The following is a 72,089-nucleotide window of genomic DNA, read 5'->3' on the forward strand; positions in this document are numbered from 1 at the left end:
GAAGTGTGATTCAATGGCAACTCTTCATAGGATATACTGGAACCACTTTAGCAAAGTTCAATGTCGTGCATCCAAGTGCTCTCAATAAAGCATCTAACAATGATACAGTTCATGACAGCAGAACAGGCGGCCAAAGAAGCTTAAAGCATAAGCAGAGCAAGCAGGCAGACACACCACAGCATGTACAAGAGGGCTCTCACCACCTCCTGTCAGTGATTCATGGTACCCTGGAGGGCTCTCACCACCTCTACAGGGCATCCACCGCGCTGGTATTCACTTAGACGGCATCCACTCTGCCGCTTATGCGCTGAAGATAGCTGTGTCCATTTGCCGCTCGCCGCCACCGCTGTTCATGATATCCAGTTCCATGCTGTCTACGAGAATGTGGTTAGGCCCCTCTGTGCGGCCCCGGGGATGTTCCCATGTGCTAAGTGTAGTGTCTGTCACCTGGTTCATCGATCTAACGTGTTTGCTGATGCGAGATCAAAGCGATCGTACGATATTCAGACATTCATTAACTGTGAAAGTAAATTTATAGTTTACATCAGGGGTGCTCAATAGGTCGATCGCGATCTAACGGTAGATCGCGACCGCCTATTTGGTAGATCGCGGCCTCTTGTTAAATATAGCCGCGCGTTTTCTGTGTCGTGCTGCGGCTGTCAAAATCTGCTTCCGAGCGAAGCAGCGCTGATGGGAGAGGCGCAGCTAAACAGAGAGGCGTGGCTGGAGGGGGAGAGGAGCCAATTGAGCAGCGCTGATGGGAGAGGCGTGGCTGGAGGGGGAGAGGAGCCAATTGTGAGCGTCTTCTCTCCCTCCTCTGTGATGGTCAAGCGTTGTGGCCACGCCTCCCCCTTGTCCCGCGGGCTTCTACCACCGCATCCATCTTTGGAAGGACTGGACTGGAGACTGGAGAGCGGAGGAATTACATTGCTGCCAAGGTGGGGAATAGAATTATGGTGCTGGTGGGTCGGGTCGCGCTGCAGGTCGGGGCCAATTAGTTTACTGTGGGGCTGCAGGGGGAAGGGGATTTAGTTATTCATAGAAGCCATGTGGGGGGAGGGGAGGGAGGGATGGGGGTGGCAGGGGGTTTAACTGAGCTTAATGTGGGCACCCCTAGTTGAGGGAAGGATTGCTGCCAAATATGCTGGGGTGGGGAGGGGGGTTAATGTCACTGTGTGGGGGTACATTTGTGGGGAAATCTGCCAATGAGATTGTATTTGTGGGGAAATCTGCCAATGAGATTGCACTTGTGGGGAAATCTGCCAATGAGATTGTATTTGTGGGGAAATCTGCCAATGAGATTGTATTTGTGGGGAAATCTGCCAATGAGATTGCACTTGTGGGGAAATCTGCCAATGAGATTGCACTTGTGGGGAAATCTGCCAATGAGATTGCACTTGTGGGGAAATCTGCCAATGAGATTGCACTTGTGGGGAAATCTGCCAATGAGATTGCACTTGTGGGGAAATCTGCCAATGAGATTGTATTTGTGGGGAAATCTGCCAATGAGATTGCACTTGTGGGGAAATCTGCCAATGAGATTGCACTTGTTGGGAAATCTACCAATGAGATTGCATTTGTGGGGAAATCTGCCAATGAGATTGCACTTGTGGGGAAATCTGCCAATGAGATTGCATTTGTGGGGAAATCTGCCAATGAGATTGCACTTGTGGGGAAATCTGCCAATGAGATTGCACTTGTGGGGAAATCTGCCAATGAGATTGCATTTGTGGGGAAATCATCTGCCAATGAGATTGCCTGTGTGGGGAAATCCTCTGCCAATGAGATTGCCTGTGTGGGGAAATCCTCTGCCAATGAGATTGCAATTTGTGGTCGTCCCATGCTAAACTTAGCATTTATAATGTTGTTATATGACTATACAAGACTTGTATAGTAATATACCAGCATTATTAATGCTAAGCTCAGTATTTGAAATGTTGGTAGATCTCCTGGCCTCGGCGAATTTTAAAGTAGCTCGCGAGCCGAAAAAGTGTGGGCACCCCTGGTTTACATGATCGAGTGTCTGTGCGGTTTGAAGTATATCGGAAAACCTACGCGTATGATCAAACAACTCATACAGCAGCATGTTGGAAACATAAAGGCAGGTGATGAGACAAGCCCTCTGGGCCTACATTTTAAACTATACCATGATGTAAAGGCATTGTTAAGATGCAGGTTGCCACAAGGGGAGGATATTTGGATAGGAGATTGTGTCAAGTGGAATCCAGCTGGATTTTCAGATTGGGTACTGTTATACCTGATGGTTTAAATACCGATCTGCCGTTAGCACCTTTTTTTACCAACCTAGATTGTATGTCTGGTGTGATTGGTATGTGACGTGCATGTTGTCTTGATCTTGTTTATAATATAATCCAACTATGATTATGTTGGGCCCCCTATAATAATATCTTTCCCTGGTGCTTCCATGGCAGCATACTATGGGTTATGGTCCCGCCCCTTAACCCCATTGGACACTATATCTATAAATGTTTCACTGACACAGAGCCCACCATTCTTTTTTTTTTATTTGTCCTCCCTTCCTTTGGACACTATTTATTATTTAAAACTTTTACCCCTTTCCCTGCGGAAGACCCCAGTAAGGGCTAAATGCTCTTGTGTGGGTTCCGGTTCTTTGATATCCCCTAAATGCGGATTTTTATGCTGCTGCTGCATTCCTCTATTCTGGTTTTGTTCCTACCTGTGCGACCGGATGGTCAGCGTCCATACTGGCAGATCAGTGTACGTTCTGCCGCTCCGGCTGTCAGAGTGTTCTCTCCGCGTGGGGGATGGCAGCGTGCGGGCAGCTGACACTCCGGCTGGTCAAAGTGTTCTCTCCGGCGGCGTGGGATGGCGGCGGCTGGTCACATGCCTGCATTGTCGGGTCTGGTGTCTTCTCGAGACTATGCTGACTTTTATCAGGTCAGCTATTGGTGCCCTTCCTGCATTGCCGGCGGCCATCTTTGTTGTGGGCATGCTCTACTGAGCATGCTCACGACCTCCAACACGCATAAAAGTGGCTGCTTTCAGTCTGACAGGTTGCTTTTCATTAAGCTCCTGTCAGCATTGCGGAGTGATCAGCCTGGACCATTAGTGTATTTGTATATATACACAGTGGAGAAAGTACGTTCCTTTCTTCTGCTCTCCTGTAAATTTGGATATGTGTGTCTGCATTTACTATGTACAAGTATATATGTATCTATATATATATATATTTAACCTATTTTGGTTCCTCGACGTAGAAACTACGTCCAGGAACCACGCGCGCTCCCGGCCCGCGGTTCGTTAGCCAGGCAATCAGTGAATCGGGCTATGGTGCCCGATCACCGATTCCTCTCCCCCGCTGAAAAAGCGACAGCTTCTCTCGGAAGCTGCGCCTTTTCTGGCTGTTACCTCCCCCATGCGTCGCTCTAAGCGTGTTTCGCTTAGAGCGACGTCATGTAAACAAACTCATGGCCGCCATCTTGTGGCCAAAAAGTAATACTACAACTAAAAGTAAAAAAAAATGAAAATCAACACACATTTACATTATAAACCTATTGTTTACCTCCCACCCTCCCAAAACTACCCAAATAAAATGTTTAATATAAAAAAACAACATGTAAATATTTACCTAAGGGTCTAAACTTTTTAAATATCAATGTAAAGATGAAATATTTCTATATTTTTTTTTATTTTAAACTTGTAAATAGTGATAGATGCAAAATGGAAAAAATGCACCTTTATTTCCAAATAAAATATTGTCGCCATACATTGTGATAGGGACATAATTTTAACGGTGTAATAACCGGGACATATGGGCAAATACAATACGTGAGTTTTAATTATGGAGGCATGTATTATTTTAAAACTATAATGGATGAAAACTGAGAAATAATCAATTTTTTCCGTTTTTTTTCTTATTCTTCCTGTTAAAATGCATTTACAGTAAAGTGGCTCTTTGCAAAATGTACCCCCCAAAGAAAGCCTAATTGGTGGCGGAAAAAACAAGATATAGATCAGTTCATTGTGATAAGTAGTGATGAAGTTATAGGCTAATGAATGGGAGGTGAACATTTCTCAAGTGAAAATGACGGAACGCGAATGGGTTAATATATATATATTTATGTATTATTGCAATATAGGTATATCTGTATATGTGTTTGCTTTAAGCATATCCATTTTTATTATTGTATATATATATATGGATATATTTTTTCATTACTTTTTGCAGTCTTATCCCTTATTATGGGACGCAGTAAAGACCGACCAGATGATCGAAGGTATAGTTAAAAAAAAAAAAAAAAAGAGGGTCTATGTCTATTATGAATACTAATTAGTATTCTTTTCAGCCCTTCTAGACCTAAGTCTGCTGATCCACATCTTTCTAAAGGCACGTCGGGAAACTATCACGCAACATCTTCATATTACTCTTCAAGGAAAAGTCGTTCAAAATCAAGATGATAGACATCAATCCCACTACGAGTCAAGGTGAAAGTCTAAAAGACGTTCGCCCACCCCCAAACGTCATTACACACCTATAAGACCGACAGATGAAAGACACCAGTCCTACTACAGGTCAAGGTCTAAGAGACGTTCACCCACTCCTACGAGACCCCATTCTTCAGACTGTTGGATGTGTGGCAGAAAAGCCTTACCAGGGAAGATTGTATGTGAAAGATGTCTAGAGGAAAATACGTCCAATACATCTAAGGACTCATCGAGAGTCTTGCAACTTATTAGACAAGCTGTTAGAGAGGAATTATCTTCACAAAGGGCTGCTTCTACTTCTGGTCTCCAGTTACCACCTCAAGATTTAACCATTCCTAACAAGTCTAATGCACCACAGATGGAAGCATCATCTGAAATACTTCATTCTGAGGAGTCTAATTCAGACATGGATGATCCATTAACGTTTCAATTTTTGTTAGTTGATCCACTAATAAAAGCAGTTAAAGAAGCCCTACAATGGTCTGATCCAGAAGATGATAGTACAGAGGTGGGGAAATATTACCCACAACTCTCAAAAGTCAGTTCCGCTTTTCCATTTATGAAGGAGATTAAAGGCATCATACAGGTTGAATGGGCAAAGGTCGAGGGAAAAACTTCCTTTGCAAACAGATGGGCAAAACTATACCCCTTGAAGGAGTCTGAAGCTCAATCCTTACAGACCGCTCCGCTAGTGGATGCGTCCGTGTCTAATCTGGCAAAATTTGTCACCCTGCCTTTAGATGACTCTGTCGCCTTTCAAGATGTTCTTGAACAAAGGATGGAAGGTGATTTGAGGAAAACCTATATCTCTGCGGGGGCGGCTTGTAAGACATCTATTGTTCTAACTTCTGTTTCAAAAGCGAATAATCCCCTGATGACGCTAGTTTGCGAAACCGGTCGGGAAGGAGACAGGCGGCACCTTCATACTGTCCTTTACTGCTGACCCATACACGCGTGCAACTTTCTCGGGGTTCCCATTGCATGGGCCCTGTATGTAAGTTTTGTTTTTATGCCATTTTTATGCTATTTTTAAGCTGTTTTTACTATGAAAACTCTACATTAAACGGTTTACACTTAGAGTTGCCGTTTGTTTGTTTTTTATGATGTTTACTGATATCCATTCGTGAGAGGAATCATTGCTGAATTGGTGGATCCTGGACAGACTGTTGCTTCCTGATGTCCTACCAAAGCGTTGATACAACCTTATAATGTGGGTTGTCACCAGCTGGTAAGCCTCTTTCCTTTTTTGGGTATCCATGATTGCAGAGCTGTGCCGTGAACCCAATATTTATTGTGGTGGAGATTTGCCTGCTTTTATCCTTTGTTGAAGACTCGTCTTTTGTTTTTGGACTCTGCGCTGAGCATATATAATTTAATCCTTACAGACCGCTCCGCTAGTGGATGCGTCCGTGTCTAATCTGGCAAAATTTGTCACCCTGCCTTTAGATGACTCTGTCGCCTTTCAAGATGTTCTTGAACGAAGGATGGAAGGTGATTTGAGGAAAACCTATATCTCTGCGGGGGCGGCTTGTAAGACATCTATTGTTCTAACTTCTGTTTCAAAAGCGATGAAGATATGGACTAATCATATTGAGGAAGCCGTGAAGTCGGGCGCTGATGTCGAACAGATTGTATCCGCTCTGGAAGATCTAAAGATTGCAGCTGATTTCGTGAGCGAAGCCGCCATAGATGGTGTCCGGGCATCCTCTAGAGCCATGTTAACCACGGTCACAACCAGAAGATCGCTATGGTTGAAGGCATGGAATGCAGACTTCACTTCAAAGCAATCTTGGGTCAAGATTCCATTTAACGGGAAGATGCTCTTTGGAGAAAAATTAGATTCTGCCATATCGAGAAAGTCGGGTGGGAAATCAGGTGATATCCCACAAAATAGAAAAATCAGAAAACAACGTTTTGGCCAAAGACAACAGTTCCAAAATTACAGAAATGTTCGCTCTTATAAGCCTGGTAGAGAGTATCAGAGGAGATGGAAAGGAGCACAATCAGCTTTAACGAAAACAGTGAAGTCCACCTCCACTGCTCGTCAGGGCCAGGGTAAGTCCTTTTGAGGCCTTGTCCGTCCACACTCTTCCGGTTGGAGCGAGGCTCAGTACCTTTGCTCGAGTGTGGGCGGACAAGTTCTCAAACCCCTGGGTCTTGTCGACGGTGACCACCGGCCACCGTTGGAGGATCAAAACTCTCCCACCAAACATTGTCTTCCATACGCAAATTCCTTTGGCAAAGGAGAAACGATACTGTCTACTTCAATATGTGAATCAGCTAATTCTACAAAATGCAGTGCAGGAAGTGCCTATATCCCAAAGAGGGAGGACCGTTTACTCGCCTCTCTTCTTAGTCGCCAAAAAAACAGGAGACTGGAGGCCTGTGATAGATCTGAAGAAGCTCAACAAACATATTTTTCTAACAAGATTCAAGATGGAATCTCTCCAATCAATCATTCTTTCCATCCAACCAGACGACTACATGGTGTCAATAGACGTAAAGGATGCTTATTTTCATATTCCGATCCATACCCGATATTTCAACAGTTTCTAAGGTTTGTAATACGGGACATTCATCTTCAATTTACAGCACTTCCTTTCGGCCTCTCCACCTCCCAGAGAACGTTCTCCAAAGTTCTACAAGCTCCAATAGCGTTGCTCAGGCAGAGAGGTATTCGTATCTTCCATTACCTGGACGACATACTGCTTCTATCCAGTTCAAAGTCACAGCTCCTTCAGGATACGGAAACTTCTCTGAATCTACTGGTAGAGCTGGGATGGCTCATCAATACCCAGAAAAGTTAACTGCAACCGTCAAGGGAAATGATTTAACTAGGAGCTTATTTCAACACCTTCAAAAATACAGTGTCTTTTCCTTCCCAGAAGATCTTAGCGATTTTCAACTGGATTCAGAAAGTACTCTGTCTCCCACATGTCTGCGAGAGAATGTCTCCGATTTTTTAGGGACTTTGCTACAATCCCTATGATAAGATGGGCGCATTGGCACATGCGCGGGTTTCAGTTGCCCTTCCTTCAACAGTGGGACAGAATAAATATGGAACAATCGACAACAATATCGCCAATGATGAAGGATTATCTTGTCTGGTGGAGCAAAGAGGATCATTTGACACGGGGATTCACTCTTCTACCCCTAGATTGGATTTATGTGACCACAGACGCCAGTCAGTTTGGCTGGGGAGCCTGGTGTCAAGACCAGGTAGTACAAGCCCGTTGGTCTTGTCGCCCGTTATCAAACAGTTCGAACTTCTTAGAGTTGAGAGCGGCACACCTAGCGCTAAGAGCTTTTGCATCTCTTCTCCGTAGGAAACCTGTATGTCTGAGGACAGACAATTCAACAACTGTAGCCTACATACAGAACCAAGGTGGAACGCACAGTCGAGTCTTATCTCAAGAAACTGCGTCCCTCTTCATGTGGGCGGAGCACAATCTCCTATATCTCAAGGCAGTGTACATTCCAGGCTGTCAGAACACAAAAGCAGATTTTCTATCGAGAAATCTGTTAGACTACAACGAATGGGAACTGGACCAGAAAGCTTATCCGGAAGTTTGGAGTCCCAAAAATAGACCTGTTTGCTTCAGTCAGCAATCACAAACTTCCTCAGTTCTTCTCCCGGAATCAGTGCCCACAAGCCCTGGGAATAGATGCACTCTCCCAGCCTTGGCCTCCTCTACTACTTTATGCATTTCCACCAGTTCCACTAATTTTCCATTTTCTGAGGAAACTAATGTCGGAACCAGCCACAGTCCTGGCAATACTACCTTACTGGCCAAACAGGCTATGGTTTCCTCTCCTATTACAGTTAGCGGAAACCCAACCTCTATTTCTTCAGGACAGTCCAACGCTCCTGTCTCAGGGCGAAGTTCTTCATCCAGCACCAAACAAGCTTCATTTGACAGCCTGGATATTGAAAGGCAAAGATTGTCATCGCTAGGTTGTTCTAGCCCTGTTGTTAATACTCTCTTAAAAGCGAGAAAGTCTTCAACAAATGCTGCATATACTAAAGTTTGGTCTAAGTTTGATCAATATGCTTCAAAAAATGGCTTTGTTCCTGCTTCAGCCACAGTAACAAATGTTCTGGACTTCCTTCAGGCAGGTTTAGAGATGGGATTGAGCTATAATACTCTGAAGGTTCAGGTCACAGCGTTGTCCTCTCTTTCTGGGCAAAAGTGGGCCCAAAATCCTCTAGTTCAGCAGTTCATGAAAGCTGCCCTAAAATTGAAGCCACCGAGAAGAAATTTCTTTCCAAAGTGGGATTTGCCTTTAGTCCTGGACTTTTTAAGTTCATCACCTTTTCTTCCTGTGGAAAACTGTTCACTGTCCAATCTAACATTCAAAATCGCTTTCCTGCTAGCGGTCACCTCTGCAAGAAGAATATCTGAACTGCACGCTTTAGGTTGCACAGAGCCGTACATAGTCTTCTACCATGATAGAGTAGTATTAAAGCCAGTCACAGAATTTCTACCAAAAGTAATTGCATTCTTTCATTTAGATAATGAATGGTCTTTGCCAGCTCTATTTGAAAAAGAAGATCCGACCACAGCTCATCCTTTAGATCTAGTTTCCTTATTGCAAAAATACTTAGTTATAACGCAACCATTCAGGAAGTCTCAGCGTCTTTTGTTAGTGCCAAATGGGTATAGGAAAGGAAGCTGCGACAAGGGTAATCGCCACATGGATTTGAAAGACAATTTGTAATGCTTACAAAGCTAAAGGCCTTGTTCCTCCTGTCCAAAATGGAGCTCACTCAACTAGGGGAATAGCTTCCTCTTGGGCTTCTTTAGCTGGAGTATCCCTGTCAGCAATATGCAAGGCTGCCGGGTGGTCCTCTAGCAACACCTTTATGGTCGATCAATAATTGATACTGCATGTACTGTAAATAAATGGTTGAAATTCCCTCCCTTCTGTATTTTATTGGATAGTTAAATCCCATAGTATGCTGCCATGGAAGCACCAGGGAAACAGGAGAATTAAATACTTACATACAGGAAATTTTCCTTTCCTGATGCAATTCCATGGCAGCATACGATCCCACCCAGTTGGGAGGACGATAGTTACAAGAATGGTGGGCTGTGTGTCAGTGAAACATTTATAGATATAGTGTCCAATGGGGTTAAGGGGCGGGACCATAACCCATAGTATGCTGCCATGGAATTGCACCAGGAAAGGAAAATTTTCTGTAGGTAAGTATTTAATTTTCCTGTATGATCCTTCCTCCAGTGATATGAAGATTATTCAGGAATGGACGTCTTTAACCTATTTTAGTTCCTGGACGTAGAAACTACGTCCAGGAACCATGCGCGCTTCCGACCCGTGGTTCGTTAGCCAGGCAATCAGTGAATCGGGCTATAGTTCCCGATCACTGATTCCTCTCCCCCGCTGAAAAAGCGACAGCTTCTCTCGGAAGCTTAGCTTTTTCTGGCTGTTGCCTCCCCCATGCATCTCTCTAAGCGTATGTTACGCTTAGAGTGACGTCATGTAAACAAACTCATCTTGTGGCCAAAAAGTAAAACTACAACTAAAAGTAAAAAAAAGAAAACTAAACACACATTTACATTATAAAACTATTGTTTACATCCCACCCTCCCAAAAATACCCAAATAAAATGTTTAATATAAAAAAAAAAAAAAAAAATTGCAATAAAAAAAAAAAACATGTAAATATTTACCTAAGGGTCTAAACTTTTTAAATATCAATGTAAAGATGAAATATTTCTATTTTTTTTTTATTTTAAACTTGTAAATAGTGATAGATGCAAAACAGAAAAAATGCACCTTTATTTCCAAATAAAATTCTGTCGCCATACATTGTGATAGGGACATAATTTTAACGGTGTAATAACCGGGACATATGGGCAAATACAATACGTGAGTTTTAATTATGGAGGCATGTATTATTTTAAAACTAGAATGGCTGAAAACTGAGAAATAATGATTTTTCAGTTTTTTTCTTATTCTTCCTGTTAAAATGCATTTACAGTAAAGTGGCTCTTAGCAAAATGTACCCCCCAAAGAAAGCCCAATTGGTATATGGTAACAAGATATAGATCAGTTCATTGTAATAAGTAGTGATAAAGTTATAGGCTAATCAATGGGAGGTGAACATTGCTCAAGTGAAACCGACGGAACGCGAATGGGTTAAGAGTGAATTTTATTGTTATGTATTCGCTTCCTATTAGAGTTGCCAGTGTGCTAATACTGCCATGCAAGACGTACAATTATGCCTGAAGTCTGTGCAAGCTGCCTATATGGGGATAGTGTTCTCTAAAGTCATAGAAACGAAGAAGGACCAATCGGTATAGCCGGGGGAGTGGCCATGGGTGAAGAAGGAGGTGTAGAGACTACAAAATGGACTGGACAGTGCCGCTCACATGACAGTCTAATGAAGCCCAGATAGGCGGGTGATACTAGTCACGGGTTGAGAGCAGCGTGGTGACGTCACGGCTGCACACGCGTGTAGACAGCGTGGAACTGGATATCACGAACAGCGGTGGCGGCGAGCGGCAAATGGACACAGCGCATAAGCGGCAGAGTGGATGCCGTCTAAGTGAATACCAGTGCGGTGGATGCCCTGTAGAGTTGCCATTAAATTACACTTCCCACCAGACCCCTTGATCAAAGGATGGATATTGGTGTTTCCATCACTCCCGGGAGTTATAAGGACGGTTTGTGTGGGTGTGTGTGATGTGTGCAGTCTGTGTGACACATGCCGGCTGTGTATGTGGTGCAATTATATCACAGGCTGCTCTTTTTAAGTGGGGATAATGGGGGTTTTTGTACGCAGTTATTAATAAACAGGGATTGTTATTTTGAGACTTCAGTGGACTCACACATGCCCAGTATGGACAAGCTCATACATGGTAGGGGAGGGGCCAAGAGAAGAATATTGAAGATGCTCTTATCAATAGAGATGGCCCAAACCTCAAATTTTAGGTTCACGAACGCCCGCTGAAGTTTGTGAATCGGCGAACCGCAATAAACTTCAATGGGCAGGCGAGCTTGAAAAAATACTACCACTGTTTCTGGCAACAAAAGTTATTGAAAAGAAGTTTCAAGGAGTCTAACACCTGGAGGTGGGTATGGCAGAGTGGGATACACACCTAAAGTCCAAGGGAAAATTATGGATTTGATGCAGAGCAGGATTATAATCCCTGAAGGTCAAAAATCACATTGCATACCTAAATTGGAGGCATTAAGTGCTTCAAAACAACAGGTAGTGCAGGAGGAGGATATGTCACGGGTCCATGAGGAAGGTGAGGTGTTCTGTGTTAAATAGTCAACTACGTCCTGACAATTTTGGGGGTTGATGGTACATGCCTTCTGAAAACTGTACTTTGGTCGAGAGCCACACAAAATCACAACCTCGAACAGATTTGCCAGGTGGCCTGCCTCTGGCTGTTTTGTCCATATTGGGGGAGATGCAGTGAAAGGTGTGCACTGACTGGTATAATACAATGTGCAGTCACACAGATGCAGTGAAAGGTATGCACTGACTGTGCTGGGCCTGGCACAGTATAACAAGGACCATCTGCGATAGACAGGGCTTTATATATGCAGTGTCGGATACAAAAAAAAAAAAACATCACAAGAACATTCGCTCTCCAAAGATCTTTTTTGGGGTTCTTTTCAGCAAGAAGCAAGCTAACAAGAGCTGACTAACGCTTTCCCCATCTCTCCAGCAACGTCTCTCCCTTCTCTCACTTAGCAGTGAGAAAATGGCCGACCCTGCTGCCTTTTATAAGAGGGGGGGGGGGGGGGGGAGTCCAGGAGGGAGTGCAGCCTGATTAGCTGCCATAGTAGTCATGAAGAAGTCCGCACACAGACTTAACGGAGCAATTCACATCAATTTATTGTCCCATCACGTGTGTAGATACATAGTCTGACCTGCATAGGCCTATGCAGGTCAGACTATGTATCTACACACGTGATGGGACAATAAATTGATGTGAATTGCTCCGTTAAGTCTGTGTGCGGACTCCTTCATGACTACTGTGACTTATGGCCTTGGGGCCCGGCGCCAGCATACCCTCTGACGTGAGTGCGGTCCTTGGATTGAATTTGATTGGCTGCCATGTGTCTGCTGACTGATGTAGAGTGTCAAAGTTTAACCCAATTATGTGGTATAAGGGGCAAATCAAACTCATGTGTTTGAGATTTGATTCACATGAACAAGTTCACCAGCAAATCTTTCAGACCATCTCTACTTATCAATTTGTTAAAAAAAAAAAAACAGCTGGAACAGTGGGCTGTAGGAGTGTTCAGGCAGCCTCTGGACCTGCCGTTCTCAACCAGGGATGTGCAGAACCCATCAGGGATTCCACAGCATTTTGCAACTTCAGCAGGACCAAATAGTTGCTTTACCACTTTTGTAGGACCAAGTAGTCTCACTCCACTGCTGTAGCAAATGGCAGATCTAATTCAAGGTGCATTACGAAGCTGTTTAATGCCCAAAATCTGTAACTAGGAGTACACAAGAAAGTGCATGGGGCACACTTCTTTAGCCGACTGACACAAATGATTGGGGACCATTGTTAATGCATTTTATAGAAGGGGCCATTGCTGCATTTGATACGTGGAGGTTCATGGCTACATTTTGTAAGTTGTAGATATTTTTGATGCAGGAATTCCCAAAGATCTGAAAAATTTCAAAAAGGTTCCTCTACGCAAAAGTCTGAGAAAGTCGGTTTTGGACTAATTAGTACAGCGGTAAGTACCCATTTTTTTAATCCAAATTTTACTTCAACTCACTGAAAAACAGAATTGCTGTGTACATATAGGAAATTTGGGTGCAGGATTAAAGCTAAAAAATGTCTCATCCTGCTCCTGCAAAAGTCCCAGCAAAGTTGATTACTATTCCAGCTTCAGGCACCCATGGCCTGTGGGCAGAAGATGCAATTCAGGGACAAATTAAGTTTTTCATAATTTGTGCTCAGGTTCTTGACAGCACCCAAATTACTGCCCGAGTGCTGCTATCAACATAAATGCCCATTACGGCCTATGGCGACACCTGATTTCTAGTGCTGTTTTTGCCTGACTCATAGTTGCCTCTCAGGACAGTCCTACAAGAGTAGAGTGAAGAAAGAATTAAAAACAAACCAATACTTTTTCCAGCTAAACTTAATGCTGAGAATACACCATGAGTTTTTTTTTGACAGATGGATGGCTAAGCAGTGGCTGGATAGTGTACTGGTTAAGGGCACCGCCTTTGACATTGGAGACCAGGGTTCGAATCCTGGATAGGGTCAGTACCTATTCAGTAGGGAGTTCAAGGCAAGACTCCCTAACGCTGCAAGGTAGCCTCTTGAGCACGTCCCAGTGGCTGAAGCTCTTGAGCGCTTTGACAGGAGCAAAGCACTATACAAATGTTCAGATTATTATTATTATTATTAGACAATTTCCTACAGGTCCAATCTGATTTGATACTTTCTCATAGAAGTGAATGGAAAAAAATTGGAAGATCAGTTGGCCCGTAAGTCTGCCAAAAAACTAATTGTGTATTCCCAGCATAAGAAAAACTTCACCAAAAAAGATAAGAGGGGAAAATTATAGCTAGGAAAGTAAAAAAAAAAAAAAAAAAAAAAAAAAAAAAAAAAAAAAAAAAATTATATGAGATCACGAAGCAACTGATATATATGCAGGGGAGGTACGGCTTGCTTTGCAGTTGGAAACCACCATTATTTCCCACAATGCAGTGAGGTCCACAGATCGTAAACTGTCGAGGCCATGGCCCTGACATCACACTGTGGGAGTCATTTCACTACAATGAAAGACAAGCCTGATGATCTGTTCAAGAGAAAGGTAAACATTTTATGTGGGAAAGGGGGCATCAGCTACCGATTGGGGTGAAGTTCAATCATAGCTTAAAGTTCACAGATTGTGATTCACATGCAGCACAATTTTCATCTTCCAGGAACGCACCCTTCACCTCCTCAACATTTGTAAGGCAGGCGTATCATGCGTTTTTTTAGCGCCTGGCTTGCGTTATTATGAGGGAATCCAATGCACCGTGGAAGCAACAAGCTAATGTGAAGCCAATGTGCGACAAGGATTGGGGAACCATTGCTGGGAGTTTATAACTTGCGTTATAAAGCACTGCAATGCACACAGTGTGACTGCACTCTAAAATTACCTGAAATTGAAACCAGAAACAAAAGGAAGACAGAAACCAAGATATATCATCTCTATTTTTGAGTTATTCATTTAAAACAACTTACTTTAAAATATTAATAAAAAAAAATGTAAGTGCTCTCTTGCTATTTAAAAAAAAAAGAAAACCAAAGTCACAAAACTGAAGCATTCAGAATTTTTTTGGGAAAACAAAAGTGTAGATTTACAAAATGTATTTTCATGGAAACTCCATGCCAATGTTATACATTTAAGAGGAGGAAAATACAAACCGGATATATTACAAATGTAGCAATAACTTATTTTTAAACCATGCACAACATGCAATAAAAATACACTAGAGTTACACAAGCTTTGACAGTTTCCAGACAGGAGCAACAATGAAGGAAACTGAGAATTCTGCTTCTGCCATGGGTGAGAAATCTGAAGGCTTGTGTGGCATTGGTAGTAACTTCCATGTCTGTCTCTCATGATTTCATATTGTACACAAAAAGAACAAAAAAAACGATTCACAAAGTGCTGATTATGAGTCGTTCCAGCTCTGCTCGACGATGGCGGAGACCCTCTTCTCATACTCGCGCTTGTTTTCCTGATAAAGTTGTGCTGCTTGACTATTTGCAGGGCTATTGGGGTTTGGTTCATCAAGGAGAGACTAAATGGAGAAAAAAAAAAAAAAACCCCAGATCATATATTAAAATAAATCTGTAGCCATGAAATGACACAAGTGTAACAGGTTTAACTGCTAATGAAAAGTAAACCTGTGTTTTTTTTAAATGCAAAAATATAGAATACTTACCTCGAGAGGAAACCCTCTGGATCTTCTCCTGTCCTCCGCCAGGCCGTTCCAGCATTAATACCCCCAAGGCTAGCAGGTGTAGTGCGCAGCAACAGACGCGTTTAGGCTTCAGCAGAAAAAGCAGAGCCCAATTTGGTCTGTGCTATGGTGCACGTGCAAACAGTCTTTCTGGTGTCAGTGATGGAACAGCCCAGTGGAGGATGGCAGGGTAAGCATGTGGATTATTCCGAGGCTTCTCTCAAGGGAAGTATACCTTCGGGGCATTTTTTTCCTTATGCTGGGAATACACGGCTCGATTCGGAGCCGATAAGATGGTTGGATAGATAATTTCCGACATGTCCGTTCACCGTTTGATCGTTTTGCCGCTCGATTTGTCATTGAGGTGAAAAAAAAAAAAATATATGACAACCGAGTGGAAGATAAGAGAATCGAGCAGGCAAAACGATTGGGCGCAGACTCGACCTGTGTATTCCCAGCATTACAGGTAGTCTTTAAAGAGAAACGTTTCTGAATAAAAAAAAAAAAAAAAAAAAAAAAAATCTTAACCACTTAATGACAAGTCGTCCTGCTAGACTGCCAGGAAGTTTTTATAAGTCAGGCAGCGCTGCTGCTGCACGCGTACGCGCTCCTGCTAGTGCACGTGCGTTCCCGTGCATGTGTGATTAGTGGGGGGAAATAAATAAATAGAGAAGAAAAAAAAAAAAAAACCACCTTCGTTTCCAGATAATATATTGTCGCCATACTTTGTAGTCAGATAAAATGTGTGGGTTTTATGTACAGCAGCAGTGCTAAATGCTTCCTGCTGTGATGAGCAGGAAGCAGGGCTGCGGCTTCCTGTCCCGGCGATGTGTATCCCCATTACTATGGGAACCGCTCTCCTGCTTCCTGCTCATCACAGCAGCCGCGCTGCTGGGAATCAGGTATACGCGTGCAGGAGAGGAGGGAATATAGAGGACGCAGCCGCTCCGCTAAGGTAACAGTAGCGGCGTGGGGGGGGGGGGGGGGGGGGGCACTAGCTACCCATACTGGGGCACTATATTGGGCACTATACTAGCTATACTGAGACCCTATACTAGCCATACTGGGCCACTATATTCGCTATACTGGGGTCACTATACTAGCTATGCCGCCGCAAACCCCCAAACCGCCCCCCCCCCCCCCCTCCCCCCGTAACCCGCTGCACGCAACACTGTCCACTAGGACGCAGCAATCCTGCATCTTTACTGATGGCAAGGTGAATTGCTGTGGGATTTCCACTAGGTGATTAAGCTCATTAAACAGGCCTCCAGAGTAACACATGTGGTGCTAACAAGAACGAGCTGTGCACCCTTGGCTTGTCTGTAAAATATTGTGGATCATAGCATTTGGTGTCTAAAATATTGCAGCCAATAGCTTGTCACATTTGACACATAGTGGTGTTACCCAGCAGCAACAAACAGTCTCATGCCGCATCTGAAAATGCCATGCTCAGCTATAACTAAGGGCATAAGGTGACCGCCTGTCCACCACCTGCGCCAAGCACTAGCACCGGCCAGTGACCGGGAGCAGCTGACAGCAAATTCACCGCCTTTAGCTGCCAGTAAAAAAGAGGCCTTATACACAGGATAGCAGCAGAGGTTAGGCTTAATGGGAATGAGACTGGTCCACAGCTACCAGGATACTGTGTTTGCTCATATTAACCAGATATCCTGGTACTTAGCCAAGCAATGCCAAGATACTAGTGACCACGCCATATGTACCTATAGCTAAAATTCTGGATGCATTTTGTAAACTAAAAACTGTCCAACTACATTACATAAGCATTACTCTACTACTGCAGCTTATCCCAAACTTTAATAAAACTGGAATGCCAAAAGCATGTCTGTTCAAATACAGTTGGTTATTTGCTGGCTTTTTTCCTCCAAGGTTAGATCTATTCCAAATCAGGAGCATCATCTATAAACAGCTCAATAAGCTGAACAGTTTACCTGAATGGATGTCAAAATAGATGAAACATCATAAGTTGGGCTCCAGCGATTCTGAAGGATATCTAAACATATGCTGCCATCAGCGTAAACTACAAAAAAAAATAAAGAATCTTGAATATAAGCAATTTATTTCAGGTAAAAATAAAACTAATTTTGGATAAAAAAACAAAAAACAAAAAAACCTGCAATAGTCTCAGGTGAACCACTTGAGTAAAAGCAGTCTCTGGCCCCTTAACCTCCCTGGCGGCAACTCTGAGCTATGCTCGGGCTAGCTGCTGGGAGCTCAATGCAGAGCATTGGAGAGCAGCGGGCGTTTTTTTACTCACCTCCCCTGGGATCCAGACGCAGGCAGCCATTTTCCTTCCTGTCCTCGGAGGCTCTGAATCACTCCGGTGAGATCGCCCAGCCTTGGAGAACTCATGGAGAAGCACATTATCAGTTTGATAAGCCTCTGATTTGCGGTGATAACTTCCTGGTTTAACATGATCATGACCAGCAAATCAGAGCCTTACAAATCTATCAGCTGATCAAACTGATCATGTGCTTCTCCATGAGTTCTCCAGGGCTGGGCCATCTCTACTCACTAGAGGGTTACAGCCCCATCTGGAGGACAGAGGGAAAATTGCAGCACTGGATTCCGGAGGCGAGTAAGTGCAGGGGCTGCTGCAGACATTCTGGCGCCATGTTTTTTCTGATCTTAGGGTCTGAAACGTGTTGAAAAGACCCTAAAATCCGGAAATAATCATACCGCCAGGGAGGTTAAAGACCAGAGACTGCTAGAGGAGAAAAAAAAAAAAAAAAAGGGGGGGGCTCATTACGCCACACGGAGCAGTCGCTGAAGCTCGCTCGCCCTGCCGTCGCTATGACAGCAGAGCGCCGTGAGACTGTCAGGAGCAGATTTTATTGGCTCCTGACCTAGCGATCACTGTGAGCGGTGTGAAGATTAAAACTCTACGCCCTGTTAGGGATATCAGGTCCCAAACAGGGTGTAGATTTAAATCAGCCTGGTCCAGAAGCATTTACGTTCATACATAAAAAAAAAATTCTAGATCCTATACATAAGCAATAGGGCCATTTACATTAGTCCTTTCAGAACAGATTTGTTTTGGTGAGCAAACGCAAGTTTGAAACCCTTCCGACTTCTCTGGATTGGCTGGACGAAGCAGGCAACGATGGAAGTAATGCTAGCCAATCAATGAGAATGGGTGGTGTCCTCTCATTAGGCTGCTTGATGTCCACTCTGGTCCTCTGCTGCCCTTTCGCTTCCCTGCATGGGAGAATTACCATTGGCCTTTTGCAAACAAATGGGAGCATGCTGCTTCTTGCTGGGGTTCTGGGTTCAGTATACCAGCATTTCTAGCATGCAGAGGACTTGTATGGGCAGCTGAGGACTCGAATGGATGGCAGCATAGTAATGAGATAACAGGTAGCCAACAGAACACTGGATAAGAAACTGATGCATTTGAACTGAGAACGGATCAGTTTTTACAGGAGGTTTTTCATCCAGTCTTACAAAACAATCCCACATGCTCTCCAGTGATGCTTGGCCTGATATACTAGTCTTCTCCAGGTAAGAGGTTTACAGACACTGCTGGAGATCATATAAGCAAGTCTGAAAACCTAAAATGCATAGACTAAAAAGTTGTGTGCTACTGGCAAAAATGTCAAAGCTTCCACTTGGGTCATTATCGGAGGTTGCTCAAAAGGTTAATAATCAACTGTGCACTTGTAGCAATGTGTACATGCTTGCAGAAAAATAACACCAAAACAATGTATGTATAGGACTCCCAGCACACAAGTGGCAATTTACTGACCTTCCAGGCAACCTTGCTAGAAAATGGCCAACTAGTCAAGCCACTCTTGCTTCAAAGGACAACTGTAATGAGAGGGCTATGGAGGCGGCCATATTTAATTCCTTCTAATACTAGTTGCCTGGCAACCCTTCTGATCCTCTGCCTTTAATATTTTTAGCCATAAACCCTGAAGGAGCATATGCAGATCAGGTGTTTGACATGATTGTGAGATCTGACAAGGTTAGCCACATGCTTGTTTCTGGTGTTCTTCACACTTCTGCAGCCAAATAGATCAGCTGGGCTGCTAAGCAACTGGTATTGTTTAAAAAGAAATAAATATGGCAGCATCCATATCTGTCTCACTTCAGGTGTCCTTTAAAGGGAAGATTCAGGGAGGGTGGTTAAAAAATAAAAATCAATTTCCACTTACCTGGGGCTTCCTCCAGCCCGTGGCAGGCAGGAGGTGCCCTCGCCGCCGCTCCGCAGGCTCCCGGTGGTCTCTGGTCACCGGGAGCCTGCGGAGCGGCGGCGAGGGCACCTCCTGCCTGCCACGGGCTGGAGGAAGCCCCAGGTAAGTGGAAATTGATTTTTATTTTTCAACCACCCTCCCTGAACCTTCCCTTTAAAGGAATATGTTCTGCATCACTGTTGGACGATTCTCTGAAGCTGCTCAGTCTAATGTAGCCTGGATGGAGTCTCTTAATCTCATTTTTACCAGCTGTAAGGCTAATTACATACCCGATGAAGTGGGAGTTAACCTGCAAAACGCATTGTGGTGAGCTCAAACTTTTGCCCCATTACGGTTATTGTTCTTTGGAGTTAAGTCCACCCTTTCCTCTATTTACATGGTCTTTAATGTTCTATTTTTTGGTCCCTCCTTATCTAGTTACATTGACCAGCCTAGGACAATGGTTTGTCATCATTGGGCTGAAAGGCTGCACACTCTAAGTGCTGCCTGAGCCCCACCTATCTAAAATAACCAATTATTATAACTTTCATTTATATGTTCTGCCAGCAGCTTAGTTTTTCCACAGATATGAATGTAAATGCAAGGTAGCTCTACAAGGACAAATCCCACCTAGCCTTAAAGGGATTCCGACCACCTTACATGGGCATGCCTTTAACCTCCTTGGCGGTTATCCTGAGCTAGGGTCAGAAAACCTCAGCTAAGAGCAGTAATCCCGACCTCTGCTCGGGGTAGCCACCGGAGGCTGTATGCAGAGTATAGCGTGCAGCGGGAGCGTTTCTACATACCTCCTAGGGATCCAGACGTCGGCTGGCATTCTTCCTCTCCTCCGGGGCTCTGCTTCCTGCTGGTGAGATCGCCGACTGTAGTCATGACGACAGCCAGCAATTTCACTTTAGAGTTGCAGCGCCACCCGGAGGATGGAGACACAACTGCAGCATGGGAGCCCAGGGAGGTGAGCAATTGCTGGAACTGCTGCAGATCTCCCTGGCATGATTTTTTTCCAGGTCCAAAAATAAAAAAAAAGCCTTTAGACCCTAAAATCCAGAAAGGATCAAATGCCAAGGGGGTTAAGACTCTGACCAGTACTGCAAAGTACTTAACCACTTGAGGACCACAGTCTTTCTACCCCTTAAGGACCAGAGCCTTTTTCCCCATTCAGACCACTGCAGCTTTCACGGTTTATTGCTCGGTTATACAACCTGCTATCTAAATGAATTTTCCCTCCTTTTGTCACTAATACAGCTTTCTTTTGGAGCCATTTGATTGCTGCTGCGAGTTTCTTTTTATTATATTCATCAAAAAAAAGACATGAATTTTGTAAAAAAAAAAAAAAAAAAAAAAAAAAAAAAGATTTTTTTTAACTTTGTGATAAAATTTGTAAAATAAAGTAAAATTTCTGTTTTTTGTCCAAATTTATTGTGCTACATGTCTTTGATTAAAAAAAAAAAATCCATTCAGTGTATATTTATTGGTTTGGGTAAAAGTTATAGCGTTTACAAACTATGGTGCAAAAAGTGAATTTTCCCATTTTGAAGCATCTCCGACTTTTCTGACCACCTATCATGTTTCATGAGGTGCTAAAATTCCAGGATAGTATAAATACCCCCCAAATGACCCCATTTTGGAAAGAAGACATCCCAAAGTATTCACTGAGAGGCATGGTGAGTTCATAGAAGATTTTATTTTTTGTCACAAGTTAGCGGAAAATGACACTTTGAGACAAAAAAAAAAATAAATAAATTTCCATTTCTGCTAACTTATGACAAAAAAAAAAAAAAAAAAATGAAATCTGCCACGGATTCATCATGCCCCTCTCTGAATACCTTGAAGTGTCTACTTTCCAAAATGGGGTCATTTGTGGGATGTGTTTACTGTCCTGGCATTTTGGGGGGGTGCTAAATTGTATGCACCCGTTAAGCCTAAAGGTGCCAATTGGACTTTGGGCCCCTTAGCGCAGTTAGGCTGCAAAAAAAGTGCCACACATGTGGTATTGCCATACTCAGGAGAATATAATGTGTTTTGGGGTGTATTTTTACACATACCCATGCTGGGTGGGAGAAATAGCTGTGTAAATTACTATTTTTTTTATTTTATTTTTTTTCACAAATTGTAAATAGTAATTTACACAGCTATTTCTCCCACCCAGCATGGGTATGTGTAAAAATACACCCCAAAACACATTATACTATTTCTCCTGAGTATGGCGATACCACATGTGTGGCACTTTTTTGCACCCTAACTGCGCTAAGGGGCCTATGAGTACCTTTAGGATTTCACAGGTCATTTTGAGGCATTTGGTTTCTAGACTACTCCTCACGGTTTAGGGCCCCTAAAATGCCAGGGCAGTATAGGAACCCCACAAGTGACCCTATTTTAGAAAAGACACCCCAAGGTATTCCATTAGTAGTATGGTGAGTTTATAGAAGATTTTATTTTTTGCCACAAGTTAGCGGAGATTTTTTTTTTTCCTCTTCTTCCACAAAGTGTCATTTTCCACTAACTTGTGACAAAAAAAATATAAAAATAATCTTCTATGAACTCACCATACTACTAACGGAATACCTTGGGGTGTCTTCTTTCTAAAATGGGGTCACTTGTGGGGTTCCTACACTACCCTGGCATTTTAGGGGCCCTAAACGTGAGGAGTAGTCTGGAAAGCATATGCCTCAAAATGACCGGTGAATAGGACGTTGGGCCCCTTAGCGCACCTAGACTGCAAAAAAAAAAAAAAGTGCCACACATGTGGTATTGCCGTACTCAGGAGAAGTAGTATAATGTGTTTTGGGGTGTATTTTTACACATACCCATGCTAGGTGGGAGAAAAAGCTCTGTAAGTGGACAATTGCGTGTAAAAAAAAAAAAAAAAAATTACCGTATTTTTCGGAATATAAGACGCCCTTTTTTTCCCCAAAAATGAGGGGGAAAAGTGGGTGCGTCTTATATTCCAAAGATGCGGTAAATGTGGCTCTGGAATATACTTACCGGCTCCTGTTGCCGCGATCCTCTCCTCTTAGTCTGGCGCTCTTCATCCCAGGACGTCTTGTCATTCATTGTGAACGTCTTCAGAGCCCCAGCTGCCCGCGCGCCTCTTCACTGCAGTCTTCATATAGACTGCAGCCTTTCGATATACATGTGCTGCCGCCGCCATCCTTCCTAGTTACGGCGTCCTCCCCCGATGTCCTCCCTAGTTACGGCGTCCTCCCCCGACGTCCTCCCTAGTTACAGCGTCCTCCCCCGACGTCCTCCCTAGTTACAGCGTCCTCCCCCGACGTCCTCCCTAGTTACAGCGTCCTCCCCCGACGTCCTCCCTAGTTACAGCGTCCTCCCCGACGTCCTCCCTAGTTACAGCGTCCTCCCCGACGTCCTCCCTAGTTACAGTGCCTCTGACGTCACGCGCACATGTGCGTCGCAGATCAACCAGCAGAGGGCACTGTAACTAGGGAGGACGTCGGGGAAGGACGCTGTAACTAGGGAGGACGTCGGGTGAGGACGCCGTAACTAGGAAAGATGGCGGCGGCAGCACATGTATATCGCAAGGCTGCAGTCTATGCTAAGACTGCGGCAAAGAGGACCGCGGGCAGCTGGGGCTCTGAAGACGTTCACAATACATGACAAGACGTCCTGGGATGAAGAGAGGAGACTGCAGCTGAAGAGGAGTGCCGCAGCTTGGACCCTGAAGACCTGCATCCTGAATGACGGGCGCCCTCTGATGAAGAAAGCCAGATGGGGGAGGAGAGGATCGTGGCGACAGGATCAGGTGAGATGTTTCATCAGGGTTTAGCTAGTGTAGTGTATTTGGTGGTGGCAGAAGGGGTTGGTTAGTGTAGTGTAGTAGGTGGTTACAGCAGCAGGGGTTAGTTAGTGAAGTGTAGTATAGATGGGCAGTGTAGCTTAGGCCAGTGTGTAGTAGATGGGCAGTGTAGTTTAGGGAGAAAGGGTCCATAAGACGCCCCCTGCACCATAGACACACCTAGGATTAGTTTTTTTTTTTCTTTGATTTTTGCCCCCTAAACGATAGAGATAGAGATAGAGATTTAGTCATTTACAGAGATATTTCTCCCACCCAGAATGGGTATGTGTAAAAATACACCCCAAAACACATTATACTACTTCTGAGTACAGAGATACCACGTGTGACACTTTGCAGTCTAGGTGCGCTAAGGGGCCCAACGTCCTATTCACTGGTCATTTTGAGGCATTTGGTTTCTAGACTACTCATGGTTTAGGGCCCCTAAAATGCCAGGGCAGTATAGGAACCCCACAAGTGACCCCATTTTAGAAAAAGACACCCCAAGGTATTCTGTTAGGTGTATGACGAGTTCATAGAAGATTTTATTTTTTTCAAAAGTTAGCGGAAATTGATTTATTTTTTTTTCACAAACTTGACAAAAAATTAATTCTATGAACTCGTCATGCACCTAACGGAATACCTTAGGGTGTCTTTCTAAAATGGGGTCACTTGTGGGGTTCCTATACTGCCCTGGCATTTTAGGGGCCCAAAACCGTGAGGAGTAGTCTGGAAACCAAATGCCTCAAAATGAGTTCAGGGGTATAAGCATCTGCAAATTTTGATGACAGGTGGTCTATGAGGGGACGAATTTTGTGGAACCGGCCATAAGCAGGGTGGCCTCTTAGATGACAGGTTGTATTGGGCCTGATCTGATGGATAGGAGTGCTGGGGATGGGGGTGACAGGAGGTGATTGATGGGTGTCTCAGGGGGTGGTTAGAGGGGAAAATAGATGCAATCAATGCACTGGGGAGGTAATCGGAAAGGGGATCTGAGGGTTTGGCCGAGTGATCAGGAGCCCACACGGGGCAAATTAGGGCCTGATCTGATGAGTAGGTGTGCTAGGGGGTGACAGGAGGGGATTGATGGGTGTCAAGGTGTGATTAGAGGGGGGAATAGATGCAAGCCATGCACTGGCAAGGTGATCAGGGCTGGGGTCTGAGGGCATTCTGAGGGTGTGGACGGGTGATTGGGTGCCCTAGGGGCAGATCAGATAGGGGTCTGATCTGATGGGTAGCAGTGACAGGTGGTGATAGGGGGTGATTGATGGGTAATTAGTGGGTGTTTAGAGAACAGATGTAAACAATGCACTTGGGAGGCGATCTGATAGCGGGTTTGCGGGCGATCTGATGGTGTGGGTGGGTGATCAGATTGCCCGCAAGGGGCAGGTTAGCGGCTGATTGATGGGTAGCAGTGACAGGGGGTGATTGACGGGTGATCAGTGGGTTATTACAGGTGGGGATAGATGCATACAGTACACATGGGGGGGGGGGGGGGGGGTGATCAGGAAGCAGGGGGCAGTTTAGGGCATAAAAAAAAAAAAAGTTGACAGATAGTGACAGGGAGTGATTGATGGGTGATTAGGTGCAAACAGTGGTCTGGGGGGTGGGCAGGGGGTCTGAGGGGTGCTGTGGGCGATCAGAGGGAAGAAGGGGGGGCAGTGTGCTTGGGTGCAGACTAGGGTGGCTGCAGCCTGCCCCGGTGGTCCCTCGGACACTGGGACCACCAGGGCAGGAGGCAGCCTGTACAATACGCTTTGTATACATTACAAAGCGTATTATACGCTTTGCATGCTGCGATCGTGGGGTTAACAACCCGCCGGCAGGTTGTCGTCGCGGCTAGGTGGAGCCAGTTGCCGGGGAAGCGCGCGTCACCAGTGACAATCGCTCCCCCGGCATGCCGAAAGGACGCAACGCCCATGGGCGTATTGCGGTCCTTTCGGCGTCCACTTTGCCGCCGCCCATCAGCTGTGGACGGTCGGCAAGTGGTTAAAGATGCATACCTTTCTGTAGCTTGTTCTCTCCTCTGTCATTTGATGACTGAATCACCATTCTACACCTATTTTTTTTTTTTTTTTTTTTTTTTTTTTTAAATCGAATAAAAACTAATTCGCAGCTGCCATCTTGGCTAGGTTATAACTTCCAGGTCACCCCTGTCTTCTCTGTAAGAAAAGTGCATCACTGAATGACGCAGGAAGAGGATGTGTCACGCATGGCCATTGCAAGAGGCTCCTCCAGGTGTCATAGCACGACTTTGTTGGAAGTAGTCTGTCTTAAATGCATGCCCATGAGAGGTGCTCGGAATCCCTTTAAATGCAGAAATACAGATTATGCAAACATCCACTTGTGGTGATGGAAAATGCAACTTCCCCACGCCCTATGTTGGAATCATAGTGCTGTGCATTGTATCGGCACTTCGATTCTCCATGTGGTCGGGGAGGGGGGTCTTTACCCGGATATTTTTTAGAACTGCATACAAGTCATTCTAGGACATTACCTTTCCATTTTATTACATTTCTTCAGTATAATCAGTTTACTGCAAGTAAAAAAAAAAAAAAAACTAAAAAATACTCACCATTTGGATGAAACATTTTTGACACAAATCTAACAGTAGGAGGTTTATTTGGATACTCTTCTGAAAATTCTATAATTAGTTTAAAAGTACCTAAAGTAGGAGGAAAAAAAAAAAAAAAGTCTAGAGTTAGTTACTAAGTAACTGTTTCTACGAGAATTCAAAGACAACAGAAATACTAAACCCTCTTACCAAAGACAGCAAACCCAAATCTTTGACAGTTCAAAACCCCACTCTTGTAAAGATGGTCAATGAGATGCAAATTTTATGAACACATTTGCATAAGCATACATTTTACATAAACTCTGAATTGTTTGCATCTCATGAACCATTCCCTTTTCACACGTTACATAAGCAGGATCAGAGGCCAGTTCAATAAAACCAATATATATATCAGCACAAGGTGAGATCCATGAAGGTCCATGTTTCCTGTCATCAGTGGTGAGGACAAAGTGGAGTAGCTCTGCTGCCAAGCACGGACCTCCAATTACATGAGCTTCAGTTGTCAACATTTAGTTTAAGCCAGTTGTCATCCACCCCTGTAGCTCAGTTTACACAAGCTTTTCTAGATTGAGTAGGGAGCGTCATTTCAGGTTTGAAGGATAAATATAGCTAAAGGTCATCAAAATAGCAGTGGGACATTAAGCTATGTCTTTATTTTATGAGTTTCCCAATGTGAATAGCAAAGGTGTGGGGCACAACTAAATTTAGTGGTACGGGGTTGGAGAACAAACAATGCCAATGATATTCGGTCTTCTGACAGCCAAGAAGCTAAATGGACCACTGGAGAACTAAGCCATTACCACCACTGTACTCTTGTAGCTAAGCAAGCACTCACAGTCAACTGTATCAAAGCCACGAAAAAGCTAGCCAAATTAAGATCTAGCCTCTATCCCTTACTGGTTGCTATGAACAGAGATCACTGCAGCTGTGGAAGAGGGACATTTTCAGCTGTAAAGGTTCTGAGATGGACATGTTCAAGCTTTATAAATATGCATTGAAAATTAGCATACTCCTGCATCACAACAAAACAAACTACATCCCTACCAGTAAGGTATCAGATTACTAGCAGGTGATACGAAAAACACTTTCCCTTAAAAAAGGGCCCTGTCACACCAAATAGTGTTTTTGAGATAGTTCTTATTTGTTAAAAAAAAATCTCCATTGACTTATTTTAAAATCACAGCGAAAAAGAAAAAAAAAAAAAAAAAAAAGACACGATCGCTGCAATTTTGCCGTGATTTTAATGTAACTCAATGGAGGAATTTTTTTGAGACAAGAAAACCACCCCAAAATTGTTATTTGGTGTGACAGGGCTCTAAGCCACATAAGCCAGGCACACCAGTAGTGGGTGAAGGAAGCACTGTCAAGTAGGATCCCAGAAGACCTGTTCTCTGAACAAAATTTCAAATTTGTCCTTTACACCCATCTCTTCAAGTCACCTAAACAAGTATATCTTTAGGGGGAGGGGGGGGGGGGGACAACAAAGTTTCCAGAAACCTACCATCTTCAAATGGCGTTCCTTCAGGTCTGCAAAGGAGAAAAAAGGAAAAAAAATACAATATAAGTTTCTAGATTTAGTTGAGCATTAATAGGACCAAAATAATATGATCAAAGTATTTAATTTTGCAAGATCTTGCTGCTGCAGTTCAAAAAGCCTGGCTGCCCTATTAATCCTCTGACTAAAACCTTTAGCCATAGACCATGCACAAGCGTGCAGATCAGATGTCTGACACAAGTTTGACTGGATTTGCCACATGCTTGTTTCAGGTGTGTGATTCAGACACCACTGATGTTTGAAAGATCAGCAGGATGCCAGGCAACTGGTATCCTGGCATCCTGCAAGTCCTCATCCTGCCCTACGGGGGCGCTGCCTCTCTATGCTGAAAGTGCTCTAAGGCATTATGTGACAGATGGTGATCTCCGCATAGTAATGGAGCCCCAGAAAGACACAGAAGACTAGCTGCTGCCGCTGGATTTCAGGGAGGTGAAGCTTTGCACAAGTGTAGCTCGGGGTTACCGCTAATTGCGGTTAAAAGTAACCCTGAGCTACACTCGGGGATACAGCAAAGGAGGTTAAAATGGACTAAAGACAGTATATGGGAGACCTATGCCTAGCTATCTATATGGGGGGGGGGTGCACCTATGCCTAGCTATCTATATGGGGGGGTGCACCTATGCCTAGCTATCTATATGCACCTATGCCTAGCTATCTATATGGGGGGGTGCACCTATGCCTAGCTATCTATATGGGGGTGCACCTATGCCTAGCTATCTATATGTGGGGTGCACCTATGCCTAGCTATCTATATGTGGGGTGCACCTATGCCTAGCTATCTATATGTGGGGTGCACCTATGCCTAGCTATCTATATGTGGGGTGCACCTATGCCTAGCTATCTATATGTGGGGTGCACCTATGCCTATCTATATGGGGGGGTGCACCTATGCCTAGCTATCTATATGGGGGGGTGCACCTATGCCTAGCTATCTATATGGGGGGGTGCACCTATGCCTAGCTATCTATATGGGGGGGTGCACCTATGCCTAGCTATCTATATGGGGGGGTGCACCTATGCCTAGCTATCTATATGGGGGGGGTGCACCTATGCCTAGCTATCTATATGGGGGGGTGCACCTATGCCTAGCTATATGTGGGTGCACCTATGCCTAGCTATCTATAAATAGGATGCATCTACACCTAGCTATATGGGGGGGGGGGGCTATGCCTAGCTATCTATATGGGGGGCACCTATACCTGGCTATTTTAAATGTTGGTAGATCTCTCGAGTTCGGGAATTTTAAAAGTAGCTTGCGAGTCAAAAAAAAAAAAAAAAAAAAGCGTGGGCACCCCTGTTCTAACACATACTGACAACTTTTTGGAAAGTTGGGCAAAAAGGTCCTTTTAGTTTCGGATGGGTGGTGGGGTTTTACCGAGTGCATTCAATTCAATAATGCTTCCTCCTGCCCCATCTCCCCCCCCCCCCCCTTCCCAGGCTAAATGCTTCCTTGCCATCCCTCCTGTGCGGTCTGGATTTTCATCAATTCGCCCAGGAAAGTCTTCCGGTCTGCGGCGTACAGCACCTGTAGGGCCCAGCTGAGTGTACGGCCTAGTTACACTCCCATAGCCAGGAGTGCTCTGCATAGTATGACTGCCCAGGTGCAGAACGGGGAAGCATGCAGCGGACCGTGCCGACTGGAGGACAGGCGCCGCAGGATGACGGAAAGAGAACGAGCTGCCTGGAGGGGGCTAGAGGAAGCCTCAGGTATGTATATTTCTCTCTCCCCTGCCCATCTTAAGTACCCTTTAAGGGGCCTTGACTGCCTGGCTTCTGGGACTTGTCCAGCCTTGGTTTCTAAACAACTGAAAACTGCCAAACAGATCAGTAAAATATCCACCCAACATACCCAAAAATGACTGCATTCCAAACCATGATATTGTTCTCAGAGGGTGCACCACTCACTCCAACAGGGGGATCTTCCTGTAACCTGTAAACCACAGATAAAGGATTGTCATTTTAACTTGAAGCAGGCAAGAAGACAGAATACAACAGGAATGCCCAAGCAACAAAGTACAAAGCCTCTCCCAAACAATTCCTACACACAGGAGTCATTTGCTGACTCCATTCCCATTAGTCATACCATAATCTAAAAATGAAAAATGTTCAATGCCTGCACTGAAGCTTCACAAACAAGTTGTCCTTTTCATGCAAATTTATTCTTCCAGCAATAGCCCTTTACATTACTGTGGCTCAAGACTCCGTTTTAATCTGTCTACACACGGTAGAATTGCATTACGTGAAATGCTCATGAGAAGTTTGAGTACTGGTAACCTCATACTTATCAGTTCTACTAGACCCCCCAATGGCTGATTTTGTTTCTCCTGTGGGGTACCTCCTACTTAGACTTCACATTGATGTAGAATAAAGAACCACCACATTAGCCAAGGGAGTGTCCAGTCTCCATGGAAGGAAGAAAAGAAAAAAAAAAAAAAAAAAAAAAAAGTACAAAGAGGCAATATACTTGCGTTTTCTATTTTATATGTGAACACGGCCTCATTCTGAATACAGTAACATGAAAATATACTATGACTGTTTAGTCTAACAAATTTTACTAAGTAACAAATACGATTCTGTATTCACTGTCACAAGTTATTAGATTACTTTTCTTTATTAGCAAGTAAGTAGTATTGTTTTTTTTTAATTTATTTTTTATGTTCCCAAATAGGGGAATTCTGAAGTTTTTTCCCCAGTCAAATGCATTATAAATAAATGTACTTTTCAAAGAGGCTAGCCAGGGTTGGCCTTTGACCTGAGTAGTCACTTAGGGCACCATAGTCAGCGATGGAAGCGCTCTACCAGCCAAACCACTGGTCTAGTGTCCCATCTCCTTGGTTACAAGTATCACTCATATGACCTGCCAGCACATCACATGAGGAACAAGGCTGCTGTAGCGAGAGGGGACACTGCCCACAAGACTGATAGAAAGCCACAGACGGGACACCAGGAGTTGAGGGACCCCTCATGCTCCACCTCTGCTCTGCATGCGGAGGCTTAGCTGCTACCTATACCTAGGGAAACTATTTCATACTGGGAGGAGTGGGGCACCTCTGCCTTCTCTGCTGGGGTGGGGAAGATACTTACACTGGGGGCACAGCTGCCTATATGTTCCCTATACGGGGCATACCTAATAGTAGCGTTACACCTGGCTACCTATACTGGTGGGGGGACCCCACTTCATACTAGGGACACAGCTGGCTACCTATCCTAACAGGGGCACATATGCTCCCCATCCTGGGGGCCTACGTTGCCTATACTGGTAGGGAAGTAATTAATACTGGTGGCACATCTGCCTACCTATAGTGGGGGGGGGAATCTAATGCTGGGGCACATCTGGCTACATATACAGAGAGGGGGCACGTCTGCTGTCTATATTGATTGAGCTACCTAATACTGGGGTCCTGGGGGCACATATGGCTATCAATATTAGAGGGCTACATAATTATGCAAACAAATCTGACTAGCTATACTGAGAGGGACTAACTAACTTATACTGGGAGCACATCAGATTGCAGTAGTAAGGTTGATGTGACCCAGCAACACACTCCATAGGGAAATTCCAGTAATGTGAAGGGTGGAAAGCACCCTCTCAAACTTCTAGGATTCAGATAAATTGTAGTAATGGCATGCCCACACTAATCAGCCAATTAGAATGCTTCAAGGTGTACACATTGCTGTGATTGGAGAACTGATCCCTATAGACTTTTTTGCCGAGTCCCCTCAACCACACTAGCTCCCACCTGACTACCTAATTATACTACTAGAGGCACATCTTGGGGACTACCTGGCTACTTGATCTTCCTCGGCAGGGGTGGTCAAAATCAGATGGGTGTGGGCACCAAAGTCTAGTTTCGCTCAGGATGTAAAAGGTAAGGCTGGTCCTGGGGCTCTGTCTATTCCACAGTGAGGATGAACATGTCACAGTTTAGACCAATTTTTTGTTCTACAGGATGTGGAATTCCCCTAGGCAGAACAAGAACTATGGGACTAATCAGATTCAGAAACTAATAAGCTTACAGAAAAAAAATAATAATATTTCAGCTGTTAAAATGAACCTAAGCTGACGAATTGATAAATAACAATATTACTACTCCACAACATTTCTCTCCTTGCTAATAGAGAGACCAGTGTTGCAACTTTCTAGCATAGCCATTCAAGGGAACATACATTTTCTTCTGTGTGTGTCTCTACAAAGATCATTCCTAAACAATCACCCTAAACAATCACCCTATGTCCAGTTTCACCATGGCTGATCTGGGAGTCAAACTCACAACCTCATGCTTAAACGCAAGAAGTTTTAAAATCGGGATGTTACCATTTATTGGTTAACTAAAAATGAATAAGAATAAACAAGCTTTCGTCAGGCTTACATCCTTACAGGATCTACAGGCCTTGCAGCCTTCGTCAGGCTTACAGGATGTAAGCCTGACGAAGGCTGCAAGGCCGAAAGCTTGTTCAAGCTTATGCATTTTTAGTTAGCCAATAAATGGTATCCTGATTTAAAACTTCATGGCTTACACAGTGCAATACCCTACTGCTAACCTCATGCTTGGCAGACAGGAGCAGTACCCATGCACCGTTCATCCTAAAAAGATCAACTATTATTTCAGGCGACTGTTTTGGCAAGAGTGTGCATACACAGAAACAAGCCAGGTCAGAGTGGCTTGGGAAGTCCAGATCTTCCACTACAACCAACATACAACCCTGTTACATACCTCCCAACTTTTTGAGACGAGAAAGAGGGACACTTAAGCCACACCCCCATCACACCCCTAGTCACGCATACCATACAGATTTCATAAGAAAAATAGGTTTTATAATTCAAATCACACTGGATTATTTTCCTTCATATTAACTTTTTGAAATTAGTAATATATCAATTTAAAGGATGGGAATAAAGTTTAGAGTCAAACACTTTTTTTAGTAGAGAAATATATATTTACATAGAAAGAGGTCCAAAGTCCTTAAAGAGGGACAAATGATGAGGAAAGAAGGACAGGGCTCCCAAAGAGGGACTGTCCCTCCAAAAGAGGAACATTTGGGAGCTATGCTGTTACTATGAACACAAAAAACACTGCACTGCGTGTAATCTGTGTATGTATATAATGATGATGTGTAAGCAGATCTGGTCTCAGGGAAGCCATATGTGCCTCTCATGGCAGCTGTGAGCAGGTGGAGGCAGCACCCAGGTGCATAGGAAGGAGCAGGAAGAAGGCAGTGCTGGGCCGCTGTGGCCTCGGCACGCTCAGGCCCGGTGCAGTGACGTCACGCTGAAAGTTTGATGATGTGTTCGGCAAGTGGGCGACTCACCTCTTGAAGTCCCGCATCAGCCTCCTCCTGGCCGGGGTGGACATTGCGGAAGGCGGACGGAGAGAGAGGCGGATAGGCGGCGGGCTGGTATGGGGGGCCGGGGCCCGGCTGCCGCTGCTAGCTGTGCAGCCTTGGCACAAACAAGCCGCGATAACGTTTCACGGCGCCCCAAAAAGGGCAGAATAGAACGTTCTGTCGGACCGTACCACTGTCACCAAAACAGAGGGGTGTCCACGTCAACACGCTCGGCTCGGCCGGAAAGCGGCGCGGCAGGAAGGCACCGCTGTGAAGCACTGCTCAGTAACGATTATTTGTTATGGGGCCTCAGAATCGCGGCCATTTATAGCGCGAAAAGCCTCACGGGGCGCGTGCTCGGTCTACAGCCACCCCGTCAAAAAATGGAATGGTACATTCCAAGAGTGACAACCGAAAAGTTCCTGGAGAAAGGTTGCGTCAGATCACGTGATGAGGAGTTTGTGTACAATGCGTGCGAGCGGCCGTCTGTCTGTGCGGGGAGGGGCGGGACGGGCTCAGATTATTATCATTATAATCATCCTCTATAGAGCATGAATGCACCAGTTGGCCCATGTGACCTATGAGGTGCTGCTTACTAATGTTTCCCTATGCTCCATGTCGTCACACTTGGGTAGATGTCCCGCCCCCTCTACCCCATAGGACCCTGATGTTATAAATGTTTAGCTATGGCCCCACCTCTCCAGTCTTTTTTTTGTCCTCGACCACTTCACCCCAGGGATCCATGAAGACACAGATGCCAATTTCGGTATTGTTACTTTTTGATATTTTCACCCCTACCTTGCTGGTTCCTCTGGCTTTTTCCACTAGTCGCCTCTGCTAGTGAAGCCCCTAAATAGCTATAAACTAGCTCGGAGGGGACCCCCGTTTTCTGCTGGTCTTTCGGGGGCAAGGTGCATAGCATAAAGGTATAAAGTACCTAACCGACAAAGAAGTATGCATCACTTTAAACTATTATCTTTTAAACAAGGATTGGTGGTGTTCGGATCCTTCTCACCTTTTTTTCCTGCTCTCTCTCTCCGTCTCGGCGTGCGTTCCACTGGTCTCCGCCTACTCCCCGCCCTCTCCTGTCTAGCTGCACTGTCCTCCTATCTGGCGTTGGCATACGTGCGCTTCACAATGCGGACTTCCGGCCGCATGACGTACGTATGACGTCATTTCCTCCGCATCTCGCTCCGTGATTGGGGCTGAATGAGGAAGCGGGGAGGAGTCTATTTAAGCGTACGGCGCGCGCTGGTGGCCGGCTTACCTGCAGAGGACTCTGACACTGCGCACGGCCGAGATGGAGGACGAAATAGAGACACGTGATGATGGTAGGTCACTGTGTTCTGGTGACATATATGTAGGTTAGAGGTATTAATTAAGCAGCAATGTCAGTCTTACTTCTTTATTCTTACACTATCCTTCCTCTGCTCATCCCTGCAGTGGCTTCATCTGCATCTATGGATCCTGTAACACCTAAAACAGACCAGCGACGGGCTGACAGGTAGGGGTGGTTTAAGGTAGGTTCTTGCCCGTGTGTTTCACCAGAGTGCATACTAAAGTAACATCCTGTCTGTTTATGGCAGCCGAAGAAACGTGACAAGAAGTCATCGAGGTCCAGATCTCGCTCCAGGAGGAGAAGCCCATCCCAACACCGTAGAAGAGATAGAAGCAGGTCAAGATCTAGACGGAGGTCAAGGTCAAGGTCTAGGGAGCGTTCCTCCAAGAGATGCTGGGCTTGCAGCAATTACGTAATGCCTGGAAAGACGGTAGGCAGAGTCTGCTTTGAAGAGATGGCAAAGGAACCGGAGCAGACACCTGTGGATGTGTCCAACCTGATCAAACAGGCGGTACAAGACTCTATGAAGGAGTATATTGCCTATATCCCAACTATACCATCTACTTCAGCAGGACAGCCGCAAGATCTTGAGACGGAGGATGCAGATGACTTAGACGTTGGATTTGACTTTGCGCTTGGGGAACCGTTTGTATGCGCAGTAAGACAAGCGATTGAATGGGAAGATGATGAGGAAGAAGTATCAGCTGAGGGAGCCAGGAAGCAGAAGCAGTACTATGCTCACCTCAAAAAGAGGTTTACACCGTTTCCGCTCATGCAGGAAATATCGGAAATAATTAGAGATGAGTGGAAGAAGGCAGAAAAACGGCCACCTCTACACAATAGGCTAGGGAAGCTTTATCCCATGCTCGATCGTGATTCTAAGCAATTAGACAACCCACCAATAGTGGATGCCTCAGTAATGAGATTGGCAAGACCAACTACGCTTCCCGAGAGGATGCAGTGACCTTTAGGGATGGTATGGATAGGAGAATAGATTCAGAACTAAAGAGAATCTACGCCACTGTCGGCGGAGCTGCAAGGCCAGCAATAGCCCTGACTGCGGTCTCAAGAGCCCTTAGAGTGTGGACGACTAATATCGAGGAGGCTATAAAGGCAGATGCTGACAAGGATGCGATAATAGCTGGTCTGGAAGACCTTAAACTGTCTGCTGAATATATCGGAGAGGCGGCAGTGGACGTAGTCAGATGCTCGGCAAGAACGATGTATTCTTCGGTAGTCGCCAAGAGATCGTTATGGCTAAAGGCATGGATCGCTGACCCGTCTTCTCGCCAGGATTGGTGCAGAATATCGTATGATGGAGAGCACCTGTTCGGAGATGAAATGGACACCGCTATAAAGAGAGTGACCGGGGGAAAGTCTGGGTTGATACCACAGGATAGGAAGAGCAAACGCCCTTTTTCCCAACAGACTAGTAGATACCAACAACAGAGATTCAGGTCAGCAAGAACTTACAAACCTGGCAAGGAGTTTAGAAGGATTTGGCAGAGTGCCCAGAGTAACCTCCAACGGATAACGAAGCAAAGGAATACAACTAGCCAGCCATTGTCTCAACAGAAGTCTTTTTGACAGTCAGGAAGCTCAGAGCTGGCCGGTGGGGGGAAGACTAAGTTACTTCGGTCAGGTCTGGGCGGAGAACGTGACCAATCCTTGGGTCGTAAAGACAATTTCACAGGGGCACCACTGGAAATTTATTACAAAACCCCCTCGATCCAGGTTTGTGAAAACGAAGATTCCGATAGCCGAAGACAAACGTACAATTCTGACAGATTATGTGTACACACTTCTAGAAAAGAAAGCTATAATTCCGGTACCAACAAACGAAAGACGACAGGGTCTATATTCCCCTTTGTTTTTCGTACTGAAGAAAACTGGAGACTGGCGTCCGGTACTAGATCTGAGGTTCTTAAACAGGCATATTCATCTCAAAAGGTACAAGATGGAAACCCTGCAATCGAGAACTCAGGGTATATTAAAGGAAGATTGGATGCTTTCAGCAGATTTAGAGGACGCGTACTTGCATATCCCCATCGCTCCAGCATTTCAGGAATATCTAAGATTTGCAGTAGGGGAGCAACATTTCCAATTTACAGGTCTCCCGTTCGGCATATGCACCGCCCCCCGAACGTTCTCCAAGGTGCTTCTTGCATTAGTGGCTCTTCTTCGAACACGAGGTATTCGCATCTTCCACTACCTCGACGATCTTTTGCTACTGTCTCAAAGTTGGCAGACAATCAACCAGCACAGAGAGATACTGCTCAACACGCTGTCTCAGTTTGGTTGGAAGATCAACAGGAAAAAGAGTATACTGGAACCAACCCAGGAAATGGTATTTCTGGGGGCACTGATCAACACACGGACCAACTCGCTATCACTACCAGTGGAAAAGATGCAGACAATAATATCGAGATCTCAGAGAATTCGATCATTGAGGAGCCTACCTGCGAGAGAGTGTATGAGTTATATAGGGACTCTAACATCTACTATTCCGATGATCCGTTGGGCCCATTGGCATATAAGGCCCTTCCAATGGGGTTTTCTCTCGCAGTGGAACAGGGGCAATTTCAATCAGACAATACTCTTTACTCCTCTAATGAGGAACAGTCTGGAATGGTGGACGGTAAGAGAAAACCTATCCAAGCATCACCTGATACAGCCTGGAGTTATGATCACACTTACTTCAGACGCCAGTGCCAGAGGCTGGGGAGCCCACTGCGAACACCTAACCGCTCAGGGACGCTGGGAGACATACTCCAACCAAGTGCCAGCAAACATACTAGAGTTGCGTGCAGCTCATCAAGCCTTACTGAGTTTTCAGCAGATAATAGTAGGAAAGACAGTAATGTTAAGAATGGACAACTCCACGGCAGTTGCTTACTTGAGGAGGCAAGGTGGAACGAGAAGTCTTCAATTGCTGCAGGAGTCTGCGGAAATCTTCCACTTTGCAGAGCGGAACCTATGGGATCTGAATGCCATTTACATTCCGGGCGAAAACAACACCACGGCGGACTATCTGAGCAGGCATACCATCAGCAACAACGAGTGGTGCCTGTCTCAGGAGGTTTATCAGTGGATCTGCAAGAAATGGGGAACACCAGATCTGGACCTGATGGCAACCCCCCAGAACACCAAGTGCAGCAGGTTCATATCCAGGTATCGATGCAGCAAGGCAGTGTCAGTAGATGCGATCACGGCACCTTGGGACACCAAGCTGGCGTATGTATACCCTCCAACCCCACTCATTCATCGCCTATTAGTCAAATTACTGAGGGTGACGGTAGTAGCCATCATACCACACTGTCCCAATCGCCCATGGTATCCACTGTTATGGGAGATGAGCAAACAGCCACCACTACCTCTACCCTGCAGTCAGAACCTTCTGTATCAGGGAAAAGTATATCATCAAAACCCCATGACGCTGAGCCTGATGGCATGGAATTTGAGGGGCAAAGGTTAAGAAAGGAGGGCTGCTCGGAGGCAGTAATACATACTATGCTTAAATCAAGAAGACCCACCACCAATATAACTTATAGAAGAGTCTGGAACCGTTTTCTTCTTTATACTCAGGAGAAGGGAATAGACCCTTTGAATCCAGAACCTCATCAGATACTGGAGTTCTTACAGAGGGGTTTGGACTTGGGACTAGGTTATCATACGCTGAAGGTCCATACTTCAGCGCTGTCAACATTCACAGGTAAAGCATGGGCTGTTCTTAGGGTAAGACCACCTAAGAAGCCAGTCTTCCCCAAGTGGGACTTACCCATGGTCCTTGATGTTTACTCATCACTGCCATTTCACCCTATTGAGGAGTGCAACATCTAGAATAAGACGTTAAAGACGGTCTTTCTTAACCTCCCAGAATTTAAAACCATTCCCGATCCCTCTTTTTGGATAACTAAAGGGATAGTATTCCTTGAAAATATTACGACTAAAGGCCAGATAGTATCCTTTACCTACTTAATCTCCACCTATCCTATCCCCGCTAATCAAGAATTTAGATACTGGCAGTTAAAGCACGCCTTCGGTAAGCAATTCCCTAAAACACCCATTACATTATATGGCTCCCCTATTATAGAAATGCTTAAAAATGGACCAACCAGACATATGATAGGAGAGCTATACAAAACACTTCTAGAATTTGGTGCTGAGGAGCTCACCATCGAATCACGCAACAGATGGGTTACATGCGGTCTAGATATCACAGATGAAGACTGGGATGATGCCCTGTTTGCCCCTAAAAAAGTATCCCCATGTATCCGAGAACGTATCACACAAATATATATACTTCACCAGGCCTACCTAACCCCTAAACAGCTCTGTAAATATAACCCACAATTCTCAAATAACTGCCCCAAATGCCAAGAACCATCTCCCACATTCTACCACCTTATCTGGAGTTGCCCAGCTGTGGCATCCTTCTGGGCCCAAATTGTTAAATTCTTGCATGATAAGATGGGCTGTCCCATAAGTTATGATCCCCTACTGTGTCTTCTTGGAGTTATCCAGGATGAAGCATTGGAAAGTACACTTAAATCATTTCTGACAGAAGTGCTATTCATAGGAAGACAAGAAGTGGCGTGCAGATGGCTTGCGCCCACGCCACCCTCCTACGACAATTGGATCAAACGCATCAGCACTGCAATACCCTACAAAAAACTGGTACACATTCACAGGGGATCACAAAAGAAATTCCACTTGATATGGGACAGGTGGAAAAACCGGTGATTTAAGATGGTAGGGAAAGCTTTATGTGAAACCCCTTGAACCATAATGTTTCGGTTAGGCTACAAGATGGGTCCACATTTCATCTATGTAGAAGCTAGGATAACCTATACACGGACTTCGCTATATATGCCTTTTTGATTTCTGTGTGCGGGTCCCTCCTGCTTGTTCATGTGAATCCCTATGTACTACAACTGCTAAAATTACACCATGACTGTAATACTGTAATTTATCTGTGCCTTGTATATGACTTGCAATGTTTTCAATAAACCTTTATTTTGGTTTAAAAAAAAAAAGACGGTCTTTCTTGTTGCTATAGCATCAGCACAGAGGGTGTCGGAACTACAGGCACTAGGATGCAATGAACCCTATTTGACTATGTTTCCGGACCGAATAGTGTTAAGACCCCTACAACAGTTTATCCCAAAGGTGGCCACGACGTTTCACCTTAACCAGGATTGGACATTACCGGCATTTACAGTGGATGAAACACAACAGCCACACCCACTGGACGTGGTACACGCAGTAAACAAATACCTTCAGGCTACAGCAGAATTTAGGAAGACTGAAAGGTTATGGGTAATCCCGAATGGCTGCAGGAAAGGTGAGCCAGCATCAGTGAGAACCATTGCCTCCTGGATAGTGAAGGCTATACAACTGGCGTACAGAACTCTTAATATGACTCCGCCGGAGCAGATACTGGCACACTCTACCAGAAGCATATCCACTTCATGGGCTGCGTACAATAAGGTGCCAGCGGAGAAGATATGCCAGGCTGCGAACTGGTCTAATATTCATACATTTATGAGACATTACAGAGTTGATATGACGGCACAGTCGTCTGCTTTATTTGGTAAAACTGTATTATTGTCATATACTGCATAATAAAGTAAAATTTTCTTTTTGTGCACAGCATCTGGTCTCCCTCCCTTCATTTGTTTTTCCTAGTTAAGTCCCAAGTGTGACGACATGGAGCATAGGGAAAACGGAAAATTGTTACTTACCTATCGGTAATTTTCCTTTCCCGATGCTACATGTCGTCATGCGACCCTCCCTTCTATGGGTTTCAGTGCTCGAGGCTACATAGACTGGAGAGGTGGGGCCATAGCTAAACATTTATAACATCAGGGTCCTATGGGGTAGAGGGGGCGGGACATCTACCCATGTGTGACGACATGTAGCATCGGGAAAGGAAAATTACCGATAGGTAAGTAACAATTTTCCGTTATATGGCAGCCGCTACTGGATCCAGAGGCTAGGAGCATACTAGGCTGAATCGCTAGCATTGCAGAAAACGTATGCGTTTCTGCATGTAATTAGAGTGACCAGATTTTTGTAGGCTCAACCTGGGATGGGGGGGGGGGGCAGGCGGCGCGTGCAGCGCGCTACGGAGAGAACAGGGGGTGCGACGCGCGCAGAAAAATGTGGTGTCTGCAGCGCGCGTGAAAAATGGCCGTGGCCATGACATTCTATGGGCGGAGCTAACGTAATGATGCAACAGCGAGGCATAAGAAAGCAGTGTTTACGCCGTGATGTGGTCAAACGTGGATTCACATCATAGGTGTGCAGAAACTGTGTGATGCTATTTAATAGTATGCCATAACCCCAAAGCAGCAAACACAGCCAACTATGACCATTAAATAATAAATGCAGCAACAGTTACCCCAGACATCACAAAATAAACGCAATGGGCAACATTTCAGCACAAAATAAACGCATTGCGGGCAACATGTCAGCATAAAATAAACGCAATGGGGGCAAACATGTCAGTACAAAATAAACGCAATGGGGGCAAACATGTCAGTACAAAATAAACGCACTGCGGGCAAACATGTCAGTACAAAATAAACGCACTGCGGGCAAACATGTCAGTACAAGATAAACGCACTGCGGGCAAACATGTCAGTACAAGATAAACGCACTGCGGGCAAACATGTCAGTACAAGATAAACGCACTGCGGGCATACATGTCAGTACAAGATAAACGCACTGCGGGCAAACATGTCAGTACAAGATAAATGCACTACGGGCAAACATGTCAGTACAAAATGAACACAATTTGGGCAAACATGTCCGTACAAAATAAACGTACGGCGGGCAACATGTCAATACAAAATGAACGCACGGTGGGCAAGCATGTCAGTACAAGATAAACGCACTGCAGGCAAACATGTCAGTACAAGATAAATGCACTGCGGGCAAACATGTCAGTACAAGATAAATGCACTGCGGACAAACATGTCAGTACAAGACAAATGCACTGCGGACAAACATGTCAGTACAAGATAAACGCACTGCGGGCATACATGTCAGTACAAGATAAACGCACGGCGGCCAAGCATGTCAGTACAAGATAAACGCACTGCGGGCAAACATGTCAGTACAAGATAAACGCACTGCGGGCAAACATGTCAGTACAAGATAAACGCACTGCGGGCAAACATGTCAGTACAAGATAAATGCACTGCGGGCAAACATGTCAGTACAAGATAAATGCACTGCGGATAAACATGTCAGTACAAGATAAACGCACTGCGGGCAAACATGTCAGTACAAGATAAACGCACTGCGGGCAAACATGTCAGTACAAGATAAACGCACTGCGGGCAAACATGGCAGTACAAAATGAACACAATTTGGGCAAACATGTCAGTACAAGATAAACGCACTGCGGGCAAACATGTCAGTACAAGATAAACGCACTGCGGGCAAACATGTCAGTACAAGATAAACGCACTGCGGGCAAACATGTCAGTACAAGATAAACACACTGCGGGCAAACATGTCAGTACAAGATAAACGCACAGCGGGCAAACATGTCAGTACAAGATAAACGCACTGCGGGCAAACATGTCAGTACAAGATAAACGCAATGCGGGCAAACATGTCAGTACAAGATAAACGCAATGCGGGCAAACATGTCAGTACAAGATAAACGCAATGCGGGCAAACATGTCAGTACAAGATAAACGCAATGCAGGCAAACATGTCAGTACAAGATAAACGCAATGTGGGCAAACATGTCAGTACAAAATGAACACAATGTGGGCAAACACTTCACCTGCAAGAAAAAGCATTTACTCACCTGGCAGAAGACGTCCCCTCACGCAGCCGGCCTCTGATGCCTCTGGTGTGTGCAGCTCCCCGTGGCCTGGGCAATCTTCAATCTCCCGCGCGCTCAGCCTCTCACAGGCAGAGCAGGGCTACGGCAAGATGGCGTCCGGAGGCGGAGCCCTGTACTGGAGACAAATAGTCTCCAATACAGGGCTCCGCCTCCGGACGCCATCTTCCCGTAGCCCTGCTCTGCCTGTGCCTGCCGGAGGAGAACATTGCAGGCTGGAGCGGGGCTGCGGGGAATGAACTAGCGCAGCGTCTAGTAGACGCTGCGGCTAGTTCATTGTACGGTGGCCAGAGTCCCGAGGCCGGGACGTCCCGCTGCTAAAAGCGGGACGTTTCCCGGGACCTCATGCAGCCTGGGACAGCGCCCCCCGAAGGCGGGACGCGTCCCGGGTAAAGCGGGACGTATGGTCAACGTAATGTAATGGAAGTCTATGGGCCCTTTTCCACCTGCTTCATTGCACTGGGATTATGCAAACGCTTGCAATTTTACGATCAGGGCTGGTGCACACCAAGAGCGCATTTCCGTGCCGATTGCGCAGTTTCCCCGCAGGCAGATTGCACGGGGAAACTGCCATAGGGAGTAAGGCCCTTTTTCCACTAGCCTGCGATTTGCGATTTGCTTCTGATCGCAAATCGCAAGGTACATTAAACTGATGGAAACTGCAGCAGCAATTTCCATTAGTGTGATCCGATTGCGATGCGATTTTGGTCAAAGCGCAATCGTCGTCCTGCCGCGTTTTGTATGCGATTGAGCTGGACTATAATGAGTATAGTAGCTCAATCGCAATCGCATGGTGGAAATTGAAACGTGATTGCGATCGGAATCGCAATCGCGATCGCATTTCATAGTGGAAAAGAGCCCTAATAGCGCCCCTGGCCGAATCACTTGAGCTAGCGATTCAGCCGGAATTTCTATCCGAAGTTGTGCAGGAGGCTGCGAATCCTCCAGGCCGTGCATGGCACGGCTGATGGGATATGTCTGTGTACCCGCAGACCCGGAAGTGCCGCTGCGCATCTCGCAGGAACGTGCGGCACAAGTGGAAACAAGCCCTTAAAAATGCTAGCGCTTTGAAAATCGCGTGGCTAATGTATTTGTATGGGATGGATAACACCAGAGCGATGTGTTTTTTTTCCAAACGCAAACACGGGTCCTGCAGCATTTCTGAGGCCATTCAGCTTCAATGTTAAGTATAGGAAAGTGGAAGATCGCTCTTAAAAAAGCTAAAAAGGCCCATTCACACTAGGCGTTTTCCGACTTTTTTCAAGCGCAGGCGATTTTTGAAGTCGCCCACAAAATGCCTGTGCAATGATTCCCTATGAGAGGGTTCACAGCTGAGCGGTTCGTTTCCACTCAGCAAAGTGGTGCCTGTACCATTTTTGAGTTTTTGCTGTATTGGAAGGTATAGGAAAAATGCTCACAAAATCGCTTTGGGCATCGATTGTGTTCATGCTTTTAATAATAAATACATTGTATTTATTCTTTTCCGGGTCAAAGAGTTCACTTCCTGACTTGCCTCAGGGAATGAATTACAAAACCGCTCTGAAAAAGCGCTTAGAAAAGCTTTTGTTACAAAAACGCAGCGCGCTGTGGAGCTCCTGGAGGGGAAACAAAAACCGGCACACAAAAATGCAAAACGCTTGTGTTTTCGTTATTAGGTGTGAATGGGGCCGAACAGATTGATTTTCCAAGCGTTTTTTTTTCCACAAAAGTTGTACACTTACAGCTCTACTGTACAAAAATCGCTAGGCACATATCTGGATTCGCTTAGAAAAATCACTTCTAAAACCACTTAGCGTTTGCGATTACGCTAAAGCTTTTAGGTGTGCACCAGTCCTCACAAGGTTTTTGATACTAATCGCTAAAGTTCTATTCCACAATGCAATTTTACCTTGGCAATTTTTAACCAACTTATTGGCAGCTCATTGGCGGCACTAAGCAGCTACGCATTTATGTGCATGCCTTCCCATGGCAACCATGGGCATATTCTGATCGTCTGTTAATGCAAAACAATTGTTTAAAAATGTCAGTTTTGCACTGAAAAGTGCAAAAGCGGGATGTTTAAAAACGTCCAATGTGCATTAACTAGTTAAAAGCACAGCTTGCTGCATTTTCCGTGTGCTTGAAATTGCTATAGCAGCCAATCGCAAGCGCTGCTAAATAGCAGTGAAAAAACGCACAAGAAAATTGCAGAGCTGCAATCACGCTTTTTGGTGTTAAAGGGCACTAAAAAAAGCATATATCTGTGTGTTTTTCAAAACACATACCATGCTGCATATTTCTCGAAAATGCACGTAAAGGAGATGCAGGGAACTGCCTTTTCACATGCGTTTTTTATGCTTTTATTATGAAAATTCGACATGGCGCCTGAATATACAGGTCGGCCATCAGACACCATGAAACTGTATAAGGGAGGGAGTTGCCCACTAGAAATTGAGGTTGGCCCGCAACTTGGTTCCAGTGTTTAATTTCAGCTTACTTTGTATTTGAATTTGACACACCTGCTCTAAACGTATTGACAAAAGCTTGTTGAATTGATTTTGTGGGCGTGCTACTGCCGTCTAATAGCGCATCCAGACTGGGCATGCACCAGTTAGAGCTGAGCATGCCCCACAGAACAAACCACTCATTTGCACAGGGGGAAAAAAATGCAGGAGCTGCTTTGTTCTACTGTGCATGTGTAGACCTTTCTCGCACCTACCAGGCCCAGATGCGCTCATTCACAGACAGTTAAAAGAGGCACCCTGGGTTGGAATGGTGGGCTCGATAAGGATCCGAGAAGCCATTGACCATCCAGAGCAGGCTTTCTCAACCAGGGTTCCCTGGAACCCCAGGGTTACTCTGCAAGGGTTCCTTGGCATTTTCCCCCATCGTGGGGGTAGTATAATAGAGCACATTATAATACTTCAACAAAAAGGACTAAATTGGGGGGTCAGGAGACAGTATAATTAGTGGTAGTGAAATAAACAGCCACACATACTTTTAAAGACCATGCCTCCTCCAAAAGAAATGCAGGGGTTCCTCGAGATCAAAAAATAGTTTGCAGGGGTTCCCTGATATCCCAAAGTTATTTGCAGGGTTCCTCCAGGGTAGAAAGGTTGAGAAAGGCTGATCCAGAGGCATCCAACTACTGAGGCAATAATCTATTACTCCCCATTCCCATTATATTTACTTTAAAGGGGTTCTGTGGAGGGATTGAAAAAACAAAAACTGACGAAAAACAAAAACTGACACTTACCTGGGGCTTCTATTGGCCCCCCGCAGCTGTCATGTTCTGCACCGTCCTCCTACGATCCTCCGTTCCCCGCCGCCGGCAGTGGTCAATTATTCTTCTAACTAGATGAATAATGCTCGCTCCTGCCTCCGGGAGCTTACTGAGTAGGCACAGTACTAGGTTTTCTTGTACTGCGCCTGCGCAGTAAGCTCCTGGAGCCGCGAGCACGCGCGCAGCCGCACTCTAATTAGATGAATAAATAGACCGGTGCCAGCGGCGGGGAACGGATGATCGTAGGAGGATGGCGCGGGACATAACAGCTGCCAATAGAAGCCCCAGGTAAGTGTCAGGTTTTTTTTGTTTTTTATCCCTCCACAGAACCCCTTTAAAGGGAACCTTAAAGCGGAACTGTAAATAGTTTTAAAACGCAGTGTTTCACTTACCTGGGGCTTCTGCAAGCCCCCAGCAGCCGCCCTGTCCCGCCGCTGTTTCGTTCTGTTCCTAGACTTTTAAGTCGATGCCAGCGTGGCTCTGGCTAAGCGTATCTTTTCTTCGCGTTCCCCTCTGCAAAAGCAGGGGACGCAAAGAACGGAAACGCCAGTTGCCTAACTCTCCTGATGATCCTGTGTCTCTAATACTTTTAGCCACATCCCCTAAACAAGCATGCGCATCAGGTGCTCTGACTGAAGTCAGACTGGAGTAGCTGCATGCTTGTTTCAGGTGTGTTATGCAGGCACTATTGCAGCCAAAGAGATCAGCAGGACTGCCAAGCAACTGGTATTGTTTAAAAGGAAACATCTGTATCCCTCTCAGTTAAGGTACCCTTTAAATGCAAATACTATATACATTTTTCATAACTATTTTCTGAGGTAGGACCCCTTTCCAAACATGAAAAAAAATCTACTTTCCTCCATAGGCAGTTTATGTCCATCGTAGAGACCTAGGGCCTGATTCACAAAGTGGTGCAAACTGTTTTTAGCACGGGTGTGCTAAACAGTTAGCATGTGAAGTGCCGTTCGCGGACTTCTGCGCGCGCAAAGTGCCGCGATCGCGCAAATCGTGGCACTTTGCGCGCGCAAAAGTCCGCGAACGCCACTTCACGTGCTTACTGTTTAGCACACCCGTGCTAAACAGTTTGCACCACTTTGTGAAACAGGCCCCTAGGGATAAACAGCTACGTTTTCAAGTTGTGGCCATATTTAAACCTTCCATCTCTTTTACAAATTAAGTTGCCCATGTTTGTACCTTTCCTAAAACTTTAATGGCCTTCCTAGAGTGTAGTGTCCTAAACTGTATCCCACACTCCAGATGTACCCTTAGAAGTGATTCATACAGAAGCGGTAATATGGTAATCTTGTGTTTTTTTTTCATTTGCTTCTGCCGCTGAATGACACTGATTATGGTTGCTTAATTATCATCAAACAGTTTTCTCAAGTTCTGCTCCAAGTCTGAAGTTCCCAGATGTATCCCACTTGGTTTATACGGTTCTTTGTCATGGGCAAGGCCAAGATACATGGCCTTGCATTTAGGTCTCTTTCAGACAGGAGGCCTTTTCCCCCCTTTTTGTCCTTTACAAAGTCCTCTGGGATCAATGCAAGCAATTCAGTAAAGGGAGAAACTGTAAGACTGACCCAAGTAAGATGTCCCAAAGATAATCTTAACACTAAAACCAGACATGGAGACTTAGTGACACTCTAGTGTTGAAAATTTGGCATATGGAGAATAGAGAGAAGCCAAGATGCCGGTTGCACCCACCAAGAAAGGTCAACGTGCTTACAGGTCCAAGTCCCCTACCTTCCGGGGATTGCAGCAAGCTGGAAATCCAGAAGATGACCCAGCACCGTCACAAGTAATGTATAAAAAGCTTCTATGGTTCTTTTAAAAAACAAAAACTGACACTTATCTGGGGCTTCTACCGAACCCCTGCAGCTGTCCTGTCCCGCTCCGTCCTATACGATCCTCCGTTCCCCGCCCCTGGTTACCATCCAATTATTCGTCTAACTAGACGATTGCAACTCCGCCTGCACGGCCGGAGCTGCGCACATCCTCGCTCCTGCTTGCGTCTCTGGGAGGCTCCTGCGCAGGCACAGTATGAAGTTTTCTTGTACTGCGCCCGCGCAGTAAGCTCCTAGAGACATGAGTGGGAGCTAGGACTCGCGGCCACACAGGAACAGTTTATTCCTCTAGTTAGAAATATAATTGGATGGTAATCGGCGGCAGGGAACTGAGGATCGTAGAGGACAGGTCAGATGCAGGGGGCTGGTAGAAGTCCCAGCTAAGTGTCAGTTTTTTGTTTTTAAAAGAATCACAGAACCCTTTTAAGCTCTTTTATTTAAAGCATTGAGGATAAAGGCAGGTAACAGCACAAACAGAAGGCTACTACATCACAATAGCAAAGTTTTGGGAGGACACCCTCCCTTTGTCAAGTCTGCAAAGCCTCTGACAAGTTGATCACAAATCTGCTCTTTAAATACTAGGCTCTCAACAAATGAGCCAATCACAAAAAGACAGCAGTGCTGGGTTGACCAATCAGGCGTGTATTAACAAAGGAGAACCTGATGAGGAACTGACAAAAGTCAGCCTCCACCAATCAGGAAACCTCAAAGCAAACAGAGCGATAAATAAGAATGGAAAAACAAGTTTGCTTTCTTAAAACACAAAGAATTTGCGATAATTCAGGTTGGAGTGAGCTTGAGATGTCTCCCAGTGCATCACTGCTGAATATATGCAAATTAACCATTTTACCTTTAGAAGCTAAACAGACCTCCAGAACCGCTGGAATGCAATGATGTGTCAGTTTGTTTATTTGTACTGAGCCATAATAATCCAACATGCATACAGACTGTTTCAGATTGTTTGATCCTCATCAGTGCATGGCATGGATTAATTTGGCTCTATGGAGTAGGGCTTGTAACACCGAGAGGTACAGACTAACCAGCAAGCTCATGGTGAACCAGAACTCATTGGAGTGTGTGAGGGGCTACAATGGTCCTAAATAAGAATGGTGGAGGCAAAAAAGGTACCAGCCGCCAACAGGAAGTGATGCTGACAGGTTTTACATCACTTCCTGTTGGCGGCTGGTCCATTTTTTTGCCTCCATCGTTCTTATTGGTCGCTCCTTTGTTAATACATGCCTGCTTTGCCAAAGAGCTTGATAAATTACTTCTGACGCATATGGAGAATATGCAGTGAACTGAAATCTGATACTCTCAGATGGTGGTCACCTGCAAGGCAACCAGCCACAAGGCCTGCAGTCTCGCAATGCACTCACTTTTGTCAACCAAAACACAAATACTTGAAAACCTAGAATGTGCAAGTAGCTTAAAAAGCACCGCTGAAGTGAGAGGAATATGGAGGCTGACATATTGATTTGTTTTTAAACAATGCAAATTGCCTGACTTCCTGCTGATCTTGTGTCTATACACGTACGAGGAATGTCGCCTGTCTGGGATCATCGGTACCCATCCATAAAGCGCGGTGAAGAGTTGTGTTCACACTATACAAGCTGTGTAACCAGCACACAGTGCAACGCACACCATGCATGTTACACAGGCATATTATTTCATAGCCTGGCCAATCGCTATGGAACATGTATTGTGTTGCACACATTATTCAGAAGTCACTGTGGACAGTGTGTTTATAAGGAACTTTCCTGTGGTTGATAATGTTTCTGCCGAGACCCAGGCGGAATCCATCGCTTCCAGGTCTCGGCGCTTGTTCCCCGCTGTTGACGCTACTGCTGGAACGCAGGTTGCACATCCTGATAGGCGGAGGGTGCGTTCCCAGTACGCCCTCCACAGATGTTAACAATAGTCAGCTGACAGAGCGGTGTCAGCTGACGCTACAACTGACACCTAGGTAGGTGTACCGCTGTGTGATTGGATGTGCGGAGTGTGGCCGGGTCACTGATTGGATGAAAATTGTATTTAAGCCTGCAGAGTGCTTCCAGTCATCGCCCGTGATAAGCATAGCTGTGGCTAGTTGCTGGATGCGCACTCACATTTTTTGAATTACTGGATCTCGACCTTGGCTTGTATTTGACCATTCTTATCTGCTGTTACTAACCCTTGCTTTGATTCCTGGAGACTCTTGCCTGCTGCCTGGACTGACCTCTGCTTGTTAACTGGACACCCATTGCCTGCTGCCTGCACCAACCTATGATTGTTACCTGGATACTCTTGCCTGCCGCCTGGACCGACCTCTGCTTGTTAACTGGATACTCTTGCCTGCCGCCTGGACGACCTCTGCTTGTTAACTGAATACTCTTGCATGCTACCTGGACCGACCATTGCTTATTTACCGGACACCCTAGTTATACCTGGACTGACTCTTGCTTGTTGCTTGAATAACCTTGCATGTGGACCTTGCATGAACTCTCTCACGTACTGCCTAGATCATTCACTGCATGTTCCTGAATCACCTGTCTTTACTGGCAATCAACACTGAGGGCCTCATCCTCCTGAATCCAGGTAATAGTCCTGTGTGATACTTATGAACTACTGAACTGTGTTACTTGGCTCAATGGGGTTCTGGTGGGTTATTGTCCCTTCTACTTCATCTCTGCTTCATTCTGTATGCCTTGCACATTAAGACCTGGGGGTAACTGTAATCAGGAGACAACTAACGTGTCCTGTTCACGCGGGGGCTTGTCTATAGGTGAAGATCGTGGGCCGGGCTCAGAGCCCAGGCAATAGAATGGGGCATAGAGGCTGATTGGGGACATAACCTGTCAGGCCTTACAATGTTAGTATAATTCAATCCCTTACAGTGCATCCAATTCAAGTGAACTCGAGGTGAGAGTGATGTGGATGCTGTCATATTTATTTCCTTTTAACCTCCCTTGCAGTATGAAAAAAAAAAAAGAAAAGGTTAAATAAAACCTCCCGCGGCCTTTTTTTTTTTTTAGCATGTAGCTAGCCTAGCGCTAGCTACATGCTTCCCCCCTCCCTGCGGCGTCCCCCCGTATGGTCCGATCGCCGCCGGCGCGTATGCCCATCCGGCAATCCCATTCTGAATGGGATTTCCATGAGGGCTTCCCCATTGCCATGGCGATGGGCGCGATGACGTAATCGACATGGGAAGTCCCGATCCACCCCTCAGCGCTGCCTGGCACTGATTGGCCAGGCAGCGCACGAGTCTCAGGGGGGGGCACCCTCTGATGCGGCGGGTAGCGGTGAATCGGCGCGGAGCGGAGGCGATCATAAGTAACACGCAGCTAGCAAAGTGCTGCGTGTATAAAAAAAATTTTGCAAATCGGCCCAGCAGGGCCTGAGAAATCCTCCGCGGCAGCTTACCAGCACGGGGTTACCGCTAAGGAGGTTAAGCAATACCAGTTGCCTGAAAGTCCACTTGATCCTGTGTCTCTAATACTTTTAGCCACAGACCCTGAACAAGCATGCAGCAGATCAAGTACTCTGACTCAGCTGACTTAGGTTTTACTGGATTAGCCATATGCTTGTTCTAGGGTTTTGACTCAGACACTACTTATGCCAGAAGATCTGCAGGACTGTCAGGCAACTGGCATTGTTTACAATGAACTAAATATGGCCTCCATATCACTGGCGTAGTTAAGGAGCTGTGGGCCCCGATGCAAGTTTTACATTGGGTCCCCCCAAGCACTCTATACATAACAGTTGATACGGCGCACCAAAACCTGCCAATGGCATTTACAGTGTCAGAGGTTCAAAAAAGGAATGGGGAACAGTTTGCTAATGATTACTGTCAGGAACCGGCCCGCGACCCGCCTGCGTATACGGTTCCCGACTGCGGGTTTGACCAGATTAAGCGGGGAACAGCCTTATTTAAAGGGATACTGTAGGGGGGTCGGGGGAAAATGAGCAGAACTTACCCGGGGCTTCTAATGGTCCCCCGCAGACATCCTGTGTCCGTGCAGCCAGTCACCGATGCTCCGGCCCCGCCTCCAGTTAACTTCTGGGATTTCTGACTTTAAAGTCAGAAAACCACTGCGCCTGCGTTGCCGTGTCCTCGCTCCCGCTGATGTCACTAGGAGTGTACTGCGCAGACACAGACCATACTGGGCCTGCGCTGTGCGCTCTTGATGACATCAGCGGGATCGAGGACACGGCAATGCAGGCACAGTGGTTTTCTGACTTTAAAGTCAGAAATTCCAGAAGTGAACTGGAGGCGGGGCCAGAGCATCGGTGAGTGGCTGCGCGGGCACAGGATGTCTGCGGGGGACCATTAGAATCCCCGGGTAAGTTCAGCTCATTTTCCACCGACCCCCCCTACAGTATTCCTTTAAGCTACAAACAAGGCTGGAACCCCTCAAATACTTCCCACTGCCACCACTAGCGTTGCTAGACACGTCCCCTCAGCTGTCGAGGGCTAAACACGCAATCTGCGTTTTCGTATTTGGGTCAGCTTTGCGCTTAGGCCGAATACGAGAACGCCACGCACCCACACACACAGTACAGTTGTACAGTAACACAGCACAATCAGACACTGACTTGTAATGCAAGTTACACTGTCGTGCAGCAAAACCACTAACAGTCGTTCCGAACGATACTGTTAGCTACTCGCACTGGCGTTTCGTATGTTGAGTCAGCTGCGCGCTTTAGGCCAACGTATGACAAACGCCCCCACACACAATGCAATTACAATTTCATATGGTAGTGTTGCTCAAGCATACAATTAGGCAGGGACTTATACACAGCTAACTGCAGTCTCCTCTAGGCTATGAGTGTTAGTTTAGTACGGCAGAAGTCAAGCTTATTAAATAATAATTTAATATTCCAGAAAAACATGGAACAATGCAGAACAGAATATATACAAAAGATTACAAAAAAACAAAGTAAAAAAGTTACAAAATTAAGAGTTACAAAGATACACACAAAAGCGATTTGCTTACCAAATACAGGGATCCAGATAGAAGAATCTTGGACTTTTGTGGACGGACACAATTCTGGTTAGACCAGGAGTCCACTAGCTTGGGCCAGGAGACCAGCTGCCGCTACCGTCAGAAGAGAACTGATTTGAGGTATCTGTCCCCTAGTTTTTATAATGAAATATTCGCCTCGAGGCTGTAAGCCTGTGTGGATGGGGGGACCTAGATTTAATTACATCCTCAGTCATAATTGGATTTCCAGAGATCTAACATCCACATACATGAAAAGATTTCCCTAGTCCAAGTTACAGGTGACAACCCCATTGTTGACAGTATTTCCTAGCTGATCAAAGATAAGGATATAGTTTGCACCTCCACCAATAATTTAATTTCCTCACAATGAAATAGTGTTTCTTCACCAAAAGTTGACATGTGTGTTAGACTCTTCCTGACTAGTCTTGCTTTGTGTATTGTGACAATGGGCCGTCTCCTGAGTTCAAAAAGCCAGGCAGATAATCCCATTAGCAGGGAACCACTTTCAGAGGAACTGCATACCTGCATACAGAAACTCAAAGTACTTCATATGGTCAAGACAATACCCACTTCCTTGCCGCAAGCAATCAAAGGCAACAGCTCCCTTCTAGCAGACCTACATGGAACACAGGCAGAAAAATGAAAGAATATGTTCCTGTTATCCTTATATCATAAGCACCCCAGTATATTCCTGACACGCCCCCTCTTCCAGACGGCGCCGGCAGATGATTCTAACGAATCGTCCTGCCAAAGCCGACACTGACGGCCGGGCCTGGGGGGGTAACTCCTTAGCTCCAAGTTATACGAATGGAAAGCTAGGTCAGGTTGCTGCAATGTGTCGTTGCCCTTGGCAACCTGACGTAACCAACCAGGGGCATGCGAGTCAGTGACAACCGTGAATTCGCGACCATAGAGACAGTGTTGCAGCTGGGGGAGGGTTCCAACCGTCGCTACACGCACTTTCTCTATAGTGGCAGGAGCTATCTCTCTGTCCCTTTGGGGATCGATTATCTGCTGGTCTGCCTCTTCCCCTTCGGACAGCTCCGAGGGAATAACTTCCCAGAACCCTCTCAGCCCGCCCCTCCCAGCTGGTGACCTGCTGGCTAGACCCCTGAGCTCTTCCAGGATGCTGTCAAATCGAACAGCCCCAGAGAGCTCAGTGCTGCCTGTCACACATTCTAGGAAGGCTGCAGACGGAGAGGCTCCTGGGCCCTCAGGGCCAGGTTCCGAATTGGATGTGGCTGACCCAGCAGCATTTGCCACTTCGGTGGACAGTCCCTGTGCTGTAGACCCGCTAGCGCTGCGGGTTACCACGGCAGCTGAGGGAGCGCCCCCATTACCCATATCATACCCCACATCACCTTTGGTCTTAAAAACATCTGAAGGGGGAAGACCTGGCCTGGTGCCATCTGCCCCTTCAGTGGGCAATCCATCGGCTGCAGCCCAGCGACCACCGCTGGTTACTCCTGCAGCTGACGGAGTGTCCACAGGACAAGCATCATTATGTAGCACAACACATATGATATCAACATTATCCGCCTTACATATATTGACATTTAGAACATCACATAAAACATCCACATTACCGGTATCATTACACACATTGCTACTCAGCACTTCACAAGTATCATCAACAGTTCCTGCATCGGATCGCCTCGATAGTCCGTGCGTCATAAATTACGTCATCAGTTTCTGCATCCTCCGTATCAACATGTCCCACTCCAGGCCTAGGCACTGGAGAATCACTAGGGCTGGCTCCTAGTACACAGTCCATAGCCCCTGGGGCCTCGCCAGCACTCCCCACTTGCACAGCATTATCAAACAGCACCTGGCAAGAGTCCTGAACTTCTGCTGGGGATGCAGGCTCCACGGGGTTTGGAGTAGGCTCATACCGGGCTACTAACCGTCCCAGGTCAGTACCCAGCAAAACGTTGGTGGGGATTTTGTCAGTTACCCCAACTTCTTTCAATCCGCTGCCGGCCCCCCAATCCAGGTGGACCAAGGCGGTGGGTATGGCTGGGGCGACACCCCCGATTCCTCTGACAGCAATCCTTTTCCCAGGTATGTACTGCTCTGGGTTCACAAGCTGGGGATGTATGAGAGTCACTTCTGCTCCAGTGTCTCTCAGCCCAGTGGCAACTGTACCCCCAACCGTGACAAGCTGCAGATTCTCTGCATAGCCAGTGGCATTCTTGGTAGCACACAGAGCAGTTGGGACTTCACAGGGGGGTTGAGGCCTCACTGGATTTTGGGGCCTCCCTCTTCCTCTCTGGGCAAGTCGTGCTGATATGACCCACCCTGTCACATACAAAGCATTTCCGAGTGTCAGTGGTTGGTTGCCTAAATCCAGGAGACAGCGGTGCTTGCCTCCTCTGGGTGCTGGGTGAAACAGGTTTAGCAATCTGTTCTCCTCTCCAGCTGGGCGTAGTAGTCCTCCAGGACTCGGGTGCTCTATGGGCCGTGTAGGAATCTGCCATTTCCGCAGCCTCATCCACTGTCTTTGGTTTTCGATCCAGCACAAACAGCCGGACATCGACAGGACACGTGTGGAGGAACTGGTCTTTTATCATCAGTTCCTGCAGGGCATCCCAGGTTTCCACTGACAGTCCTTTTAGCCACTGCTGGAAGGCAGTGCGCAGGTTGCAAGCATGATCCAGGTAGCTGTCATTAGGACCTCGCTGCACTGTCCTGAAACGTTTTCAATAAACTTCTGGCGTGAGGTGGTATCGCGCAATGATGGCTTTCTTAATCGCCTCAAAGTCTGTTTCTTCCTCCTGGGGGAGACTCACAAACGCCTCCAGGGCCTTGCCTCTCAGCCGTGGTGTGAGGTATCTTGCCCACTGCTCACGTGGCACCCCATACTGCCGACAAGTCCTTTCAAACCCCTGTAGGAAAGTGTCTATGTCAGAGTCCTTGTCCATAGCGGGGAACTTATCCAGGGGGATTCTGTGGACTCGGTCACCTTCGCGTTCTGCGGGTCCAGCAGACCGGTTCTGCTGCTGAAGTTTAGCCAGCTCCAGCTGGTGTTGCCGTTCAGCTCTTCCCTCCTCTGCCCAGAGTCTGTCCCTCTCAGCCTGGAGTCTTTCACTCTCGGCCTGGCGTCTTTCACTCTCGGCCTGGCGTCGCCGTTCAGCTCTTCCCTCCTCTGCCTGTCGGTGCAGTAGGATCAGCTTTAGGCGCAGTTCAGGATCAGCCGAGTTCAGTAGCTGTAGATCAGCTTCCAGAGATGGCATCTCCCTGCTTGGTGGATCGTCCAGGACATCGTCTCCACTCGCATTCTGTGGCGGGAGCGATTCCTCCTCTGGCGTGTCGTGAGCTGCATCCGCTGACGTTGAAGCACGGGCTCACTCTGCCTCATCATACTCCTCGAGCGCACGAACTAACTGCTCCTTAGTCTGGCCGCTCACCGTCTCGATGCCTTTGTGCTCACACTTTGCCTTGCAAAGCTGGATGCTTTCTGAGCCATCGTGTTGCAAAAAATAAAAAGAAAAAAGGGGGGGAAGGGAAAGCAAAATACCAAGTGTGTATCTTTGAACAAAAAAACGTATATAGATTCTGCACTGAGTAGACTTCTGTAGGCTAGTTACTTCTAGCAAGCTTCCAGCCTTTAGTACTCAGAATAGCGAGCCAAACTGCGTACTAATGTACTAAACGATCCCACCGCTGCCACCAATTATGTCAGGAACCGGCCCGCAGCCCGCCTGCGTATACGGTTCCCGACTGCGGGTTTGACCAGATTAAGCGGGGAACAGACTTATTTAAGCTACAAACAAGGCTGGAACCCCTCAAACCCTTCCCACTGCCACCACTAGCGTTGCTAGACACGTCCCCTCAGCTGTCGAGGGCTAAACACGCAATCTGCGTTTTCATATTTGGGTCAGCTTTGCGCTTAGGCCGAATACGAGAACGCTGCGAGTGCGGCTGCGCAGCTCTAGGGCCAACCTCCCCGATCCACGCTACGTGGATCGGGGAGGTTGGCCCTAGAGCTGCGCAGCCGCACTCGCGGCTATGCGGACTGCGCAGCCGCGGCCAGAGCGAGCGGCCATTTTGGGAGAGGCAGGGGAGCCGACCCGGCCGTGGGGTCGGGAGCCATCCCCGGGGGGCTGACGAGCGGGGGGACCCGGCGGATCGGCACGGAGGGCCGTAAAAGGTGAAGCAGGTAATTAACTTTTTTTCCATAACTTGGCCTCGTAAGTCCTTTAAATAAGGCTGTTTCCCGCTTAATCTGGTCAAACCCGCAGTCGGGAACCGTATACGCAGGCGTTCCTGACAATTACCACTATAAAAGTATCTATAGAAGTGATTGTTATGAGCACTGGACCATTAGAAAGCAAATACTGCAGTTGAGGGAGGGCCCCTTTGGCCCAAGGGCCCCGATGCGGTTGGAACCTCTGCACCCCCTATTGCTACGCCTCTGCTCCATATCATTCTCACCTCTGGTTCCATGTAAGTGTTGTCTTATTGGACAATGCATGTATTAATGCATGTGGTGTGAACAAGCCCTAGATCTCTTTAGGTGTCCAATAACGGTACAATTTCTTCATCAGATGCGATCTTGCGACGCAATTTTTACCGTTAATGGGCACTTTTACATACAGGCCTGGCTTATTGCAACAAGCTGTAAGGGCTCGTTTCCACAAGCCCGGTCCCCTCTGTTTTCCTGCACACTTATTCGAAGCAGAATCCCAGCCTATTGAAATAAACTGGAGCATCATAAGGACCTCTTACTGCGTCTGCGCAGGATGCGCTCGCCGACATGAATGCGTATGAGGATGTGTGCGGGCGGCAAGGGCTGATCTGATCAGTCAGCAGAATCGAAAATGAGCCACGGCAGGGGACGGCTCCACGGAGGATCGGTATGGCATGAAACTCTTTTTTTTTGTTTGTTTGTTTACAGTTAAAGGCAGTCTTTTTTTCTTCCTCAAGGAAAGAGTTTTTTTCCCCTGAAGAGGCTTATTTTTTTCGTCTAACAAGAAGAACGGCACTGTGCAACCTGTGCATGTCCGCTCTTGTCCTCGCTCCCACTCATGCCGGTGGGAGCTTCCTGCGCAGATGCAGTACAACGTTTTCTCGTACTATGCCTGCACAGGACGCTCGTGGTGACGCGAGCGGAACGAAGACATGCACGGCCGCGCAGGCACATTCGTCTCGTTAGACGAAAAAATGGGAAGTGAGCCGAGGCGAGGGGACCAGAAGATCCTTGAAGACCGGCATGGGACAAGACATCTTCAGGGGGCCGGTAGAAGCCCCAAGTGAGTAAAACTCTTTAAAAAAAAAAAAAAAAAAAAAGGTTAAAGACTCCTTTTAAAGAGAACCTGTAACGAAAAAAAGTTCCTCTGGGGGATAGTCGCCTCGGGGAGGGGGAAGCCTCAGGGTCCCAATGAGGCTTCCCCCTCCCCTGTAGCTGCAGGCAGTCCAGTGCTGGCTCCCCCGAAGTGTCCCGGAATCCTCCCTTGACAAGCCTGATAAGCGCTGATTTATTTGCTTTTCCTGGCTCCAGCGGGGGTGCTGTTTCGGCTCTCCGCACGGAGATAGGCGAAAATAGGCAATCTCCGTCGGGTCCGCTCTACTGCGCAGGCGTAGGAGACTTGCGTCTGCGCAGTGGAGCAGTCCGATAGCGATCGGCTATTTCCGCCTATCTCCGAGCGGAGAGCCGATACTGTGTCTGTGCTGGAGCCGGGAAGGTAAATGTTTACATCCCCGCTGTTTTGGGAGCTTTATCACCGCCGCGGCGCCGCCGTGGGACCAAGGAGGACGGGGGAGGCCTCAATAGGATCCGGAGGCTTCCCCCACCCGAGGTGAGTACCCCGAAGGGGAAGGGTTTTTTTGTTACAGTTACCTGGCTATCTTGCTGATCATCTGCTTCTAATACTTTTGGTCATAGACCCTGAACAAGCGTGCAGCAGCCCAGTTCTTTTTGACATTTTTGTCAAATCTGACAAGATTAGCTGCATGCTTGTTTGTGGTGTGATTCAGACACTTCTGCAGCAATATAGATCAGGAGGGCTGCCAGGCAGCTGGTATTGTTTATATGGAAATAAATATGGCAGCCTCCATACACTCAGAGGCGGCCTTTGGGGGTGGCAAGTGGGGCCCCAGGCCCCGCACATGAAGAGGGCCCCGCATGTCATGCCCGCCATACCATGCTCATTTTGGTGGTGGTGAAGGAAAGGGCTACAGAAGTCTAGCTGACTCAGTGGCGTAGCTAAGGAGCTGTGGGCCCCGATGCAAGTTTTACAATGGGGCCCCCCCAAGCACTCTATACATAACAATTAATATGGCGCACCAAAACCTACCAATGGCAACTACAGTGTCAGAGGTGCAAGAAGGGGATGGGGAATAGTTTGTTAATGATTACCACTATTCAAAGTATCTATAGAAGTGATTATTATGAGTACAGGAGCAATAGAGAGCTAATACTGCAGTTAAGGGAGGGCCCTTTCGGGGCCCCTCTGGCCCAAGGGCCCCGATGCGGTCGCTACCTCTGCACCCCCCATTGCTACGCCCCTGCTAGCTGTTTGTGTTCTGAGCAGTGTGTCATTTACAAATACTCAGATTTTCCTATTTTGTTTTAGTTTTACACACCTTATATTTTGCATATTTAGCTAATTTATTTGTATGTCCTTTTTATGCATATTCTCTAAAAATGTGGTTGCTAGCACAATCTTATACTAGAAGGTGTTCATTTTATAACATTCAGAACGTGAGTTGTCCAAAAAGCACCTTGACCATCCATCATTTCTGGCAGACATACCAGCAGGAACAGAGGGCTGCAAGTGAAAGTTGTTACTTAGCAACTTTGAAGATCCTCCTATTGCTGTTTCTTAGCGACGTCGCCTAACAGCTCGGCTGCTTGGCAAAGGGGTAGGATTGCTAGTGACTGTAACGCTATAAACAGCATATTGCAATTAGCAAGATGAACACTAGAGGGCAGGCACGAAGTCTAAGTTCCTCTCTGCTCTTAGAACGCTTTATGAATATTGATAGAGGGTGATGTCATTCGGTTACATTTATCTTGATATAGAAAATATAATTTAAAGCAACCCTGTTTCAGAAAGCCTAATTAGAAAATGCAGGTATATATGTAATGCATAATAATAAGGCGTTTCTCACTGCTGGCTTAATTCTTTTTTGGTGAGATATATATTTTAGAATTCATGTTTTAAATCTCTGATGGGCACAGGAAGGCTGCATCCTGTTAGTTCTCATAGTATGTTACATGTATGTTACATTGACTGTTTGCTACCCCGAAACCAGCATAGGTTTGTAGTGCTGAATTAGTTGCGCATATGTTGAAGCTAATAGAATATTGGTGAAGTATTTTACTATCAGCTCTGCAATAAAAAATTCATTTCTCATCAACTTGCTGTCCCTTAAACATAGCTCCCAAAAGTGCCTCTTTCGGAGGGACAGTCCCTCTTTGGGAGCCCTGACCCGCTGTCCCTCTTTCCTCCTCATTTGTCCCTCTTTCAGGACATTGTCCCTCTTTCTATGTAAATATATATATTTCTCTACTAAAATGTGTTTGATTGACTCTAAACTTTATTCCCATCCTTTCAATTGATATATTACTAATTTTAAAATGTTAATATGAAGGAAAATGAACCAGGATAGAAAGGACCAGTGTTGTTTGAATTATAAAACAACATATATTTCTTATGAAATCTTTATGGTATACGTGACTAGGGGTGTGTCAGGGGCGTGATTAGGGGTGTAGCAGGGGTGTGGCTTAAGTGGCCCTCTTTCTCATCTCAAAAAGTTGGGAGGTATGCTTAAAGTGTACCTGTAAGGAAACCAGTGCCCCTATGGAGTACTCACCTCGGCAAGGGGAGGCCTCTGGATCCAATAGAGGCTTCCACCCTCCTCCTCCGTTCCAGCGCTGGATTCCTGAAAAAAGAGCTTGTCGTCGACACATGTTGGCAGCTCACGCAGTAGCTCCGCCCGCTCTGTTTTCTTTGGCAAACGCTGAGCTGGATTGGGACAGCGCCACTGCGCAGACACAAGCCCACTGCACGGTAGCACAGACCCAATCGGGCTCGGCTATTTCCGCTGGAGCCTGAGCGGGACAGAGTGAGCACAAGGAGGACACTTTTCAGGGATCCCAGCGGTGGAAGGGGTCTGCAAAGCACAATTGGGGAAGCCTCTGTAAGATGTAGAGGCTTCCCCTTCCGAGGTGAGTACCCCATTGGGGAGATTTTTTTTTTCTTACAGCTTTAATTTATGACAATTTTTCCTTCCTATGTATGGAAGTAAGGTGATTTAAGCCTTGTACACATGTATGAGGCATGTCACCCAGCGGGAAAACCCATTCCTCAGGCTATATTTCAGGGCCAAGCCTGTACAGATGCGTTGCTAACCTGCAGGCTAGTGACATGTTCTGTTTCTCCGCAGAGGTGTTGGAGGGGGGGGGGGGGGAAGAGGGCCGACAGAGTGGCGTAGGTGTGCTGTCAAGAGGCAGGCAGAGCAAGTGGGGAGGGCAACGCTCTTGGCTGTCACTCTTCCAGGCTGATCAGAAGGGTCTGGGGCTGCTGTACAGATATTGGATTCTCAAAGTGCTTGTTATTGGCTGAGTTTGTCTAGTGTATGGAGGTAAAGCCCTCCACAGCTCTGGTCACTCTGTGGCTGCCCTGGACCCCCTATTGACAAGCCTCTGAGGCCTTACCCCAGGATGTACATTCCTAACCTATGTATATACCTAACCTCCCCAGCATACAGTCCTTCCTGACATATATCCCTAACTTTTTAAACCTCAACCACAGTATTAGCTCTTCAATGGTGCTATGCTGGTAATGATCACTTCTATATATGATTATGAATAACGGTAATCATTAACAAACTGTCCCTCTCCTCTGCTTACTCCTCTCATACTGTGGAGGTCCCTGGCAGGTTTTGTGGCGCCATATGAATTATGTGTAGAGGGCAGGGTTGCATGCCAAAATACGGCAATATATAGGTACAGGAAGTGTGTCTGCTGCTAATGAACATAAAATTGGGTATCCTGAATTAAGTGCATTCTACTATGGCCTCCATTCACCAAGCCTGCTATTCACACGGTACCTTATCAGTCTGGAAGTCATCACATTCAGGTGATAGGGTCTGGTGAGGAAATACAAATGTCCCTAGTGCTGCAAAGTCAGTGCCCAGTAACGTAACTGTCTGGGGATTGATTTTCTCTAGCTGGAGCTCTGCACTCCTGGCATGTCTTGCATGCCTTGTTATTACCTCCTCCAAGGCTCCAACAGACATGCTCTTCTGCTGTGTTTACTTTTCCTCTTTGGCACAGGGAGGGGCGGGAGCCTCCAGCAGTCACACAGACACTCTAGATCTGGAGATAACACTAACATTAGGGAATGCCATACAAAGTGTTGTAGACAAAAGGTTTGTAGATTCCTTATTTGAGGCTGAGCAGCAAAGACTTTCGTTAGAACTTTTTATCTCCGTTCCCTAATTTTTCAGTCTCTAAGGACAGGAAAAATAAACTTTTTCTTCCCTCAAAGCGCCTGCAATAAATCTGGCGCTCTAGGCAATTAGCTGGTCAGCTGGTCTCTAGGAGCGCCTCTGCACTAAGCAGTTTAGACTAGTCTACTGATGGTTTTTAGTCTACTGATGGTTTGGTGTACATCCATTTCATCAAAAGGGAATTCACTAATAATTACTGAATGTTTTAGACCTGTTTTTAGATCTGGTCAAAAACATTTGGTAATTAGGTCGGTAAAGCAGGGGAAATGATCAAAAGATGCAATTCATAAACGAGTAGCTATGACTGACATCCTTCTCCTCTTATAAACTCTCCTCTGGATGCAATACCTCACAGAATTACTTTACCGACAGAAATGAGCTGGTCTAATCTCTGTCAGAAAAAGTGGGCGTGGTTACTCCTTGTTTGCCTTTGTGAATTGCATAGTTTCATAATTTCCCCTGCTTTACTGACCTAATTACCAAATGTTTTAGACCAGTTCTAAAAACAGGTCTAAACACAAAAGAAAGAGAGCAATAAACCCCCAAAAAGGAGTAAAGCCATGGATCTGTAAACTCTTATAACTCCACAAAAAAGCATCCATCTAGGCTACCATGAAACATCACTATTCAAAATAATCAAGAAAGTTTATTTAGGGACTTATCCCAGCAACCAATAAAATTATTTAAAACCATACAGCGCATAGATCAGCCAGCATGGTATCACATATATATTACATAAGGTATCACAATACATATATTTGCTGCAGCATGGGCAAAAACAATGGTTGGATGGCTTATCGTAAAGTAATAATATGCACCCTCCAAAATAACAACCATATACACAAGCCGCCAGTATCAGTTTTAAGGTCTTACCCAGTGCTGCAAAGCTGTGGACCCACTGCCTCTCTATGCCTCTCTATAGGGGGCATAGAGAGGCAGCGGGTCCACAACTTTGCAGCACTGGGTAAGACCTTAAAATTGATACTGGCGGCTTGTGTATATAATTGTTATTTTGGAGGGTGCATATTATTACTTTACGATAAGCCATCCAACCATTGTTTTTGCCCATGCTGCAGCAAATATATGTATTGTGATACCTTATGTAATATATATGTGATACCATGCTGGCTGATCTATGCGCTGTATGGTTTTAAATGATTTTATTGGTTGCTGGGATAAGTCCCTAAATAAACTTTCTTGATTATTTTGAAAAAAAAAATTTGGTGGTCTGATAGTGATGTTTCATGATAGCCTAGATGGATGCTTTTTTGTGGAGTTCTAAAAACAGGTCTAAAACATTACAACAAGCCATCAGTAGACTAAAAACCATCAGTAGACTAGTCTGAACTGCTTAGTGAATTGAGGCCTATGTGTTGTTAAACTACCTCCCTGGCATTCCATTTCTGTTGGATTTCTGTGCAAAAAGGGGTTCAATTAATTTTTACCTGAAACTTACAGGATACCCGAGGTGACATGTGACATGATGAGATAGACATGTGTATGTACAGTGCCTAGCACGCAAATAACGATGCTGTGTTTCTTTTTTTCTTTCTCTGCTTGAAATAGTTAAACATCAGGTATGTAAGTGGCAGTCCCTGTCTGAGTCAGGACTGGGTTAGACTACAATGTGACCCTCACTGATAAGAAATTACAACAATAAAACACTTTCCTAGCAGAAAATGGCTTCAGAAAGCAGGAAAGAGATAAAAAGGGTCAATAGTTCATCGATTTTAGCTCTGGCATACTTCAATGAACGTGTCATTGAGCAACACAAATAAAATAAAAACTAGATTTAAATATAAAATAAAACTGTGGTATATCTTAAAAAGTCATTTTAGGAGAAGGAGGATAGATACCACTGTTTATTTCATTAGTTTATTTTCATCTAGGTTATCCTTTACCCAAATCTATCAAGCAAGGGTATTGTTGTAATGATCGCTGCTGCAGCAGCTATTGCTGGAAGTAGTGCTGCAGCTCAGGCAGTTCTGATCTATTTCCATGCAAGCTGTATAGCTTTGTCTGTTTTTCCCTGCTGTCAGCTTGTGACTGATTATCATTCACCTGTGTGGGAATCTGCATGTCTGCTCCCATTGGATGACCTCAGTATAAAGATCTGCTTCCTGCAGGGTTTCCTTGGGTTTTCATAGCTTCAGCTTAAGCCAGTCTTGCTGTCGCTTTAGCCCCCGATCGTGTTTCTTGTTATAAAGATACTTTGCTGGTCTTTGCATCATATATTGGTTCATTGCCAATATATATGCATACCAGCACGTTTATTATTTTCCTTGTATTTGTGTTACGTGATACATCAGTGTCGCTGATGTATACGTACACGAACTGTTTATATCCTGTGTGCAGTTAGTCAGCTTTCCAGCACGTTTTGGTAGGTTGCGCGTACCGTGACCACCTGTGCTGAGGTAGTTACCCTGCTCCTGGTTCTGTTTGTGGATTGCGTTCATCTCTGCGAAGAGATAACGAATCCTTCTGAATCCTGTCCTGTTACCGTTTGTGGATTGCGTTCATCTCTGCGAAGAGATAACGAATCCTTCTGAATCCTGTTCTGTTACTATTTGTGGATTGCGTTCATCTCTGCGAAGAGATAGCGAATCCTTCTGAGTCCTGTTCCCTGTGTTACTCCATTCCTAGTCAGCGTTCCTGCTTATGTCATATATCGGTTCATTGCCGATATATACATATGTTAGTCAGACGTAACAAATAGTTTCATTGATAGCTGTAATTGTAATACGCTAGGAAAACATACTTATTGTATATTTATCTGTGTTACGTTCTTCTATCTCAATCCTGCTATTTCCTGACCATCCTGTCCTGTCTTTGTGAGGCACGCCATCGCCGCAACGCATTGGCTGCCTCATTCCAGTCTGTCTGGTTTTGGACGCTTGCTGTCGCTAAGTAGCCGCTAGCTAGCAAGCGTTCATTCTGTCTACCTGTCCTGATCTCCTCAGTTCTGGTTTATGCGCTCAGCGCTACTTTGCGCTGAGACGTTATAACGAAAGCATTGTTTGTGGCTGTCAGATCTGCACCGGCTCTGTGCGCCACAATCTCCTATTGGAGTCAGTCCTCCCCTCCACTATACTAGGGATAGCCTGTTTCCTGGTGCTAGTGTGTGTACCTCCTCCACGCCAGCTCATGCGTTGCATGCTGACTGTGGAGAATACACCACCAAGCCTTACATTATGAAAACCCCATTACCAATCCCCATTGTGGGGGGGATTCCCAGAAAGTATGACACTGTTAATTATGGTTCCTGTTCCTTTAGGAAATTTGAAGAACTTAGCTCTGAAACAGAAAATGAGTTTTTCTCTGAATGTGCCAGGTTCCTGACCAATCCTGATCTCCAAGCGACTCCTGTTTCAACCTGGGCACTCCAACTAAGTTATATTTTGTTTAAAGGGGAATTATTCCAGTGGGCATTTGATGTTCTCAATCATTCCGATTTGAAAGATAGACCGCTGGAATTTCTAGCGTTTGTGATCCATAACTGGTTGCGCATAGATCCATTGCCTTTTCCTCTTAATGAACTCCTGGCAGCAGGCCAATCAGCTGCTCCTTCAATTGCTTGCAAGAATGTTCAGCAAGCAGAGAGTGTTCCTGATAATTTTCCTGCAGCTTTGAATAAATCACCAAAAACCGCAAGGTCAAAGGCAAAACGCAAACGTTCTAAGAAACGTGTCCAATCTGCAGAATCGTTATCCTTAGCGACTGAGACCTATAATGAGATTCTGCCATTAACAGATAATGAAATGCAATTGTCTTTCAGGGGAGTTAAATGGACTTATGAAACTACTAATGAACTTTCCTCCCTGGCTAGGGAAAATAAAGATTTTTGTTTAAAAGAATTATCTGAGTATGATTATGATGAGATATTACAGAGTATTGAACAAATCAACTTATTTGTGAACCAAGGGAAGTTTGCATACACTACAGTTCAACACTTGCTACAGGTATTGGAGATTCTTAAGAATAAGGAATCTGCCAATCACCTGCTAATTAACCCTATACATGTGCCTGCCACAATCATATCTGCAGACTGTGATCAGCCTAAATGTTTCGCTGTTAAGTATGCATGGGATCCTCCATTCGAGAGGGGAGAGATGGAAGCCCTGGTCTGTGAATGGAAGAATGATTCAAGTTCATTTTGTCAATTTTACAGTGCAAAAAGTGAAATGGTATTGAACGCATGCATTAAGTCAGCCTATAACCTAATAGAGGCTGGTGTGTGTAGGTATGACTGTGTGGCTCCCTTGATTGATGTGTGGGAACTGATTTTGGATGATTTTTATGTGACTCCGAATTCGCAAATTTGGCGTTCTGACCCGCCTGCTTCAGCACCTTTGGCTGATTCAGCAGGTGATTCGGAGCTCTTTTTGTGTGAAATTGAAGTTCCTGCAATTCCACCCTGTACCATGGATAACTCAGTGTTACTTCCCAGTAAAACAGAAGCCACTGATACATTCTTAACCTTGCCCTGCGCAAATTTCTCAGCAGAGAATCCAGAGGTCCTGCTGACTTCCGAGTCCAGCCTAGCCAGTACTCATGACTCTTTGTTCAGTGAAACAGACACCAGAAAAATCTTGCCTGTCTCTGCAAACACTTCTGCAGAAATTACCTGTGTTAATAAAGTTCAACTCCTGTCTGATCCAGCAGATGCCAATAGATGCACTACATCAGTTTCCGAGTCCCAGCAATCCTGTCTAGAATCCTCAGAACCCCAGCATCTGAATTTTCCAATTTTACAAATGAATGGTGATTCAGATGCGCAAACATTGTGTCTTGATCTTCCTGTTTCTACACCTCGCTCTAGTTTCGTGAATAGCTTAGAGCATCTGCTATGTGAACCTGAAATCGCAGAATTATTACCTTGTTCAGAAAATTTTCCAATAAATTTGCCCTGTACCATGAATTGTGCAGTAGATCTCTCCAATGAAACTCAGGTCACAGAATCATTATGCTGTCCAGCAGGTGCTTCCATGGTTTTGCCCTGCAATATGGACTGTTCAGTTATCCTGTCCAGTGAAGCTGTGGTCGCAGAGTCTTATGCTTCACCCAGTACTTTGGATACTTTAAACCCTCTAGCAGAGGAGGCTGAAGCACTGCTTACCTCAGTTGGTGTTGCAGTAATATTCACTTGTCTAGCAGCTGTTTTGGAATTACAGTCTGCTCTAATAAAACTTGATGAATTTCTGCCCAGCAAAGCAGAAGCCATTGAAATATTGTCCTCGTCAGCAAGTGTGTCAGATACCTTGCCCTGTACACAGTCTGATTTAACCAATGTTGAGTCCCTCTCCAGTGTTGTAACAGCCGAGGAACTCCAGCCCTGTCCTCTGAATGTTTCAGAAGTCTTGCCCTGTAACATGGATAATTCTGATTCTCTGGTCAAAATAATAGAAATCTCAGAATTTCAGTCCGGTCTGATGAGTGTTCCTGAAACCCAGCCCTGTATCCTGAAAGATTCTGGTTCTCTGGCCGCTGTGGCAGAGGTTCCAGAGTTCCCCTCCTGTCCAGGGAATTCCTCAGTTTTGCCTAGTCCAGTGGGGGCTGCTGCAATACTGACTTGTTCTGCAGCGCCTCATGAGCTCCAATCCAGTGTATTAAATGAGTCTCTGTCCAGTCCAGAGGTAGTTGTGGAGTCCCTGTCTGGTTCAGTGCATACATCAGAAGATTTGTCCTGTCTTGTTAGTGCCCCTGAATCTGATTTGTTACTGACTTTGCTGGAATCAGCGACATCTAAGTCTGATCCAGCATTCTCGTGTAAAAGTCCAGTAGTTGCAAAGTTTAGTCATGATGATTTTTTTTTGGCCAGCCCTGGTTTTGGTCCTGTCTTGGCTGACCCTGAGGCTCACAGTTCCTTGACATGCCCAGAGGTTTCTCTTGTGCCGGTGTGCCCAGATGTTCTTTGTGTGCCAGAATGCCCAAGTGTGTCTAAGGTGTTAGCGTGCTCTGATGCTTCCTTAGTGGGAACACGTTCTGATATTGCCAGTCTGCCTGCATGCCCAGAGATGGTTCTGGTCCCTGAAAGCCCTGATATTGATGTTTGTCCTTGTGGCCCTGACTCGGGAATTGCCCTAGGTTCCATAGGGGTTCTTGATAGCTCTCCATGTGAGCCTAAGGGGCATTCTGACCTATGGGGATCTCTTTGGAGCTTCAAGGTGTTCTGGGAGGTCTCTGAGAAAACTTGTCCTGGTGCCTTGGACTGGTTCAACAGTGGGTTTTGTGTTGGTAAAGACAGTACCGGTGGGCATTGCAAAGGCTTTGGCGTTTCTGAACTGTTCCTGGAAGGCGGTGGGTATCGCTCAGGGAGTTTCGGAGGGCTTTCTTCTGGGAATCATGGTTCTGATGGGTGTCACACTGGGGCTTGTAGTACTGATGGGCATGGTTCTGTAGGTTCTGGTTCTGATGGGTCCAGTCTTGTAGGGACTGATTCTGGAATTCGGTCTTGCCGGGCTGTCCCGGTCATCATGAATTATCAGTCAGACTGTTTTGTTGGAAATTTCAGTTTTGAAAAGCGTCTGGAATCCACTTTTAAAGGCGGGGGTACTGTAATGATCGCTGCTGCAGCAGCTATTGCTGGAAGTAGTGCTGCAGCTCAGGCAGTTCTGATCTATTTCCATGCAAGCTGTATAGCTTTGTCTGTTTTTCCCTGCTGTCAGCTTGTGACTGATTATCATTCACCTGTGTGGGAATCTGCATGTCTGCTCCCATTGGATGACCTCAGTATAAAGATCTGCTTCCTGCAGGGTTTCCTTGGGTTTTCATAGCTTCAGCTTAAGCCAGTCTTGCTGTCGCTTTAGCCCCCGATCGTGTTTCTTGTTATAAAGATACTTTGCTGGTCTTTGCATCATATATTGGTTCATTGCCAATATATATGCATACCAGCACGTTTATTATTTTCCTTGTATTTGTGTTACGTGATACATCAGTGTCGCTGATGTATACGTACACGAACTGTTTATATCCTGTGTGCAGTTAGTCAGCTTTCCAGCACGTTTTGGTAGGTTGCGCGTACCGTGACCACCCGTGCTGAGGTAGTTACCCTGCTCCTGGTTCTGTTTGTGGATTGCGTTCATCTCTGCGAAGAGATAACGAATCCTTCTGAATCCTGTCCTGTTACCGTTTGTGGATTGCGTTCATCTCTGCGAAGAAATAACGAATCCTTCTGAATCCTGTTCTGTTACTATTTGTGGATTGCGTTCATCTCTGCGAAGAGATAGCGAATCCTTCTGAGTCCTGTTCCCTGTGTTACTCCATTCCTAGTCAGCGTTCCTGCTTATGTCATATATCGGTTCATTGCCGATATATACATATGTTAGTCAGACGTAACAAATAGTTTCATTGATAGCTGTAATTGTAATACGCTAGGAAAACATACTTATTGTATATTTATCTGTGTTACGTTCTTCTATCTCAATCCTGCTATTTCCTGACCATCCTGTCCTGTCTTTGTGAGGCACGCCATCGCCGCAACGCATTGGCTGCCTCATTCCAGTCTGTCTGGTTTTGGACGCTTGCTGTCGCTAAGTAGCCGCTAGCTAGCAAGCGTTCATTCTGTCTACCTGTCCTGATCTCCTCAGTTCTGGTTTATGCGCTCAGCGCTACTTTGCGCTGAGACGTTATAACGAAAGCATTGTTTGTGGCTGTCAGATCTGCACCGGCTCTGTGCGCCACAATCTCCTATTGGAGTCAGTCCTCCCCTCCACTATACTAGGGATAGCCTGTTTCCTGGTGCTAGTGTGTGTACCTCCTCCACGCCAGCTCATGCGTTGCATGCTGACTGTGGAGAATACACCACCAAGCCTTACAATTGTATACACTTTGAGTATAAATAGAGGCTTCAAACACAAAATCATGTCAAAAAAATCAATAAATACTCTTAATTTTCCCACAGAATATGTGCATCATTTTCACATTTAAATCTGTGTTCATGTGTGGCCATCATGAACTTCACACCCAGCTCTGACAACCACTCCCCCCCCCCCGCAATCTCAGGGGCTGCTTCCCTCTTCTTACCCCCCCCCCCCCCCTGAAAACAATGGATGTGCAGAGAACGGAACCCTGCCTTAGAAGTTTTGGATGAGCCTGACTTGTCCATACCATTTCCAGCTTTTTTTTTTTTCCTGGACGAGTCAGGCTCATCACTACCAACAGGGAGACTCTTACCAAAGCATTGCTGTGACCACCAGTATGTTTTTTTTTTCTTCACAAATAGGGGCGTAACAATAAACCCTGCAAGGGAGGCAGCCGCAGGGGGCCCCAGAAGCTGCAGGAAGACCTGTGGGGGAAGAAGTTTATTTTCCCTATCCTGAGAGACTGACAACAAAAGGCACGGAGAGAAAAAGCTTTCTGCTCTCTGCACAATTGTTCTAATGACTGCATCTGCTCAGCCACTGATACTGAATCATACAACAGTATTCAATAGGGTCTTGTGCACAGTGCTGCTCTACACCCAGCCTTTCTACCCCTCCCCAAGTGCAGTGTACTGTAGTGATGCCATACTGTAGCGATGCCAGAGAAGTCTGCAGAGCCAGTTCTTCTCCATCAAAGGTGGACAGAGTGAGTGTAGTAAGCTGAGGATGGAAGCACACTCATTTGCCAGTTTTCTGAATGCATTTTCCGCATTCCATGTGTGTCTGTATGTGTGACAACATGCACGTTTTATTACAGAAGCTAATGTAATTGATAGAGAAAATGTGTGCACTGCTGTCTGTTTTTATCTGCCTGGGTAAAACATTCAAGTGTGCATTAGCTAGTAAAATATAATTGGTTCTCAGTTTACCTGGGCAAAAAGCAAGGGGGAGGTGGCTTCATCCAAAGTTTCGCGGGGAGGGGGGGGCTAGTGATATCTAGTGACATCCCCCATTCACGATTTACTTTCTTTAGGCTGGTTTTACACCTGGCCTGCATGTTCATGGTGGGATGCACCACCCCGTTGCACCCCAAGGCACAAAATGGCACTCATATGACCCTACAGCAGAATGCGCCGACAGCGTCATATGCATAGCGCCGTAACATCCCCCGCCATCCTTCGCCCAGTGGTGTACTCCCTGCTGGACAGGAAGTATGCCACTGGGATTCCCGGGTTTCCCAATCATTTTACCAACACCATGTTTAAAATTCCATGGACTTACATCACCTCCATCACCGCTGCATTGCCTCGGAAGTCCGGCGGTAACGCGCGGCTGACTTTGCAGGTGGATCAGGCACTTTATGCACAACGCGATGCGACGCCATAAGTGTGCTAGTCCCCATTGCCATGTATTGCTGTCACAATACCCAGGGGTAAAACAGGTTAACGCAATGCAAGTTTGCAAGGCAAGTGTAAAATGGGCCTGAAAAATGCAGTGAAATGAATGCCGATACGCCGTTATGCAACACATGACTGCATACTTTCTATCTGAGCAAACCCTACAGCAGGAAAGGAAACTTTTAATGCATTCAGCAGAACTTGTAATGTGAATACATTATATGTGCTGTATTCATTAGCCACATTGCAGCAAGCCGAGTTCCATACACCTCCTCACAGATGCTCTGCAGACATCCATCTGCTGTTCTAGCAGCCAAACTGAATAGCATTTCCCTTCATAGGAGATGATTATCAAACTGCTTGCTTAAAGCCGCAGCTGCTCTCTTTAGCAATTTGATCATTTACTTTTCATTTTGCCGAGTTCTTTATTCCCTACCTTAAGCACATTTTAGTGTTTTTTTTTTTGTTTTTTTTTCTTAATTGTTCCTTCAATGATTGTACATACACATTTCTGTGTGTAGTTCAGGGGCATAGCTAGAAATTATGGGACCACATAGCACCGTTTTAGTTGGGGCCGACTTTAAAAAAAATTGTAAGGAGACCCCACACACCACTTTTAGGTAGCTGGAGGAGCCCCCAAGTATTAAGTAGCCCTCCAGTATTGTTAACCAGACCTGCCCTCTCTGCCTCTCTAATCAGAGCGCCCTCTCTCATCACATAACCTGACAGCGGGTCATGTGACAAGAGAGGGCACTGTAGTCTTGGAGAGAGGGACACCTGCAGATGGGAGATCGCCGATAGAGACTGAAGAGGATAGTTACTTCTCTTGCGCTACTCAGCACCTTACTAGGCCTGCCAGGAGTCTCCAATAGACCCACTTATCGCAGCTGGCCACTCACACCGGGCCCCTCTTGGCTACGGGCCCCATAGCAGAAGCTATGGCTGCTATGGTGATCCCTACACCACCGGTGTAGTTCCACAGCTTGATATTAACAGCCAGAAGTTTGATATTTTTAATGAGTAATAATGTGATTAATGATGATTAGTGTGACCCTGTAGTGGGAGATGGCTTTCCTGACTGTTAGTAATGCTGTCATTTTATACAGTCTTTCTGCCTCAGCAGCTTGGTTAAAGGGGAACTCTGTTGGTTATGTTGGGAGTCATAACACTGCACTTACCTTCTCATGAAAGACATGGTTAAAGGGTA

The 72,089-nt window shown here is 45.8% G+C and overlaps 1 protein-coding gene across 1 annotated transcript; it reads right to left on the reverse strand.

The window, feature by feature from the left end:
• Positions 1-14,776: 14,776 nt before the first annotated feature.
• On the reverse strand, positions 14,777-33,318 carry UBE2B (ubiquitin conjugating enzyme E2 B). The gene is made up of 6 exons (XM_068273008.1): positions 32,865-33,318; positions 29,404-29,484; positions 27,501-27,526; positions 26,000-26,089; positions 17,376-17,464; positions 14,777-15,264 (listed from the first exon to the last, which is right to left on the reverse strand). The coding sequence occupies exons 1-6, from the start codon at positions 32,906-32,908 to the stop codon at positions 15,136-15,138; spliced, it is 459 nt and encodes a 152-aa protein (XP_068129109.1). The 5' UTR covers positions 32,909-33,318; the 3' UTR covers positions 14,777-15,135.
• Between the last annotated feature and the right edge of the window lie 38,771 nt (positions 33,319-72,089).

This window comes from Hyperolius riggenbachi, chromosome 3 (genome assembly GCF_040937935.1).
Source record: "Hyperolius riggenbachi isolate aHypRig1 chromosome 3, aHypRig1.pri, whole genome shotgun sequence".
Classification (NCBI taxonomy): Eukaryota; Metazoa; Chordata; class Amphibia; order Anura; family Hyperoliidae; genus Hyperolius; species Hyperolius riggenbachi.

Bases quoted from the DNA above. Each gene is read 5' to 3' on its own strand.
- UBE2B (XM_068273008.1), bottom strand. From the start codon at position 32,908: ATGTCCACCCCGGCCAGGAGGAGGCTGATGCGGGACTTCAAGAG. The intron at 27,527-29,403 runs GTATGTTGGGTG...TCTCCTTTGCAG, and splicing joins TGGAATGCAGTCATTTTTGG to ACCTGAAGGAACGCCATTTG. The intron at 17,465-25,999 runs GTGAGTATTTTT...TTTTTTTTGTAG, and splicing joins AAAAATGTTTCATCCAAATG to TTTACGCTGATGGCAGCATA.